This window comes from Durio zibethinus, chromosome 3, assembly GCF_047325235.1.
Source record: "Durio zibethinus cultivar Kanyao isolate XHJ-2024 chromosome 3, ASM4732523v1, whole genome shotgun sequence".
NCBI lineage: Eukaryota > Viridiplantae > Streptophyta > Magnoliopsida > Malvales > Malvaceae > Durio > Durio zibethinus.
The window spans coordinates 34783560-34851887 of record NC_143164.1 but is presented as its reverse complement, the minus strand read 5'-3'; the positions used below and the strand labels follow the sequence as shown (position 1 = coordinate 34851887).

Here is a 68328-nt window from a genome sequence, read left to right as displayed (position 1 = left end):
TCGATTTGATTTTTTTTATAATTTAACCCGACTCCGACTCAAAATACATCGAGTTTGTTTTTTTTTAATGCTCAATCCAACTCAACACATATATGTATAACCGCATATGACTTAACTTGACTCGAAATAAATTTAATAATTTTAATTTAATATAAAATTTATGAACCATTTTTTTTTTGCCAACAATCATGTAATCTGGTAGTAGATAACTAGATTCTTAGTTTCAGTAACCAAAGATCAAATCGTAGTGGTCTTAAGTATAAAAAATGTAAACTATTATTTTTTAATATGAATTATATTTTAATTATATATAAATGAAATATATTTATTTAATTAAAACATTAAATAATAACTTGATTAATATAATATATAATTAAATAAATAATAAAAAAAATATTTTTTAAATCCCTAAGAGGATCAAAGCAAAACATTTTTAATCTACCTTCGACTTGATGTCAAATGTCAAAAGAAAAAATTGTCCAGTTTCGATCCGATATCAATTTTCAAAAGAAAAAATCTTCATCGAGTAAAAACTCGTTTTAGACACCGATTTTGTCCAGATCTACTATCTTCAGTTCTAGTTTAATATTAATAATAATATTAATAATAATATCGATTTAATTAAAAATTAAAAATATTATAATAATCATTAAAAAAAAGAGAAGATAAAAAACAGAGGGCTGGTACTACGCCCTGCCGTCTTTATCCAGCCCTCTGCCTGATTCCATCTGATCCAGTCACCCTACCAAGTCCCATCAGACCATTAACCCATGTGACCAGATCGAATAGTCACCAGACCAGACAGCAACCTTTATGGTCGTTCCTATAGCCACCCCCTACAGCCCTTAAAACATCCATACCGACACAGATCAAACTTTATAAAGAACCCAGCTTCATCCCCTTCTACTCTCTCTCAGACACCTCCAAAAATTCTCAGAAACGCAAAAACTCACATGCCCAAAAAACCCAAACACTGCTCCTTGCCACCCCATAGAAACCCTAAACTATTCCACAACCAAAATAATAATAATAAAAAAAAACAAACAAAAGACAAAAACAAAAACACAGTCATCCTCATAGGGAGGAACCCAGCGTCGAGCCACCTGCACCAAAGAAAAAGGCATCAGTTAGTTTCCAAACAGAAAAACAAAAAAAAAGAAAAAAAAACACAAAAAACTTCAAGCTCAGATCTACTATGATTGGGGCTACTTCTCATGAAAAGGATGATAGATCTAAACTCAGGGGGTCAAAAGGAAACTCTCGATCAGTTTTGAAATTTTCGATCTCCGACGATCACCGCTGAAGGTGACCCAGGCGACAGTCGACGCAGTAGTGCGATGATTGGACGGCAAAAGATCTAGAGCTCTCCCTAAAGCTCTGACCTTTTTTTTTTTTTTGAAACGGAAGAAGAACGAATAAAAACAAATTAGTTATATATAAAAACCTAAAGCCCAAAACCCAAAACGACGTCGTTTTAAGCGTATAAAGATCTGCGCGTGCCTATTACTCGACTCGAGATCTGCCCAAACTGACCCGCCAACCCATTCAACCAGCCTTGAACTGGTTCAACTAAATCGTGTGTTGAACTGTCACTCAACCGATTCAATCGAACCGCCATTGACCTGTCCGATTCAGGTTTTTTTTTTATTTTCTAATTTTTTTATATATTATTATTTTTGTTATTTTGAGTTTTTTTTATATACTTATGCATGATAAATTTTAAAATTTTTTAGCATAAATTTTTAATTGTTTTAATAATAACAAAAATGAAAACAAGTAAGATAATAATTAAAAATATATTTATTAAAAATGCTTTAAAATAATAATAATAATATAAAAAATAGTAATAAAAATTGAATTTTTTTTATTTTCCCTGCCTAGATGTTGGAGGGAATAAAAACACAATTCTAAAAATAATTTCGCCTAGATGTTAGGGAATTATAAAAAGAAAATTAATAAAAGGTATAAAAAAATTAAATTAACAATAATAATAATACTAATAATAAAATTAATGTTATTGTTAAAATAAGTTTTCATAAAAAGGGAAATATATGAATATTTTTAATAAATTTTCAAAAATCATAAAAAAAGAACTTCCTTCGAAAATTTGCCTAGATGTTGGAGATTTTTAGAGAAGTTTACGTTTTCTTTAAATCCTAAATTAAACCCTAAATCCTTTAAACCTTAAAACCAAAACTTCAAACCTCAAACCCTAAAACTAAAACCCTAAAATCCAAAATCCTAAACCTATACTCAAAACATTTTCAAAATTTTAAGGATACGTACGAAAATCTTAAGTGGAGTAATTTGTTCTTGAATGCCGTCTAGATGATGGAGTATTTAAAGAAATCTTATTTCATTAAGTTTTTCTCAATGGTCCTTAATTCGCTTTAACAATTGGGTTAATAATTGTTTAATAATAAAAAGAGAATAATAATAAAATGAGATTTTAAATATAAATAGTCGCACCTAAGCTCTACCTAGACGTTGGAGAGTCAATGTGGTCTCATTATATTTAAGAATCCAATTTCAAGTTTACATTTCATCATTATACATAGCACTTATTAGCTTACATATATTTATTTGTTATTGTTTGCATTTGTTTGCATTTCTCTATCTTTAATTTCTACTTACTATCTGATAATACAATCATTTACTTTTTTTGCACAAAAATGCTTTTTTAATTTACTTATTTTTAAAATTATGATATTATAAAATAAAACAAAAATAACATTCTAAAGGAAATAATTCTTGGTACTTTGCTTACATGTTAAAAAGTCACCAACAATTATCTTTGCTTAGTGTTATTTTTATTTTAAGGAGTATTTTGTTTAATTTTAAGCGAAAAAAGTTATTTTAAATTATGCCTAGATGTTGAAGAATTTTAAAATAATTCTTTAACTTAAAGATTTCTTCAATATTCCTAAAAAAAAATTTAACCAAAATTTATTTTTTAAAAGTGAAGGGAATTAGTGTTAAATTTCATATTGAAACTATTTTTATCCAACACCGAAAATAGTGCATAATTAAATGGCACCAATTTATGGGCGTTATGGGAGTGCTAATCATTCCCCACATGTAACCGACTCCCGGACCTAACTTATTTTTCGTAGACCAAAATTTATCTTTTTGATAAACTTTAAACCCGTTTTTATAGTTTTATTAAAAAGATAAACTTTTGGGTGATCAATCGTTCCATAAAAAAGATTGGTGGTGACTCATCTTTTTTTTCTAGATTTTAAAACACTTTTACATCTAGCAGTCCAAAAATCGTTACGACAGCTTGACGACTCCACTGGGGATATTTGAGAGTTAGGCCAAAATTTTTATTATGCGCTATTGACAATGGTTGGATTTAATCGGGTTTATTTCATATTTAATTTAATTCCTTTATTTTATTTTTCAAAAATATAGAGATTAATGAATAAAATGAAACGTATGTTAGTTATTACTTTGCTTTAGTTTTATGTTATGATTTATCTATGTTAAGTTGATTAATATATCACTTTGCACACATTTTTGTATATTCATGCATGAGCTCTAGACCCGGGCTCTATTCTTTTTAGGAGAAAGTGAAGTAGCTATGCTCTTGTGAAGTGATAACCTCCGCATTTGCTAGCGAAACACTTTCACTCAGATTGAACCCATTCCATTAGTAACTTGTAATGGGTGAGGATCAGAGAGCCTTATTAGTCTATAATGGACGATGATGTGAGGAATAGTTTGGGAACCTTTGGACACGTAAATTTCAACTCGACATATAGTGAGCCGTAAGGTCCAACCTTAGGATAGAGCCATGCTATCCCTTTTACAAGAAAATTACCTAAGCTAGGACACTATGTATATTTCGTTATGTCATATATTATACTTGTTCATTCATTTACTCATTTTTTATTTATATTATTGATTTGTTTAATTCTTTTGTTGTCTTCAATTTTGTTGCATGCATAATATAGGTATCATATTTCTTAGAGGTTATTGCTTTGGACCAGTCTACAACAAAAAAAACTTTCAGGAAGCCTAAGGGATGTCGTCTGTGTGTAAAAGCTACTTAGAGGTCAAGAGCCAATCAGAAAGTACTCAAGGGAAGAAAAGAGATTGTTTAGTAGATGGTCACATATCGATGCTGTCACAGTCAGTGCATATGGATCTCAGTCATAATGATATATAAGAATTGAAAGCTATTTGGAAACAGTAGGGAACAAAAAGAAAAGAATTTTTTTTTAGGAAGTATGAGGATGTGGCACTGCTTATGTCGGTAAAGATTGATGAACAGCTGATGAGAGCTGTAATACAATTATGGGATCCATTTTATTGATGCTTTGTGTTTAACCAAGAAGATTTGGCTCCCACGATTAAAGAATATTTTTTTTTACTCTGGATAGAATCTACCAATCAAGATAAGATCTATTAAAAAGAGCATAAGACTATCGGATATAGAAGAAGTTAGCCAAGATCATACAAGTAGAAGCTAAGGAGATAAACAAGCATAAAAAAGAAAAGAATGAGGTTGAGACCATTCCATCGACTTTTCTGTTTGAGTACATAAAGAAGTATATTGATACTGATCAAGGGTTGGATGTGTTTGTTTTGACAATGTATGGATTGATAATATTCTCTAAGGTGTTAGGACATATAGAAGCATCAGTGATTGATTTTTTTGAGTAATTAGATAAAAGCATAAACCCTTCACTAACTATTTTGGCAGAGACTGTTAGATCACTTAATTTTTATCGAAAAAAAGGTGAGGGACGATTTATAGAGTATGCTTAGTTGTTTTTTGTTTGGCTCAGAAGCCACTCTTGGGAAAAAAAAGATATCATTTCGGTTATTCTTCATTCATTTCGTTCCTATCAAGGAGTTTGTTGCTAAGAAATGAAAGAAATATTGGATAAAATATCAGTGGATGACATTCTTTCTGAAGCTCACTAGCAAGGATGTAACATGAAGGGCACCATGAATACTTTCTATGGCCATATTGTATAGTTATAAAGATGAGTCATGGGTACCTTTATTAGAAATATGTGAGGCAGTGAGTTATACACATCTTATGGTTTAAAGACAATATGACTCATGACAGTTCATCCTTATGACTCATAGACTCAGTTCACTCGAGTTCGATTATAAAACATACGATTATGTGAAAAGGGTTCATGAAATCATCAAAGCATGAAAGCAGGTCAACTGAATGAGCCCAGCTAGATTTGCAGATAATGTTACAGAAGGTTACCTTGCGTGAAAGATGAAAAAGGTTAATAAAATTAGACCTCTACCAGTCGATGTATAAAAAAAATTATCAATATTATCGACTTTTGAGATTGCCCAACGAGAGTTTGAAATTGAAAAAAAATTAAAGAAAGAGAAGATGGCTATGATGGATCAGGTTAGCCAATTGAGATATGATTTGATGATGATAGATGATCAGTACAGAAGTTGATCAAGGAATGAAAAGTATTGAAAGAAGACCTGTAAAATTTACATCAAAAAAATAAAAAATTAAAGTTAGATAGTAGACCTTTGAAGGGATCCAAGAAAGATGTAAAAGAATTAAGAGATATTGTGAAGTATTGGAAGAATAAAGCTCGAAAGAATAAAGAAATGATCTCTGCACTCACCAAAGAATAGCATGAATGAAAAGAAAAACTTTTAGGAGCTTCTGAAAAGGTAACAAGGTACCAAAAAGAAAGTGAAAAGCTAAAAGCCAAACTAAGGAGGAACAGAATGAACTTCAATTTGTAAAATGAAAAAAAGGCTTTAGGGCATGAATTAATGAGCTTGGAGCTTCAATTGACAAGCAATCAGAGTCAGATAGATAAGATTTTGGTTGAATGATAAGAAAGAGATGATTATTAGGCTCGTACTTGTAATATGGAAGTGGACGCTCGAGAGATATGAAAAACAAAAAATTCAAGAAGACAGTAATACATCAAACATTTTACTGTTCAAATCTACAAGGCTGTTCAAAAAGTAGGCAACATGGTTGAAAAGGTAGAAGCACTGGAATGAGAGATTGTACCAACCTTATGCTACAGTCAAAGATTATTAAACTTTTTATATGAAGCTAGAAAATAATATGCTCAAATCAAATATTTTTATGATTTTAATGCAAGGATGATCGGATGATGTATAAAGACTTACATGGTTAATGAAAGTTTCTTTTTGTTTTGATTGATCCAAGACAATACCCCAATTTGTATTTCATTCATTTCATGCATGCATTTTAATAAGAGCAAATACTAAAAACAATATCAACGATATTATATCATGCGATCTAATTCATGGTTAATAAACTAAGGTTCAAGGATAGCAAAACTGAGGAATTAAAATAAGTCAATTTCGCATAGATATAATACTCGTTCTCAAATTTGAGCTATAGAAAAAGAGAATGCAGCTAGATTTGAAAGGGTCAAAATGACACATGAAGAGATACAAGAAAAAGTGATAAAAATATAACAAAGTATCGAAGTATAAATGCTTGAATTAAAACAACTGTTGTCTGGTTTAATGAAAGGAAAAAGAGTCGTTAGCGCGTCAAGGACAATGGAAGAGGTTAATATGAAAGAGCCATTATACCCTTCGAGATTTACCCCACCTCAAGCTCAAGTTCAAGTTCATTGAGGTATACATGTACAGCCACCAAGTGTGTAACCATACCCCTATATCAATCATTTAGCAAATCAATAATCGACTCATTTGAATACTGATTTGGGACCCATCCCAGTTGATCCCGTTATGGTGCCAAATCTTAATGATCCTATTAAACAAAAAAAGTCTCGTGAAATGTCAAAGCCTATTATAAACTCAAAAATACGAAACAAGTATGATCAACTTGAATAGAGGCTCAAAGCAATAGAAAAAAATGATATCTATGGAGTTGTTGACGTTATTGAGCTTTGCCTAGTACCTGATTTGGTTATCTCACCCAAATTTAAAACTTCATATTTTAAAAGATACGATAGAACAAAATGCCCTTCTACTTATATTACCATGTTCTGTCAAAAGATGACGGGTCATACCCAAAATGATAAACTCTTGATACACTATTTTCAAGATAGTTTAACTAGATCAGTAGCAAGATGGTATGTATAGTTAGATCAGAGAAAATTTCACTCATGAAAAGAGTTAGCTAAAACTTTTATTGCTCAATATAAGCATGTCTTTGATACGGCCTCTGATAGGTTGTCATTACAAAATATGAAAAAAAAATCAATAGAAACTTTTAAGAAATATGCACATTGATGGAGAGATGCAGCAGCCCAGGTTCAACCACCACTGACTCAAAAAGAGATAAATGTGCTATTTGTCAACACATTGAAAGTCTCATACTATGACAGGTTGGTGAGAAATGCCACGAAAAAGTTCTCTGACATGGTGATCTCAAGAGAAATGATAGAAAATGCTATCAAAAGTGGCAAAATTGAAGGGCTTGAAAAGAAAATAGCAAATTCAAAAAAGAAAGAGCAGGAGACACATGTTGTCACTTACAAAAATTCTTCGTATCTTTTTTTTGTCTTATATAATCCAAACCCTTAATACCCTCCTTACTACCCTACCACCAACCAAATTTCTCAAAAACCATCTCATCATCGAACACCCTAACAACCACTGTCCAGACTAAGCGTTAGCCCCCAACCATCCCATTACACCTCTGTACCTCTAACTCGACTATTTGTCCAACCAACCCACCAAAATAACAATCAAAGAAACTCATAAAATAATAACAATAAAAAAAGACCTTATTTCGATCCTATTTCTATGTCTTATACCGATTTGTACTCTCAGTTGATAAGAAGTCATCTCATCGTTCCTTCCTACGTAAAGTCATTAAAGCCACCTTACTCGAGCTGGTATGACCCTAACGCTAAGTGTGATTATCATTATGGTGTTACAGGATATCTTACTAAAAATTGCATAGCACTTAAACATAAGGTGCAGGGTCTGATAAATGACGGCCTCTTAACTTTTGACACCAAATTCAAGCAAGTATCGGTGAAAATCTTTTACCATATTACACAAAAGGAAAATTAATATAGTGGGTAAGGAAAAATATGTAAAGATCAAAAGGTGTGTGGATGAAATAAAGACCCATTTTGAATGGGTGTATAACTATTTATGTAAGACGAGTATGATTCAACCATTATTTTTAGATAACAATAGAAGTCATGGAGATCCTGACCAATTTTACAAATACCATGGAAGATCAGTTGGACATTCGATCCAAGGTTGTGAGGTCTTTAAATGAATATTGTAGAACTTGATTGATGAAGCCATAATTAAGTTTTATGATGAATGTGATGAAAATAGTGTGAATACAATGGGTGGTGAGTGTCCTGTAAGTTTTTCATACCCAAATCTCTCACTGTCTATTATGATATGAAATCGGAGCCCCTAACAGAGAAAACCATCCCCTCTTTCAAGATACCAATGATCATTTATATTCTTAGTCTATTCCCTTATCGGACTGACAAAGCAGTCCCATGGAGATACGATTGTGATGTGGTGATGCAATGGCTTAATAAGACCTTAAATGATCAAAGTATAGGGAATACTGCTAACATAACAAGAATAAGAGAAATAACCCGAAGCGATCGGATTTACACTCCTGAAATGTCAAAAAAGGCTAAGAAAGGGAAATGTAAGATTCTCAGCAGATGGTAAGCTCAAAAATATAGGTTAATAAATTGATGTAAAAAAAAAAAGCTTGTGAGTTTCTAAAAATCATTAAGCACAGTAAGTACAGTGTGTTGACCAATTAAATAAACTACTAGCTCATATTTTTTTACTGTCACTATTGTTAAATTTTGAGCCGTATAGGAATGCTTTACTGAAAGTGCTTAACCAAGCTTATATCGAGCATAATATTTCTGTTGATAAGGTAGATCACATAGTTGAGAATATTATAACCCTGAATTTCATCACCTTCAATGATGATGAAATACCTCCAAAAGGAAGTGGTAGTGTTAAGGTTTTACATATCATTGTCAAGTGTAAGTCTCACACTATGGTTAAAGTGTTGATTGATAATGGATTATCTATTAATGCTATGCCTTTGATGACATTGTCAAAGCTTTCGGTGGATCCCTTTCACATACCAAATAGTCATATGATTGTAAGAGCATTTGACGGAGCATGAAGAGAGGTAATTGGTGATATAGAGATCCCATTACGGATTGGTCTTTGTACTTTTAATATCATATTTCAAGTAATAGACATAACTCCTGCATATAGTTTTCTATTAGGAAGACCTTGAATTTACATGACTGGTAAAATTCATCGTGGAAAAAAAACAAGTCTATGTGGATGATGAGAAAGATTTATTAGTAACAAAGACCTTAACTACTCCCTACGTTAAGATGACAGAGGAAGCAATCGAATGTTCGTTCAGAGTTTTTGAAGTGGCAAACGCTACTTATGTCAGAGAATGGTCAAGGATACCGATCTCTCAATTGTCAAAAGCTATAAATATGATGATCAAACAGACTGTTGGCAAGGGTTGGTGAGTAGGATAAGGCTTAGGGAAAGCTCTACAAGGAATCACAAGAACACCATGCTCGATTGAAAATAAAAAAAAGATAGAGGTTAGGCTATAAGCCTACAGCTGCTGATAAAAATAATGTAATGCTGGAGAAGAAAGAAAAAAGAATGGTATGCCTCAAAGGGCAAGATTTGATTGATAGAAAAATGATGTTCCCTTATTTGTATGAAACTTTTCATTTAGTCAGGTATGTCTATCTTAGGTCAACGGAGGTTGAACAAAGGAAACCAGTAATGGGATTGGAGGAAGCTTTCTCTTGATTTCAAATTGAAACAGATGAAGGAATGATGCATGATGAAGAGATTATTTTTCTTTTGTAGGCCAAGAGACTCGAAAATGGTGTACTATTTTGTTGTCCTTGAACCTTTTAACTTGAAAATTCCAATTGCTTTTGCCTAAAAGCATGCGGAGGTTAAATGTATGGGTTTATTTTCATTGTTTTAATAAAATGATGAATGCAATGCATTTCACTTATACCATGTTCTCTATTTTTCTTTTTTTTTTCTTTTTATTGCCACCATCTTTGCCCTTGCCAATATCAATAAATATTTCTTTGTGATTATACCCATTTTCAGGTTTTCTAATAATGAACATTATGGATGACCAAGGCAATAACATCAGGTTTGATTTTGAAAATTCAATTCATATTAGCAAGCTTGATAATGATGTTGATTTAGAAGACTATGATTTACCTCATGATCTATTGAAATGGATGAAATAAGAGAAGAAAATTATAGAATCCCACCAAGAATCAACTGACCCATTAAATTTAAGAGATTGTGAGAATAAGAAAGAAGTTAGGATCGGTACTTCATTATCACCAATTGAGAAGTAGAAGCTGGTGAATCTGCTATAAGAGTACATGGATATATTTGTATGGTCTTATCAAGATATGTCTGGACTTAACATGGAGGTGGTTAAGCATAAATTACCTTTAAAATCAAAATATCGACCAGTACAACAAAAATTGAGACGCATGAACCCAAAAATATTACTGAAGATAAAAGAAGAAATAAACACTAGTTTCTTAGAAGTAGCCAAGTACCCTGAATGGGTAGCCAATATAGTCTCAATTCCTAAGAAAGATGAAAAAGTTAGATGTGTGTAGACTATCGAGATTTAAATAGGGTTAGCCCAAAGGATAATTTTTTATTGCCACATATTGATACCCTTATGGATAACACTGCTAAACACTCTACTTTTTCATTCATAAATGGGTCTTTTAACTGTAATCAGATCAAGATAGCTCGTGAAGATATAGAAAAAACTACATTTGTGATAATATGGGGCACATTTTGCTATAAAGTTAAGCCATTTGGGCTAAAGAATGCTGGTGCCACATATTAAAGGGTAATGGTTACTCTTTTTCATGATATGATGCACAAAAAGATAAAAGTGTATGTTGATGATATGATAGTTAAGTCTCATGAGGGTGAAGATCATGTTGTTAATATTAGAAAGCTTTTTAAAAAATTACAGAGATACCAACTCAAGCTGAATCCAGCTAAATGCACCTTTGGTGTTAAATCTGGAAAATTGTTAGGGTTTATAGTTAATGAAAGAGGTATAGAAATAGACCCTGATAAAATTTGAGCCATTCAAGAGTTATCAGTACCACACATGCAAAAGGAAATAAAAGGTTTTTTGAGATAATTAAATTTTATTTCTCATTTTATATCTCAACTTATCTCGAAATACGATCTAATTTTCAGGTTGCTTCATAAAAATAATCTTAATGCATGGGATAAAGAATGCCAAAATGCATTTGAAAAGATTAAAGAGTATTTGATAAGCCCACTAGTGTTAGTACCACAAGTTATAGGAAGGTCATTGATCTTATATCTAACGATTCAAAAAAAAATCAATGGGATGTGTATTAGAGCAAAAAGATAAAATTGGCAAGAAAGAGCATGCTATCTACTACTTGAGTAAAAAGTTTACGGAGTATAAGGTCAAGTACCCCTAAATAGAAAAAATATGTTGTGCTTTGGCTTAGACTACTTGTAGACTCAGACAATACATGCTTTACCATACGACTTGGCTAATATCGAAATTGGATCCTCTTAAGTATATTTTTGAAAAACCATTTTTATCAGGCAGGATAACGAGATGGCAAGTCATGCTCTCAGAATATGATATTATGTATATGACACAAAAATTCATAAAAAAAAAAGTGCAATTGCTGATTTTCTTATTGATCTAACTATAGAGGATTATGAACCTATGAAGTTTGAATTTTCAGATGAAGATTTGATGGCGATCTTGCAGGACGAAGATGAAGAGCCTGTAAGAAAAGTGTGAAAAATATTTTTTGATAGGACATCCAATATAATGGGGCATGGCATTGAGGCGGTGCTAATATCTCCAGAAGAGAATTATTACCCTTGTACTACAAGGTTAGATTTTAATTGCACAAATAATGTTACTGAATATGAAACATGTATCATAAGGTTATAGATGGCCATTGAAAAGAAAATTGAAACACTAGAAGTATAGAGGGATTCAACCTTAGTAATTTATCAACTAAAAGGTGAATGGGAGATCAGAGACCCAAAATTAGTATTATATCAAAGGCACATAACCGGTTTGATGAAACATTTTAAAGAGATTCAATTTCAGCATGTTCTTCGAGAAAAAAATTAGATTGCTGATGTCTTGCCTACTTTGGCAACAATGTTTAAGTTAAATAATGATACGAAAATTCAGTCAATCAGAGTACAAATAAAAATTTCACCAGCCCACTGTTCAAACATAGAAGAGGAAGTAGATCGACAATCGTGGTACTATGATATTGCGTAATATATCAAGTGTCAAAACTACACAGAGCAGGCTTTAAAAAATGATAAGAAGATCATTCAAAGATTAGCAGCAGGTTTTATGCTTGATGGAAAAATCCTGTATAAAAAGAGTCGAGACCAAATTTTGCTAAGGTGCGTTGATGTTGTGGAAGCAACAAAGACACTTGAAAAAGTACATGAAAAAATTTATGAAACACATGCTAACGGGCATATGATGGTTAAACAGATTATGAGAGCTGGTTACTACTGGTCTATAATAGAAAATGATTGCATCAGTTATGCTAGAAAGTACCAAAAATATCAAATTTGTGTAGATAAAATTCATTTCCCTCAAGTCTCGCTACACGTTTTAGCACTACCATGGCCTTTTTCCATGTGAAAAATAGATGTGATCAGACCCATAACCTCAAAAGCTTCAAATGAGCATCGATTTATTTTTGTAATGATCGATTATTTTACAAAATAGGTGGAAACAGCTTCATATGCTAGTATTACGCGATCAGTGGTGTGTTAATTTATAAAAAAAAAAAGAGATAATATGTCAGTATAGGCTTTCAAAAAAGATCATCTCAGATAATGCTAGCAACTTAAATAATAAAATGATGAAAGAATTATGTATACAGTTTAAGATAAAATATCATCATTCAGCATCATATTACCCAAAAATGAATAGTACAGTAGAATATACGAATAAGAACATCAAGAGAATATTAAGAAAAAAGATAGACACATATAAAGACTGGCATGAAAAGTTACCTTTTGCTTTACTTGCTTATAGAACATCAATCTGAACCTCCATAGAGGCCACCCCGCTTTCACTAGTGTATAAGATGGAAGTTATACTACCAATTAAAGTGGAAATTTCTTCTCTAAGAGTGTTGATGGAGGCAAAACTTGATGAAGTAGAATGGGTCCAGGATCGTTTCGAGTAATTAAATCTTGTTGAAGAGAAAAGGCTTTCAACACTCAGTTATGGATAAATATATCAAAGAAGAATCATACGAGCACATAACAAAAAGATACAATCTTGATGCTTTCATAAGGGTGAATTGGTTTTGAAAAGGATTTTGTCATATAAGCATGACAATAGAGAAAAATGGATGCCCAATTGAAAAGGTCCATATGTAATAAAAAAGGCCTTCTTTGGTGAAGCTCTGATCCTTACAGAAATGGACAGTGATGGATTGCCAAATCTTATAAATTCAGACACTGTCAAGAAATATTTTACTTAAAAAAGAGAGAAAATAATACAAAAAAGAATGAAGTGATTCAGATTGAAAATTTAAAAATGGCGGTTTGAATCAAAGGGGGTCATTTGAGCTGAAAACCTGAAAAAATGACTTGAATGAAGGTAAAGCTCGAAGAAAGTCTTTCAAAGAACGAAAGAGTGGCACCAAATAAATGAATTGTCACCAGAATTAAAAGAGATGACTTTTAGGGGGTAAGTTCTCATTAGTCACAAATGTGGGGCAAGAATTGGTCTTATGAAATCACATGTGACAAGATCACAAATGTAACAAGTTTTTGGAAAAAACCTGGTATGAATAAGTCGAGATCTTTCAAATATTTATTATCTAGAGAACTGATATTTGATTCTTGAAATACTTTTGAGTTAATTGTTCTTTATGTCTCGAAAAGCTTATCTTTCTAAACCTGAAATACCTTATTACCGATCGTGTTTCACACTCAACTTTAAACCTGAAATCATTGTATTTGTCATTTAAAATTAAGATAATGATTGATAAAGTTCACAATAAACCAATGCATCACTCAAAAATAGAATGCAATATGAGGATGATAGAAATAGTAATATAAAAAAATGAAATGAAATTGATTGAGTACTGAAAACAAAAAAGAAAAAGGGGATAAAGAATAAAAATGAAGATTTTAAAGCGATCAAAAGTCAAACAGATCCGTCATAAGACAGAGATTTTTGATTAAAAATTAAAAAATTAAAAAGGACGAGATTATTGGAAGCGACTTTTAAAGTTTGAAAGAACTGAACCAAAAATTGAATTAAGTTGGATAAAAATGCATGATATAATTTGTTGACGGCATCTTTGTCTTTTTGTTCATCACAATCATTGCACGCGTTATATATTTCTTGATAAGTTGCATAGAAGGTTTCTTTATAAGACATCAAGAAGAATCAATATTTTTTCTTTCGAAACAAAGATGATGGCCTTGAAGATGGTATGTTAGCACAATCTTTAAAATTGAAACTGTCAATCTATAGGGTACCTAATCCCTTTCAACTCACAGCTCAGTCTTATTTATTTCCCTAACTTATGATTTAGTCCTAGTCATCGTTAATATTTGGCTTGTGGTTTAATCTCGATCATTTTTATAGTTTTCGACTTGTAGTTTAATCTCAGTCACTTTTACTTTCTGACTTACGATTTAGTCCAAGTCGTCTTTAATCTTTGACTTACGATTTAATCTCGATCTTCATTATTTCTCTGACTTACGGTTTAATTCTGGTCTTTTTATTTTTTTACTCGCGGTTCAATCCCGATCTCTTTACTCTTAAATCATGATTTAGTATCGACTGTTGTTATTCTCTAACTTATGATTTAATCCTGATCTCTTATTCTCTAATTCGTGATTTAATCTTGATCTTCAGTATTTTTCTAACTTACGATTTAATCTCGATCTCTTTATGTTCTGACTCGCAGTTTAATCCCGATCTCTTTACTTTTAAATCACGATTTAGTCTCGACTATTGTTATTCTCTGACTCGTGGTTTAATCCCGATCTCTTTATTTTTTAACTTGTGATTCAATCTAAGTTAACGTTATTCTCTGACTTATGGTTTAATCCTGATCTTTTTATTCTCTGATTTGCGATTTAATCCCGATCTTCATTTTTTTTTTACTTGTGGTTTAATGCCAGTCTTTTTATTTTTTTGACTCGCAGTTCAATCTCGATCTCTTTACTCTTAAATTATGATTTAATCCCGTTGTTGTTATTCTTTGACTTGTGGTTTAGTCTCGGTCTCTTTATTTTTTGACTTATGATTCAATCCAAGTTCAATCTTGATCTTATTATTCCTTGACTCGCGATGTTATCCCGATCATTTTTTTTATTATTTAACTTACGATGTTGCCTTAAATGATTCTTTGTTTTTTAACTCACGATGTCATCTTGATCATTTTCTTTATCCCCTGACCTGTGGTTTAAAAAAAAAAACATTTTAAAAAATCCACGATTTGCTTTCGGACAAAATCATTGTCTTTGTCTTTGCCACATCCCTGATTCTCAGTAATATACAAAGAGGGACAGCTGTAGACATCAATTTTATCCAGGTCTACTATCTTCAGTTCTAGTTTAATATTAATAATAACAATTTTAATAATAAAATTAATAATAACATCGATTTAATTAAAAATTAAAAATATTATAATAATCATTAAAAAAAATAGAAGACAAAAAATATAGGGTTGGTACGACATCGTTGCCACCCTTGTCCAGCCTTCAGCCTGACTTCATTTGATCTTGCCACCCTACCTAGTCCCATCAGACCATTGACCCATGTGACCAGACCGAACAGCCACCAGACCAAACAATCACCTCTGCGATCGTTCCTACAACTACCCCTACAACCCTTAAGATACCCATACCGACAAAGATAAGACTCTATAAAGAACCTAACTTCATCTCCTTCTACTCTCTCTCGGACACCCCTCAAAATTCTTAAAAACTCGAAAACTCCCACACCCAAAAAACCCAAACACTGTTCCCTGTCACCCCTAGAAATCCCAAACTATTCCACAACCAAAATAATAACAAAAAAAAACAACAAACAAAAGACAAAAATAAAAACACAGTCCTCCCCATAGGGAGGAACCTAGCATCGAGCAACCTAGCACCGAGCCACCTGCACCAAAAAAAAGGCATCAGTTAGTTTCCAAACAAAAAAATAAAAAAAAAGAGGAAAAAAAAGAACACAAAAAACTCCAAGCCTAGATTTACGACGATTGAGGCTACTTCTATTGAAAAAGACGACAGATCTAAACTCAAAAGGTCAAAAGGAACCTCCAGGTTAGTTTTGAAATTTTTGGTCACCGACGATCACCAGCGACCATTGTTGCCAGTAATCCAGGCAACGGTAGGCGCGACGGTTGGACGACTGGACGGCGGGAGATCTGGAGCTCTCCTTTCTGACGCTTTTTTTTTCTGGAACAGAAGAAGAATGAACCAAAAAAAAAAATTAGTTATATATAAAAGCCTAAAGCTCAAAACGATGTTGTTTTGAGCATAGAATGATCCACGCATGCCTGTTACCCGACCCAAGATTCGCACAAATCGACCTGCCAACCTACTCAACCAGACTTCAATCGGTTCAACTAAACCATGCGTTGAACTGTCACTCAACCGATTCAACCGAATCGCTTATTGAGCCACCCCTGTTTTCGGCCCAACTGAACCGCCGTTGACTGGTCCAGTTCAGGTAATTTTTTTTTTAATTTTACAATTTTTTTATATATTATTATTTTTGTTATTTTAAGTTTTTTTTTATATATTTATGCATGATAAATTGTAAAATTTTTTAGAATAAATATTTAATTGTTTTAATAATAACAAAAATGAAAACAAGTAAGATAATAATTAAAAATACATATATTAAAAATGCTTAATAATAATAATAATAATAATCTAAAAAATAGTAATAAAAATTAAATTTTTATTTATTTTCCTTGCCTAGATGTTGGAGGGAATAAAAACACATTTCTAAAAATAATTTCACCTAGATGTTGGAAAATTATAAAAAGAAAATTAATAAAAGGTATAAAAAAATTAAATTAACAATAAAAATAATACTAATAATAAAATTAATGTTATTGTTAAGAATAAGTTTTCATAAAAAGGGAAATATATGAAGATTTTTAATAAATTTTCAAAAATCATAAAAATCGAATTTGCTTTGAAAATTCACCTAGATGTTAAGGATTATTAGAGATGTTCGCGTTTTCTTTAAATCATAAATTAAACCCTATATCCTTTAAATCCTAAAACCAAAACTTTAAAGCTCAAACCCTAAAACTGAAACCCTAAAATCCAAAATCCTAAACCTATACTCAAAATATTTTCGAATTTTAAAGATACGTGCAAAAATCTTAAGTAGAGTAATTTGTTCTTGAATGTCGCCTAGATGATAGGGTATTTAAAGAAATCTTATTCCATTAAGTTTTTCTCATGAGTCCTTAATTCGCTTTAACAATGGAGTTAATAATTGTTTAATAATAAAATGAGAATAATAATAAAATGGGATCTTAAATATAAATAGTCATACCTAAGCTCTACTTAGTCATTGGAGAGTCAAAGTGGTCTCATTATATTTAAGAATCCAATTTCAAGTTTATATTTCATCATTATACATAGCACCTATTAGCTTACATGTATTTATTTGTTATTGTTTGCACTTGTTTGCATTTCTCTATCTTTAATTTCTACTTGTTATCTGATAATAACATCATTTACTTTTTTGCACAAAAATATTTTTTTAATTTACTTATTTTTAAAATTATGATATTATAAAATAAAACAAAAATAATATTCTAAAAGAAATAATTCTTGGTACTCTGCCTAGATGTTGGAAGTCACTAATAATTATCTTTTACAAAGAGTGTTATTTTTATTTTTATTTTAAGGAGTATTTTGTTTAATCTTAAGCGAAATGATTATTTTAAATTCTACCTAGATGTTGGAGAATTTTAAGATAATTCTTTAACTTAAAGATTTCTTCAATATTCCTAAAAAAGAATTTTAACCAAAATTTATTTTTTAAAAGTGAAGGGAATTAGTGTTAAATTTTAAATTGAAACCATTTTTATCCAATACAAAAAATAACGTGTAATTGATGATGACTTTTCTTTTTTTTTTTTAGATTTTAAAACACTTAACGTCTAGCAGTCAAAAAATCGGTACGACACTCATCAAGTACAAGTTGTTTGACCTTCCATACATCAAATAAACCATTTTTTTGTAAAATTTATTTAATTAAAAAATGACAAAAACTAAAAAACAAAGAGAAATAATAAAAAAAAAAAAAGGCAAATGAGGGTGCCACGCAGACATTTCATTTGGCCATTTATGTTTTCAAACATAATTAAGAAATACTAAGATAAATAATTTAAAATATAACAAAAATTAATAAAAAACTAAAATTAAAAGAAATAAAAAGAGACAAATTAAAAAACTAAAAAATAAAATCAAATATGGATGTCACATGAACATCTTCCATTTGAAGATAACAATGGTCAGGTCAAGCAGATTTATGCTCCTCTTAACATCGACCCAACTCTTTAATAATTACTTTTATTGGATCAAGGTGGGTCGAATCCAATTTAATAAGATTTTGCGTCAATAACTTTATTAATATAATACATATATATTTTTAAATATAAAATTAAATAAATAATAAAATATATCTTTTTATATATATTATTAGATAGGTTGAGGCAAAATATCCTAAACCCACTTTTCACCCAACTATTTATTTTTTAAAAAAAAACCCAACTTGCTTTAACTCAATTTCAATTTAAAAAAAAAAAAACGTCTCTTATCAAATTTGGACAAATCAAAATTCATTGGATATATATTGTTTAGTCATTCTTATTTACCAACTCCTTTTGTTGCAAAGTTTATCTAATTAAAAAATAAACAAAAAATATATATATGTTACATAAATGCATTTGTTGGTTTTTTTTTAATTTATCTAGTTTTAAAAACTAAAAAATAAAAAAAAATCTAAAAGAACGAAGTAACCAACACTCATATTTGACTTATCATGATTTTTAAAAATCACCCCATCCCAATCAAATATCATTTAAAAAAACAAAAAGAAAACCAATCCTATTGGATCAGAGTCAAAACCCATTGAAATAAATTATTTTATCATCTTTACCTATATTAACCTATTTTTTAATAAAAATCTACAAAAAAAAAAGGGCATGCCCAAAAAAGAAAATAATGCCTTAATGACGACGTGGACACCTTTATTAACCATTTTTTAAAAATAACATTTAATATATAGATTTAAGAAAAACAAAATTGTAAAAAAAAGACTTAAAACCAAAAAAAAAAAAAAAAGGATTAAAAAAAGGAAAATAACAAATTCAAGTACCACTTACACTTTTAGTGGTTTTTTTTTTTACAAAATTGTTTAATTTAAATGATTTAAAAGTTTAAAAAAATTTTAATAAAAAATTCAAATAAAACCCACATAAAGTTTCTTTAAAAATTTTATTAAATATAAAAAATAAAAATAAAATAAAAGAGAAGCGAAAAGGAAAAAAAGAGAAGCTCAGGGGATGTAACATGTGGCATAAAAAATGAGTAAAATCTATATTATATATAGATAGTAGTCTCGAACGAAATGTCCATTTTGCCTTTCCAATTTTATGCCAATTGCTTGACATTGTACAAAAAGACCACAATACCCCCATTGTATTAAATGATAGAAATGCCTCTCTTTTAAATGATAAACTACTATAATATTCTTTATTTCTTAGATGACAAAAATACTCCTTTTTTTTTTATAAACGTCAAACTACTATAATGCACCTTATGCTTTAAATGATGAAAATACCCTTCTTATAAACGATGAATTATTATAATACCTTTATGTTATAATTACAAAATTACTCTTTATCCTATAATTAGCTAAAATTATTATAATATCTTTTGTACTATAATTATAGAAATATTCTTACTACCATGATTGATCAAAATTATTATAATATTTTTTTATCATAATTACAAAAATACTATCTTACCAAATTTAGTTAAAATAACTATAATGCTCCTTATAATAATTATAAAAATGTACTTATGATTATTTCATAAGAAGTTGATATGTAATATTTTATTTAAAAATTACTACAATATCTCATTTAATTTATGTATTAAATTTTAACATAATAATACAAAATTAATCATATATTAAATTATTAATATATCCTTGTCATTGTTTCCTAAAAATTTTACATCTAAAATTTTATTTAAAAATTACTATACTACTCTTATTAAATTATATGTATTAAAATTTAACATAATATTAAATTAGTAACATATTAAATTATTGCTCTTATTGAGATTATCAAAATATCCCTATTGTTATTTGATTAAGGGTTGACACATGTCGTATCTTAAATGATTATAATTTTTTATCATAATTACAAAAAGTATCCCTCTCACCATAAACTAGTCAAAATTATGATAATGCCCTTCCTAGTATAATTTGGTAAAATTACTATGACGCCCTTACCACCATAATTATGAAAATGCTATTCATTTTAATTTTTCAAAATTATTATGGTACCCTTCATACTATAATTACAAAAATATCTCTAATACTATAATTGATTAAATTTACTATAATACATTTTTATCATAATTACAAAAATATTTTTTTAATTTTTTCATAATTACATATCAAATTTTAACATCTATACATTAATATGAATTTAATTCCCTTATAAACGACCATAATACTCTTCTAATTACTTTACAATTTAACGACACGTGTCAAAATTAACTATAATGCTCTTTTTTTGTGATCAATTAAAATTATTATAATGTCCCTCTTATCATAATTATTAAAATAACCTCATATCATAATCGATCAAAGCTACTATACCGTCCCTCTAACCATAATTACGAAGATACTTTCATATTATTATTGGCTAAAATTACTATAATGTCTCTCATACTATAGTAAAATTATAGCTTTTTTCTTTTTTTTTTAGAATTAAGTTGAATGGGTGATGATATTAGTGACCTTTGATTTAATTAGTAAATCGATTTGAATTTGATAATTTATCAATATTAGTAATAAGTAAATATTGTATCATAAATTGGAATATCATGTATGTATTATTAGGTTTGAATTTAATCTACATAAAATTTTTAAAGTTGTCTCCCTTATTTAAAGTAGAGCCAACACCTCTACAATTGAATTTGAGTGATACAATTAAAGTATCAGTGTTTTATTTTTTTCAAAGTTATATTTTTCAAAAATAAAAAAAATACAAAACCAACAAAATACAAAAAAATTAACTTTTAATTTATTATTAAATTTTAAAAAATTAAAATTAAAATTTATTATTAAATTAAAAAAATATAAAAAGTTTGATATTTCACCAAAATAAACAAATTTGTAACCAAAAACAGGGTTATTTTTCTAGTTTATTGTATGGAAGATTTGGCAAACAATTTGTAAAGGATTTTATTTTTTTAATTTAATTTAATTTATTAAATTTAATAAATTATTAAAAATCATTAATTAAACAAATAAATTATGAGTATAGTAAAATTATTTCATATTCAATTCATTTATAACGAGTAAATAAAAAAAAGTTTGATAAAAAATTCATGAATAAGTTTGGTTAATATTCATTTACTTTAATTTAATAAATAATTATAAATAATATTTTAAAATTTATTAAATAAATAAATCATCAATATAATAAAATTTTAACGATTCCCTTCTTGATTGTCCTTTCCAGTTCAATATTACGAATGCAAAGTATTTTGCAATTTCTTTTCATGACATGAAATATGCTTTTAGAAAACAATAGGAAAAAGGCAAAGTCCAATTTAAGGAAACAAACACATCTGAATTGGAATGATGAAACGGGCCCTCTTAGTCGTAACCAATACTTTGGACTTACCGCATTTAAATAACTCTTTACGCTACCTCAACGGTAAATTCTCCCCTCCTGCAACTCCAGTCAATAACCTCCACCTTAAAAATAAAGGTAAAAAAAATCTACACTATCAAAAATAAAAATTAGAAAGAAAAAGTTTCAAGTGAACTGAAAGGATGTTTAATTCATGAAATTTTAAATTTTAAATTTTAAATATGATCTTTGATAAAGTGTGAATTCAAAAAAGAAAGTGATTTTTCATGGTTTAATTAATAATACAAATTGAATACTTCATTTATTATATTTAAATTGTTATTAATAATTATTTTTATAAATAATTTATAAATTTAATATTTTTATTAAAATTTATCATATATTCTAATTTTGAAATAGAATAATCTATCCTCACTTAAATCTTTTGGCATAAAATTTTTTTTTATTACATCAAAATGGTAAAGTTTTAGTATAAATAAAAGGAAGAGGAGAGATTTGATTCGAAACTAACTTTTTTATATTTTTTTAAGTATTTTTAACTACTAAATTAAAGGTTTGAAAATTTATAAAAGGAATTTTCAAACTTCGATTAGTTTGTTCATAGAAGGCAAATTTCATTGGAAGAGAGGGGTGCTTAAGGTATAAGCAAAAGCAAATTTTTCCATGATGTGATGCGAGTGAAATTTTCAGGGCCAACTTTATGAGAGCACAAACAGATTTGGGGAATAATTTCTGAAACTTTACTCAAGTATAGTTCCACCCAAAAAATAGTTTTAGCTTGGAATGATTTCCTTTCAATGACATTTGACATTTAAAACTTTGAGGAGCATGGGTTGCCCTCTTTGCTTTTTTTTTTTCTTTTCTTTTGAACTTGTCATGATTTTGTTTTTGTGACAAAGATAAAAGTTAGGAGGCCCCACTAAGATGATTATAAATGAAATTAGATTTTTTTAAAAAATAATTATAAGATTAGAATAATCAATTGTAGAAATAGAAAAATTCTATGAAGAGAGTACTATTATATTTTTATGATAAAACTAGCAAAATTTGGCTTTAAAAAGCAAAAAAAAAAAAAAAATCCTAACAAGAAGAAAATCAATCGGGAGTTGGGGGTTTCTTTCTTAACAAAGCCATACAAATCTTTCGCACGGGAGGTACTGTCCAAATTTGATTGAATTTGATCTCAATTCTGATAAAATGGTGCAATTGATTCTCTGCTGGGCCTTGAAATTTTATTGTGTGGGCTCCAAGGAGAAAAAGGACAGCCATGTGTCTGACCACTGGACCCCCAAAAACTCTCATGGTGGGCCTTTCTCAGAAATGATGTCACCCCAATTTATGGGCTTCATCTTTAAGAACAAAAAGTTAACCAGAGCCCTGACTAGGGATGGCATCGGGTCGGGTTCGGGTCGGGTTTTGCTCGCCCCGAACCTGACCCGATTTTATGCTCTATTAAATTCGAACTCAATCCAACCTGACACTATAAAAATCGTACTTTACTCGATCCGATCCGAAATTAATAAAATATTATTTTTTAAAATATAAAAATATAAAAATATCATTATATAAATATATATAATTAATTAATTAATTAAAAAATAATTTTTTAATAATATCGGGTTGGGTAGGATCAGATTTTAGGCATATCCGAACCCGACTCGACCTTGATTATTACTTAATTTTATCCAACCTGACCCCGATCCGAAACTCGAAATTAAAAAAAAAAACTCGACCCTATAGGGTCAGGTCGGGCAGAAACCCGTCGGGGACGGGCTTGATTACCGTCCCTAGCCCTGACCATGCTGCTTTTATCACCGGTACATGTATAAATGATATATTAATATTTATAAATTATTTAAATTTAATTATAATAAAATTTAATTTAAGCAATTTGATTTATCGAATTTAAATTTTTTATATTTCATTCAAATAACACTCACAAATCTAATTAAATATTTATATTTTAATATATTTTAATTAATAAAATATCTTAAATTTAAAATAAAATAATTAAAATTTATTGAATACAAAAATTAAATTTATTTTTATATTAATTGAATGAATTTAAATAATTTAATTTTTATTTCAAATTTAAAAAATAAAATATTTAAATTTAAATTTAAATTTAAAACTGTACTCAAATTTAAATTTAATGTTATAAAAATTTAAACTCGATCTAATATACCTCTAATCACCGTCCCATCAAACTAATAAACAGCTTCTACCGTCTTCATTACAACTCCAGGGACGAAGGATTTTTGTGGGGCCTGCTCTTAAACACCTAATGAAAATTTTTTTGTGCAGAGAAAGATAAGATGTGAAAATCATGACCCCACAGAAAAGTGTGGTTCTCAATATACGTTTGATAATTTTTAAGTTTGTTTTTATTTATTTTAAATTTAATATGAGTAAAATATTAAAATTATTATATTATAATTCATATTTATTTATTAAATATAAAAATATATTTTTTATTAAAATTTTAGATTATATTTAGATTATATTATTATTTATTATATTATGTTTAAAATTATCAAAATTTTCTTAACATTCATGTGCCAATCACTGTTATGCCTTTCGCAACGTTTGGGTTGTACCAAGGTGAAATGCTGCACCGAGATCAAATCAACCCTAGACTGCCCTTATGAAGGAGCGAAAAGAGAAGGGTAATCCACTAGACCGATCCTATAGAGCAAAATTATCATAGTTTGGTAGCCGGGCAGACTCTTTTTCTGAATAGACCATGTTTTTAGTTTTACCCTAGACACTAGTTAGGAAAAACAAGTGAGAATCCAATAGCCAAAGCAGGCTATTACCTATAAAATAAGAGAAAAACGATGTTCATTTTGGCTTCCATGCATGTGATCCCGGATTTTGGTCTTCTTCGATACGACGTTGAAAACTTCTTATATTTTTTGGTTGATTTTGTAGGCAATAGAACATAAATTCCACCACTTTTCAATACGAAAATTGAAGGCCTTCAAAGTTTAAATTATTTTATCTAGAGTATAAATGATATATTAGTATTCACAAGTTAATTTGAATAAAATTTAAATTCGATTCGATTATTATCGAATTGAGCTTAAATTCGAATAGCTCAACTCATCGATCGAATCGAATTCAAGTATTTTTATATTCGATTCGAATAATTCACAAATCTAATCAAATTTTTATATTTAAAATTTTTTATTATTTTAATTAATAAAATATTTTAAATTTAAATTCGAACTCGAATATAAATAATCGATTTTTTATCGAATATAAAAATTAAATTTATTTTAATATATTAATTGAATAAATTTGAATAATTCAATTTCGATCACGAATTGAACTCGAACTAAAAAAAATAAACTCCATTGCACCCCTAACTCCACTCTCAAAATACTAAATACCATTATACCTATGGTTACATATTTTACAGCTACTTGGCTATAGACTTAATAGTTATACATTGTTTTTCTCTCTTAAGATGGGTTCTTTTTGTTATTCATTGATGGCATTTTAGGTCATGTCAAAATGCACTATGAAACTAGTTCCTTGATGCTACTTCATATATAGTAAAGGGTTTTAATTTCAAACCCATGGTTTTCCATCTCTGTTGGCTGTGACTGTGAGTGATAACTGATAGTGCCTTATTTTCATGATTTCATTACATTTGTCAAATAAAAGGAATCGAAAACAAAAGCAAAATGAAAAAAATATGAATATGTGAAAGTGATTTATTTTATATTTAATAAATTTTTAATATCTTATAATTTTATATATTTTGATTATATTTTTTTATTTATAATTAACTGATTATAAGTTAGATACTTAATATGATATCAAAATTAAAATTTATTTTTGATTGTTTTTTTAAATTTATTACGTAAAAATTTTTTTTATCCTCGTTTATATGTGATAATGATTTGTTAAAGTAAATTTTCTCATATTTAATAAATTTTTAATATATTGTGATTTTATATTTAGATTATACTTTTTCACTTATAATTAATTAATTTTAAATTAAATGTTTAATAATACACCCTAAAAAAACCCCAATTCAAGTTGCTTCAAATAAGTCTAAAAGGTGATAAATTCCTAATTGGTCATTTTTTTCCGAATACATCAAATAAAAAAGCAAAAATGCTTCGGTACCATTTCACCGACTTAGTTCTTGTCTCGTGATAAAGTTAATTTTAAGTTCTAAATTAAATTTAAATTTAAATTTAATTAATTCATATAATTATTTTTTAAAATAATATTTAAAATTTAAAATTTATAATATAATTTTTTTCGTACTACAATTTTTTTAATAAAAGAAAGTTAATTACGAGATGCAATGGCTGATTAATTTCTTTTGAGAAAAACAAGGGATGCTAAGGCAAAACTCCATCAACCTTTTATCTATGTTTTTTTTCCTCAGTCTCACGTATTTCTCTTTTCTTTCTTAGATGCATGTGACTGACATCAACTTAGTCCTCTATGCTTTTATGTTTTTTCCCATAGCTTGCCTTATTTTTCTTCGATTCATCTTGTCTACTTTTGCTTCAACATATCTAGGATTGTCCGCTTCTTTGGCATTTGCTCTATTATTTAGGTAGTGCACTTTTACCCGTGGCTAGACAAGGGAGCTTGACGGGTTTGTAGGCATCTATGATCGATGTGAATGAAGTTGGTGCTCCCGCAGTGTACCTTTTCTTTGTTTATCACAATCAGATACTGTCATCAAAGTCTTTGGCTTTACTTTTCTTTATGATTTCACTTTTTTTTTATTGAAGTTTTAATTCATTTCATGTCATGAGTGCAAAAAGAGAAAAAAAGAAAGAAAAAATCCTGATAAAATATGTCACTCTCTTTGGTCCCCTCCTAGGACAGGCCCATCTCTTTTGAAATTTGGTGCACGGTTGATTCTTAGCTAATTGTTTTTATCTTTTCTTTTTCAAAGAAGATCAAAAGTAGATGCGCTTGTTTCAGTCAAATTGAAAGCTTATGCGAGGCGGAGACGGGAAAAAGAGTGGGTAATTTATGTATTAGTTTTGTGTCTATTTTATTTTAATGTGTAAAATATAAAAATTATTATTTTATAATTAGTGTTAATAAATTAAATATGATTTTATTTTTGTTTTTGTTAATTTTATATATAATTTTTATTAAAAATTTTAAATTATATTATTTTTATGTATTTTTTATATTATTATCATATAATATTTAAAATTATCAGATTAAATAAAAAGCGATGCAAGCAAGTTGTGCCAAATTAAAGTCCAAATCTAGCATTACAAATGTGATTGAGGGTTAATCGCATTTATATTCTCCAAACTTTGAATCGAATTTTATTTTATTCTTTAATTTTTTAAAAGTTTTAATAGCACCCTATTTGCTCAAAGTTATTCTGTTCCGCCTATGGAATTGTTTACTTGACTATAAGTGCCAATTGGCATCACATAGATGGGATTAAGTAACATCTCACATGGATATGAAATGCAATGTATGTTTCATAAATTTTGACTATTCATGAATACATATGCATGAGATGTAATGACATATTTACATGAATGATGAAATGTACACTTATGACTGATGCAACATACTTACATGAAATGCATGAACCTATCAAGTGCACGTTACATGAAATGCAATACTTGTGTTATGCTAACTTAGTAAAATTGATACTACCTTTAAATATGTAATAAAATGGAGTGTATGCACTACCTATTAAGATGCCTATGAAAGGCATGTATCATTTATCAATATGTGCATAACATGAGATGCATGTACTATCCATTGATATAGATGGGATGGAATGGTCACATTATCCTATTATAATACGCATGGGATGTGATACATTAAAAATCAAATGAAAATGCAAAAAATGAAACATCATTCAAAAAAAAAAAAGAAAAAGAATTTTTTTTAAAAGGAAAAACATTTTTTTCACATGAAATAACTAGGACTAAAAAAAATTAATTTTTATTTAGCCAATAAATAAAGAATTTAAAAAAGACCTTTAATTTTAAAAAAACAATTTCACTTTTTGCTGGTTGGATAATGCTAAAAATAAAAAATATTTTATGAAAATGCAAATTTTGGATAACTACCAAATGAATGAAATACATATCAAAAGAAAAAAAATTTAAGAAAATGCTTTTATCTTATTTCTACAAAAGGGTAATGCTCTATCGAAGGCTAGTCCCCTAAAGTTTACTATATGTTGAGTGAGGATTTGTTCATCTAAAGGTTCCAAATTGTTCCTCACTAGCATCCATTGGACTAGTAAAGCACCCAAATCCTCACCTATTACAGGCTACCAATGAAAAAAGTTTAATTTGAGTGAAAGTGTTTCGTTAGCAAATGCAGATGTTATCACCTCACGAGAGCGTAACTACTTCACTTTCTCCTAAAAGGGATGAAGTTCGAGCATAAGGCTCATGCATATAAATGCATATGCAAAATGTGTGCAGAGTAAAGTATTGATCAAAATAACATAAATAAATCATAAACACATAATCAAAATAAAGTAATAAATAACATATAATTTATTTTATTTATTAACTGGTATGCATATATATTTTCAAAAATTAAAATAAAGAGAATTAAATTAAATATAAGATAAAACCAATTAAATCCAATAATTATTAATAGCGTATAATTAAAATTTTAGCCTGACTCTTAAATTCTCTAATGGAGTTGTCAAGCTGTCGTAACGATTTTGAGACCATCAGACGTAAAGAATTTTAAAATCAAAAAAATAAAAAAGAATCTCCACCAATCTATTTTAGGGTGTGATTAGCAACCCAAAAGTTTATCTTTTCAATAAAACTATAAAATCGGGTTTAAAATTTATCAAAAAGATAAATTTTGGTCTACGAAAAATCAGATTAGGCTCGGGAGTTGGTTACGTGTGGAAAAGAATTAGCACCTCCACAATGCCTATAAATTGGTATCATTTAATTATGCGCTATTTTCGATATTAGATAAAAATGGTTTCAATTTGAATTTAATAATAATCCCTTTCATTTGAAAAAATAAAAATTTTGCTAAAACTCTTTATTTAGGAGTATTGAGAAAATCTTTAAGTTAAAGAATTATCTTCAAATTCTTTAACATTTAGACAGAATTTAAAATAACTCTTTTCGCATAAGATTCAACACAACAATTCTTAAAATAAAATAACACTATTTATAAAAGATAATTATTGGTGACTCTCCAACATATAGGCAGAGTATCAAAAATTATTTCTTTCGGAATGCTATTTTTATTTTATTTTATAATATCACAAATAAAATGTATTGCCCTTTTTTCATTATAGAACATTTCATCATCAAGTAGTAAATAAAAATTAAAGACAGAAGACTGCATACAACTTCCAATGATAACACACTAACATATGTATGTCCATGAATGTTTTGTGGGATGAAATGCAATTTTAAGATTGGGTTTTTAATATAATGAGATCACACCCCGACTCTTCAACATCTAGGCAGAGCTTAAGTGTGATTGTTTATATTTAAGATCCTATTTTTATTAGTACTTTTTATTTAATAATCCCATTATTAAAGCAAATTAAGAATTTGTGTGAAAAAACTTAATGAAATAAAGTTTCCTAAATACCCCATCATCTAAGCGGCATTCATGAACAAATAATTTCATATGAGATTTTCGCACATATCCTTAAGGTTTCGAAATATATTTAAGGTAAGGGTTTAGATCAAGGTTTTAAAAATTTAGTGACTTTTGGATGACAATTAGGGAATGCGTACCAAATTTTGGGTTTTTAGAATTTTGGATTTTAAGGTTTTGGACTTTTAGGGTTTAGGATTTTAGATTTTGGGATTAGGGTTTTGAGTTTCAGATTTTGGGGTTTAGAGGTTTTAGAATTTTTTAGGGTTTGAAGGATTTAAGGTTTCGTTTTTAGGGTTCAAAGGGCTTAGGGTTTCGTTTTAGAGTTTGGAGATTTGGGACTTAATTTTAGGGTTTGGAGGTTTGGGGTTTTGATTTTTAGGATTTGAAGGGTTTAGAGTTTAATTTTAGGGTTTAGAGGTTTAGGATTCGAATTTTAGGATTTGAAGGATTTAGGGTTTCAATTTCGGGGTTTATTCTATTATTATTTTTTTTTAAAAATGTGAACATCTCTAAAAATCTCCAACATCTAGGCAGACTTTTGGAGCAAGTTTAATTTTTATGATTTTTTTGAAAATTAATTAAAAATTTTCATATATATATTTTTATAAAAAGTTATTATTATTATTATTATTGTTGTTGTTGTTATCCTTTTTATACCATTTTTTTATTAATTAATTTTTATAAAATAATTTCCTAACATCTAGGCGAAATTATTTTTAAAAGCATATTTTTATTCCCTCTAACATCTAGGCAAGGAAAATAAAAAAAAAATTATTCAATTTTTACTATTTTTTTAGATTATTATTATTATTATTTAAGCATTTTTAGTATTTTTTTAGTTATTATCCTATTTTGTTTTCATTTTGTTATTATTAAAACAATAAAAAATTTATTCGAACAAATTTAAAAATTTATCATGCATAAATATAAAGAAAGTACTCAAAATGACAAAAATAATAATATATAAAAAAATTCAAAATTTTTTTTTTTGACTTGAACCGGATCGTTGATCGATCCGATCAACGCTGGTCTGAACCGGTTCGGTGGTTCAATAAGCTGTTTGGACAATCCAATGATTCAAATCGATTCACTGACGGTTCGTCTGGACCGGTTCAAGGCTGAATGAAGTGGATCGTGGGTCAGGTTGTACGGATCTCGAGTCAGATCCGGGTTGATGCATGGATCTCCTTAGTCCAAAACGACGTCGTTTTGGGTTTTTTCCCTTTATATAAAACCAAAATTTTTTTTTACTTCGTTCTCACCCTTCAGCCCAAAAAAAAAAGAGAAAAGGTCAGAGCTCCAAGAAAAGCTCTAAGGCTCGGTTGGCTTCTGATCGTCGGTGGCCACGTCGTCGTGCCAGCGACCGTGCCTACCGCCGTCGATTGACCGTCGATAACCGCCTTCGATGACCGAAATCTTTCAAACTTTCCCTAAAAATTCCACCCGAGCTCCTGAGTCCAGATCCGATCTCCTTTTTGTGATTGACAGCCCTAATCGATGTAGATCGGGATTCGAAGTTTTTGAGTTCTTTTTTTTTTTTTAAGAAACTTCAAACTAATGATCTTTCTTTTTTGTTGCAAATATGTCCTTGGCGCTGGGTTCCTCTCCGATTCAAAGAGGATTATGATTTTTTTGTTTTTTTTTTATTTTGACGGAGGTGGGTGGGTTTTATGTATGGTGTTTAGGTTTTTTTTTGTGTTTTTGAGTGTGGGAGACTGGGACTTTCAGGGTGAAAGAGAGCTGGGGTTTTCTGGTATGTTCGAGAAAGGTTTCATTTCCTTTTTAAGGGAAGAAAATTGGGGCTTTAAGGGAAGAAAATTGGGGCTTTAAGGAGATGAGTGTATGGAAAACATGGGGTGCTGAGGGGGCTACAGCACCCTGATGAAGCGACTAGACAGGGGGTGGCATGGTGGCTAAGGCAGGGGCGCGGGTGGCTAAAGCAGGAGCGTAGGCGCCTGATAGTGTGCACGGCACCACTGGCACTCCAGTCTTTTGTTTTTTTCTATTTGTCTTTTCTCTTTTTTTAATTTTTTAAATAATTTTTAATTTTAATTAAACTAATAATATTATTATTATTAAAATTATTATTATTAATATTAAACAAAAATTGAAAATAATATATCCGAATAAAATTGGTGTCTACAATATTTATGTTAAAAAGGTCTTGATTAGAAAAGAAAAAAATAAAATGCAATTCTACAACTTTTTATTTCTTTAATTACCAGTCCTTATTAATTTTTCTCGAAGATGAGCATCCACCAGCCCCATAAAAATTTACCTTGAAACCATTTGGTTTAGAACGTTTTGCTGCATGATATAAATGAAATTATATATAATGCTGATGCGGTTCACACTTCACAAGAATAAATTTGGAAACATATAATAATAAAAATAAAAGACATTGATATTTAATTTGATTTCATAATCACAAGTTTCATTGAGTCTTATTTCGAATCATAGAAGATTCGGAGAAATTTTCTTTATCTTTGAACTGATTCAGCGACATCCTCAGACCCTTGGTCCGTGCATTTTGCAGCATGAATTGAATCGATTGGATGACATTATTCCCGGAGATTTTAATCAGTATGCCAAAATAATATATCGTAGAGATGGTAATTTATACTTACTAGAGATAGCCTCTTTCTTGCAACACATAATGGCTCCATCAAACATTTCCTGAACCCTATATGTAAATTTGAAACCTGTATTCAGGACTTTTTTTATGCGATAAAATATAAGAATTGTCAAATTTTTGAATAATTTCGTATGATTAAAATTAATTTTCAAGATTTTAATAGGAACAGTTGCTCCTGTCACCCTGAATCCGTCAATGCGTATGCTTAGAGTGACTAATTGAATTATCAAACTTCAATAATTTTACTGAAATAAATTAAAATTTAGTGATTCAATTAGAACTTTTATATATTAGATTGTGCGCCATACTTCTTTTTAAAAAAATTTTTGCTGAACGTTGGACAAGAAGCTTGGTTGCGTTACACGTATCCCAAAACAAACAACTATAGTGAAGTCCATACTCAATGAAAACACAAGCATCCAAACATGAAATACAGCAGAAAATACATCAATTTTCCAGTTATTAGACCAAAATAATAAGCTTCATGAGCCTCGCTACTAATACTTCCTTCTTTAGAATCATAAAATCTTCAAAGGAACTACTGCATCATCATCAACCCTCAATTGATAGAATCATATATCTATATATAAATATCCTCAAGCCCTTGGTCCCTGCAATGTAAGAAATTGGAACAATCAGTTAATATTGTTCCTAAAGATTTCGAACCATGATGTCAAATTAACCATGCTAGAGACTAGAGAGTGATGATTAGCCTTACTAAAGAAACCCTTTTTCCTTGCAGCTCTTAATAGCTCCATCAGACATATCCTCAACCCCGTATTTAAACTTGAAACCCAAATCCAAGAGTTTCTTTGATGACAAACCAGGCAGTTTAGTACCTTCAATATCTGTTAGGGAACTGCCAAGAAATAAAAAGTTGTAAAAATTTTCTTTTAGTCCCGAGATTAAGATAACATAAGTTTAAATTAATTGAGAAAAAGCCAAGGGAAAAAAGCCTTTTACTCACTCTTTAATTTTGTATTCTGGATATTTAGTTGAAAGAATTTCAACAAACTTTTGAATAGTTACTGTGTCCGAGGAACAATTATACCTTCCTTTTGCCTCAGGATGCTCGAGCAAGAAAATAAGTGCCCTTGACAAATCATCAATGTGCACCATTGCCACATTGAGAAGAAGACTATAGTCATCCCTACTCCCTGAAAAGTTCATAGTATTTTAGTAAATGGTTCTCTCTGTTGAATCAATAATCACTTGAAAAAAAAACTATTCTAAGTTAAATTGATTCAAGTATTATAATTTTTGGACATTAGAAAGACAACTTCAACTTATACCAAGGATTGGAGACAATGCTGCTCGGACTGAGCCTTGCATTTTTGGACAGATGAAGGGACCGAGAACCATAGGTGGAATGACCGTCACCAGATCTAATCCATGTTCTGCTGCAAATTCAACAACTGGCTTCTTTGTCAAAGTCTTCGAAATTGCATAAGAACTTACAAATGACTTAAGTTCTCTAACATAATCCACATCAGTCCAATAACTCTCATCCATCCTGTCCACATTCTTGTTGTTGAAATACAGTGCGGATACACTAGAAGTGAAGACAACTCTCTTCACTGTTTTTGATCTTAAGCATGTCTTCAAGATGCCTAGTGCTTCATCGATTGACCTTTGGGTCACTACTGCCTCAGGCTCATTGTCTTGGAAATAAATGAGAAAATAAAATAAAATTTTGTTTAAAGTTTAGAGATAAATAATACTATTATTTTAAATTTTTTATATTTCAGGTATATTTTGTAAATATTAATTTAAAATAATAATTTTATTGTAATATAATTTATTAATTAAAAATTTTATTTTAATAAAAAATAGATTTCAAAAATTAAAATTAAGTTTTTTGAAAAATATTACATGTCATCTTATAAAATTATGTAAAAATTTCTATATCGGTTTAAAATATTAAAAAAATTCTATTTCATTTTAAAATATTGAGTAAAAATTTTCATATTATTTTAAAAAATTAATTTATTAATCTATTAATAATTTTTTATTATAAAAATTTTTGAATATATTCTTTATTAAAAATTTATATTTATAAAAATCAAAAATCATAACGGCCATTACCTTGACCAATCCAGTAAGGGCAAGAAATCATATTATTTAAAATAATATTTCATTTTATATAAATATAAATTTTTTTTATAAAAATAGATTCAAAATAGATTTTTTTGGATAAAAAATAGACTAATGAACCTATTTTTAAAAATGATATAAAAATTTTACTTAATATTTTAAAATCATTCGGAGTTTTTTATTTAATTTTTAAACCAAAGTAGAAATTTTTAGTTCATTTTTTAAAATGATATGAATTTTTTTAAAAATTTTTTGAAAATTTTAACTTAATTTTCATTTTTTAAATTTATTTTCTATTTAAAATATTATTTTACAGTTAAATCATATCATAATAAAAATAAAAAATTATTTTAAATTATTTTTAAAAATATATATTTAAAATATAAAAAATTCAATTTTCCCTTTAATTATTTTTATTTTTCTATTTGTTTTCTTTTTCTTCTTTAAAAAATATATTCTATAAAATATATTAGAAAAAAGAAAAAGGAAATGATATTTAATATTAATAGAAAATATTTTTTTACATAGAAAATAATATTTTCTATTATGATTTATCAAAAACATAATATTTTCAATAAAAAATAAATTTTTTATTTAAAAAATGATATGAAATAAAAAAAAAAAAGAAAATTACTGTCTAAATTTTAATTTTTGAAAATCTATTTTACATTTAGCAAAAATATTTAACTAATAAGTCATATTACAATAAAAATATAAAAAATTTATTTTAAATTTAATATTATAAAAAATAACTAAAATATAAAAAAATAAAAAAAGTAAACATCTCTAGTTCATAAATTTTAAACGAAATTATATTTTGATTTTTACGTTTATCACATATGATGCTAAATGACACCATTCATGTGGCATCAACTAATATTTATTATTAATTTAAATAATTTTATAGATGAAATGATTAAAATAAGATAATTTTAAATTATTAAAGATCCAAATAAAAATTTTTAAAGATTAAGAATAAAAAGAAAATTCGATTCAAAATTTAGAGATAATAGATGTTATTAAGAGCTAGTTTAGAATTGTTGTTGCCATTGACAAAAAATTTTGAATTGAAAATATTACATTTAAAAAATATGATTAAAAATTTCAGGTGCTTAGTATCGATATGAAAAGATATCGAGTAATTAAAATATCTAAAAGATATGTAAAAAAATAATAAAATATCTTTTATGCCGAATACACTTTTTCACAGAAATAGCAACTCTTGAAGAGTTTCTTAGTTTGGATTAGAAACCCAAGCTATTAAATTGAAAAGCCAAAATTTTTATGTTATTTAATATTATATTTAAATCAAAAATAATTTTTAAGCACAAAAATTATTTTCAATAATAATACTAAAAGAGCCTACCCTGTTAATAAAGACTGTAAATGAGGTGAACATGTTATAGCATAGCTGGCCTCGGTGCCTCAATTGGATGGGAGTCGTAATGTCTTGATTTCGCCTTTTTGAGGTTAGTAATTGCCTTTGTTGTTGGCTGCTTTGGGACTCAGCATTTAGCTTTGCAGCCTGATACGTTTGAATTTACTAAGCTCATATAGTCATGACTCATGACATATCAAAGCAACCAAAGGTTTGACAAGGCAGGAGATGTTCCACATTTTAGAATCTGAAGTTGAGGTACGTTCCGAGCACATCGATGATCCATTTACATTCATGTCTTGTGCTCTACCATTTTTGAATGCTTAAGCCTTTGCTTGAAACTTTGAAACTTTAACTTTCTTGCCTTCATGGATTCAAGGACAGATAGGATCTTCAAAAGATTGCAATGAGAGATAGAACAGTCCAATACCAAACACAAAGAGATAACATAAATCAAGAACCCATGAATTACAATAATTTCCCATGTCAGCTAAGAGAAATACACACAATATTCTCATTCTAAGAGAAAATAAATAAAAATAAAAAACTCAGTGTTCTCTCCGGCTATATTTTACTTCTTCCAACCACGGCAAGCTAAATCAGCCAAAATTCACTATTATCAACACAAATGTGTCGTACACAGAAGAATGAACTTACATTGCTGCCATTTGAAGGATCACTTATGGTCTGCAGCACAATGAAGTTGGAAAAAATGTGCTAAAAAGAATGAATACACGAGTGGTTTTAAGAGATGGGATTCTATGTTCGCCTAATAATACTTATACTACCAATCAGTAATAAATAGACATCAATAAATCCCTAACGTAATCTGAACTAATCCATGTGCCTATTTAAATATAAATTAGGAAAAGTGCAAACATACCAATTAACCTAAGGCATATTCCACATTAGGGAACCTTGATTGCTTGAATGGATTGCATAACATCGGAGACAACAATGATGAAGTCACCTGAGTTGATCATCCCTCTTGCTTTAAGCAAGGAAAAGGTTCTGTTTAGATTGCTATCGACATCATCTGAGAAATCAAGGCGGAAGGGTATCAAACCCCACCGCAAGTTCAAGCACCTACGGATGGATGTTGTGGGTGTAAATGCAAAGACTGGGCAATCAGGCCGATTGCGGGAAAGAAGAGAAGCTGACTGTCCAGTTTTTGTGTAAACAAAAATGGCATCTGCTTCCAGTTTCTTAGCTGAAAGTGGAAAAATAAAAACCACCATGTTACACAGTAAAAATTATCATGAAACCATTGAGAAGAAAGTCATTCCAAACAAATTATTGCCATTAGCATTAGGGAAAGTAAGAAATATATTACCACTGAGATCTCTTGGCCAAAAAAAAAAAAAGGAATTCTGTCTATATGTAAGTTTTAGCTCCTTAATCACAGAATTTGATGCATTTGTATGAGCTTCTATTCATATTCATCACTTGTGCAGAAACAATTGGAAATCATATTCTATTCAGTAGTTTAGTTTAACAAAAAGAAAAATGCAAAGCCACTCACCCATTCTGGAAGCTGTATTACATATCTCCTCAAAAATGATAGCAGGCATGGAAGATGACACAATTGGAAGGTCAGCAGCATCCAAGTGCTTCTCCTCCCTCTGCTGCCTCTCAATTCTCAAACTGACACTTCTTAGCACTGCTAATGCCTTCTCAGGGTATAGACCCATGGCTGATTCACTGGAAAGCATTAGAGCATCTGCCTGCTGCCCTACTGCTTCAGAAACATCAGCAACTTCTGCTCTAGTTGGTATTGGATATTCAATCATGGATTCAAGCAGCTGGGAGGCAACAATAACAGGCTTATTTAGTTGCCTGCACAGCTGAACAACCTTCTGTTGAACTGATGGGACCTGCTCCAGAGGTATCTGTGCGCCTAGATCTCCTCTGGCTACCATAGCTCCATCTGATGCTTGAATAATCTCTTCCAAATTTTCCAGAGAGTCAATACTCTCTATCTTGGCAATGAAAGCAATACGGCTGCAAAATAAACCATCAGAACACACTGCAGCTACATAGAAGTTTCAAGGGCTTTTATTCAAGGAAATGATCCACAGCTGTTGTATCAACATGGGAAATTTTGCAAATAAACCTTGGGCGTAAATTTGTTTTGAGTTATAATTGAAAGAAACATGAGAGTGCATGGAAATTAATAATAATAAAACTTGTTAGTGGACATTGATGTAAATTTATAGCTGAACATTTTTAAGCTTTACAAGTTTCACAATTTGTTGTTAATAGTTCAATATCTGAAGCAATAAAATGCTATACATGCTTACCTTTCAGGTGATTGGGCAGTTATGTAACTTTTTAGAGTCTTAATCACTTCAGCGGACTTCACAAAAGACACTGCAATAAAATCTACACCTTCTGCAATTCCAAAATCAATATCCAGCCAATCCTGAAAGAAATATAAGTGTTTGAAGTCTGAATATTATATATGAATTCTTTTCAACTTTTCTGGTTTAAAGTAAGAATCAAATTACCAGCTTTTAGGCTTTGCTTGATAGGAAGAATGAAAAGGTATAAAGGATAAAAAAATTGTTAATCTAATGGTACACTATAAAGTAGTGAAATAGTTATAAAATGTAAACATTGGATTAAAAATATTTGTATCCTTATCCCTTTCCATCCTTCCTACCAAGCAAGCCTTAGAAAAAAAAAACCTTGCATATGCATGAATGCACCAACTCCACAAGGATCACCCACAATAAATTGGTACCTTTCTTGCACAATAAAAACCATTCAATTATACTTTTATGACAAAAGGGATCTTATAGAAACTGACAAAACAATTGATTGTTTGAAAGGTATGAGACCTTTGAAGATATCGTAGGAAGCATGGCATTGCGCTCTTGAACTAGACTCCCATTTCTCCAAAAAGTAAGATTAGCACGAGGTAATAACAGCCCTGGATCAGTACAGTGGCAGATTACATCTGGACCAATCTTCTCAGTTACCACAAACCTCACCATTCCTCCATCAACAAGAAGCTCATCACCAACCTTCACATCTGTCATGTATGATAAAAATCAATGCACTATTATTTGTCTTCACAAATTAAACAAAACTCCGGAGGTTTTAAGCAGAAGAAGCAATGAAAGTAATAGCAGTATGGCAAAGACAACTCATGGTCATAACACAAAATTGTTAGATTAGTGAGTCAAAATGATGATGTCGACTCAAAAAGGATTTACAATGTCGTCAAGCTGGAAGCCGGAGCTCTTTCATTGCCAGCAAAGATGCATGGGATGAAAGCGGAAGAAAAACACAATGTAAATTTTGATTGGTTTTACACTTAGCATTGGTGGGGTTATTCATTGAAAAAATCTTTGTACAAATTTAATGAGACAAAATCATCATAAACTAAATACAAAACCAGATTTAAGTAACACATAATCCTATATTAAATTTATCTCACAATCCAAAAAACGAAAAATTCAGTGCTCTTCAAGTGTTAAAAAACTAAAACTGGTACAATTTTTTTTCTTGGATAGCTAAACTAAACAAAGCACATCTTGAAAGGTGATTATTGGTTGATTCAATTGTACGGTTTATAAAAATTTTACCTTCAGCGAAACCATCATAGTTAACAGTAATGGTACGTTCCGGACACGATGGCGGATCAAATGCTCGAACAGTAAAAGTCCATATTTCACCATCCTACGAGAAACGATCGAAGTTTAACATGCAGAAATAATTCCACTAACCATTAAGCTGGCTTACCTCGGCTTTGGCCGATTCCGCGCCGTTTAGATCATCCATGTGGATCTCACTACCTTCCGTGTCCATCATAACCGCCACGGCGAACCCTTTCTCTTCGTTTAACTGCCTCACCCGCCGGATCACGTCTCGGTGCCACTCGCGGGTGCCATGGCACATATTGACACGCGCCACGTTCATTCCTCCCACGGCCAGAGCTTCAATCTGTTCGAATTCGCACGTGCGGGGCCCGATCGTGCAAACGATCTTGGTCCTGCGAGTGCTCCTGAACCCGTTCTCCTTTAGCTCCGCCTCCGTCACCATGTCCACATCTAATCCCTCCACCTCAGTCATCGCCGCCGGCGACGCCATCGTTATCGGTAACGCAGAAAGCTTGACTTTCAGGTTTTCGGGTAATACAACCCTAGAATGCGCGGCCGTCATTGGATTCAAAGCTGGCACGTGGTTGGGCACGTGAATGTGGGGTTTAAGAAAGGGCATTCTGGGGAATTCTCGAGACTGTAACGGAGATAAGGAAGCCGAGAAGCGGAAGGACCCAGACATGTTCGTTGAGAAAGAAAAGAATCAGGTCAGGGTTTTATTCGGAGGCTACGAGGTGAGGTTGCTGGCTGCGCGGAGCTCGGGTCGGCTCATTCACTAGGGTTTGGAAGAAAAATAAAATCAGTTTGCGTGTGACAGTGATTTTGACAAAATGACCAAAATTTCTAAATGTCTTTGGACGGTTATGCCCTCTTGAATTGCGGCGCGGGAAATCTTCATTGGCTAGATTCGCAGAAAGATTCACAACAGCCTTGTGTTTGGGCTATTGAAAAATTAGGCTCACTTGAAAGCCCTTTAGTCCAATGAGCCCTTAAAAAGCAGCCCATGGAATTTATCAAGTCAGGTGTTTGGTCCAAGGGGCTAGGTTGACTTGAAATTATGAGAAAAGTAGGGGTAGATTAAAATTTTGAAAATTTGAAATGGCGAAAATTTCCCACGCCATTTCGTTTTCCGGCATTTAAAATGACAAACCACTCTTTTATTTCCATTGTTTATTCGCTTTCTGGCATCTCATCCCTCTCTGGTCTCTCTCTCTGCCGCCACTCCTTATCTTTAGTTTTTTTTTTTCGTTTTCGATTGAAATTTATAAACTTTTGAAAATGTGTTTGAGCAGATCTGTTTAGCTTTTAGCGGATCTGGGCTTTTACTAATTTCTGCTGGTATTATTTTTTATTTTGGGTTTCTTGTACTGATTGAGAGTTGAATGTGGGTATTTTTGAAGCTGAAAGAAGATGGCAGGAAAAGGCGGAAAGGGGCTTTTGGCGGCGAAAACAACAGCAGCTAACAAGGATAAGGACAAGGATAAGGACAAGAAACGCCCAGTTTCTCGTTCATCTCGTGCCGGAATTCAGGTATTTCTCAAATCACAACCTTTTACTTGGTTTCATGTAAAAAGTAGTATTTTTTATTTTTTTTCTTTCGTTTTTGTGTTTTTAATTATATAGTCTTAGTCTCTTTGCATGTCTTGGCTCATGAATTACAAAATCAAAAGAAAAAAAAAGGAGTAAATATTAGAATATTGGTATATTTCTCAAACAGCTTTTTCATTGTTCTGTTCCTTAGTACCATTCACACTTGTCTTTTAGTTGGTGCTGTTCTTAATGCTAAAAGCAATGTATAGTGCACTTTTCTTTTGGGATATACGATATGGGTCTTCAATGATTTACAGTTCTAGTTTTAGTTTCATGGAAAAGAAGGCCTCAAGTGGTGAGATCGGTTTTGATGAGATTGAAAATTATAATAAACATTATTGTAACTGTGATTGAAAAAAAAATTTCAAAGAAAAATTTATGCTGAATGAATTTCGTTGGAGTTGGTATTTGGATTTAACTGGTAGTGTGGTGAGTTCAACCGTATCGCACCGAAAGTGTAAGGGAATCCAAACCGAAGTCTAGTTTCTGGAAAGTTTTGAAGCTAATTGCATTTTGATCATTTCATCTTTTCTTTCTTTTCTGTCCTTGGTTTCATTTTTCTCTTTCTCAAGAGATTTTATTGCATGGATTGGTAACATTCTTGAACTTGAAGCATCTCAATCAACAAAGTACTTGTACTTGTTGCGTAGCGTTTTATCTTTAACTAAATCACATACTTTGTTCCTGTTTTATGGGTTAAATTTATTATGGTTATATGTACTTATTCAATCCTGTATTTAGGATTGAATAAGAAGGTTTTTCTCTCACTCACCCCCTTGCCTTTATACGTTTCATTTTTGTTTTTGATATTAGTTTCCAGTGGGTCGTATCCATCGTCATCTCAAGTCTAGGACATCTGCAAATGGGAGAGTGGGTGCTACAGCTGCTGTTTACTTGGCCTCTATCCTTGAGTATCTGACTGCTGAGGTTCTTGAGTTGGCTGGAAATGCAAGCAAGGATCTGAAAGTGAAGAGAATCACTCCAAGGCATCTGCAGCTGGCTATTAGAGGGGATGAAGAGCTTGACACCCTGATCAAAGGTACCATTGCTGGAGGTGGTGTGATCCCTCACATTCACAAGTCCCTAATCAACAAAACCACCAAGGATTAGTTGTCTCTGATTTTAACTAGATGTTGACTTTTGAGTACTCCTACCTGTTATGTGCCTTCTTTTTGTTGTAGGCTTTGTTAATCTTTCTAGAAGAACTGGTCAGTATATATGTTGCAACTCTCTAGGCTTGTTCATCTGGACTTGGGATCTCTGTTTAGAGTAGGAATGATGTTTGTTGGATAGTCTTAACTGTGGTTTCCCTAGATAGTTTATCCGATTCTAGCTGCTAAGTTCAGTGTTTGCGTTTGACATGATTGTGAAATTGTTTTTTTGTTCACAATATGCAGCCTTTGCTCTTATGCTTAGTTGCATGGTACGGCATGGAGCATAGTCGGTCGAGTTTCTTTCAAATATTAATCAAGAAACATTTCTTGAGATTCATATGATTATAAGACAGGTGAAGTTTGACCAAGGCTTCATAATTTGGTGTGAAACTACTTGTCAGGGTGTAATAAGCTTTGAAAAATGTCACCATTGCCAAAGCTTATTGTTCTGTACGATAACACTTAAAAAGATGATAATCCCAAAATTTATATTTTCTTTGTTCTATTTTTTTTGTTTTTCTTTTTTGGAATGTTTTAAAATTATGTTTTATTACTTTTTTTGTATATCTAAATTTTTTAATTTTTTTTATATTTTAAAATTATATTTTATGATTTTTTTATTTTTTAATATTAAAAATAATGAAAATTTAACTTTAATATTAAATATATTAAAGTCAAAATATTTTTTTTTTTAATTTTCAAATTGCATCTTTTTTTTATAAAAATAAATGGGGAAAAAAGTTACTTTTTTATTGATAAATTCTTTAGCACTTAGATTAAGATTCAAAAGATCTATGCACACTTATATTTTATCAATAATGAAGTTTCTTCTATCTAATTTGATATTCAAGTTTAGAAATTCCGAGTCTCTAGCAAATGGTATTTTTTTTTCGCTAATTAACCTATATGGTGAACCGACTAATTGATGATGAAATAAAGTTTTTGATGGATAATAAAATACTTTGGGGACCAAAGTTATCAACATGTGCTTTCTGTCATTTACTAGGACTCCAAGCTGCTGGTCGATGATTGAGGAAGTTTCATTGCCTAGTTCAATCATCCAGCCAAGTACAAATTGGAGGAGATAGCTTCAAGCCACAGTGGAGGATGACGATGTCAACCAACCATGTCATGGAGTGGGCAGGATCGAAAGCTTTGTTCATTTTTAATCCACTCTGATTTGACCCGATTCTTAAAATATTTTATTCGAAAGCGAAATATTATTTTTTAAATTTGATTTTAATTTAATATTTATAAAATATTATTTTAATGTAAATTATATTTTAATTAAATAAAATAAAAATATTTTTGTTAAATTTATATATTAAATTAAAATATTAAATAATAATTTTATTAATATATATGCATATATATATAATTAGATACATAATAAAAATATTATATATATAATATATATCAAGGAAAATAGGGACGAAATATTTTAAAATTGGTTTTCAATTTGATCTTTATTTAAAAAAAAAAAAAATTCAACCCGTTTTGAAACCGATTTTTTTTTTAATAAACAATCAATATTATCAAATTAAGATAAATCAAAATGCGTCAAACATGGGTTGTTTCGCTAAAGTTGAGGGAAAAAAAATTATGGCTAACAAACTGGACCACCAAAATATGAGAAAGTTACTCTGCTCAATGGGTGCCTCCGCCAAGATTTGCACCATCCAAATCTCATAATGCACAAAATAGATAAAGCTCCTGCCTATGGGAGGTGGGGAAAGATTTAGATTAAATTTTTTAAGTAAAATTCATGATATTTTCAATTAAAATTGATTAAATAAAAATAAAAATTAAAATTAATATGTGAAAAAATCTCATTACATATATTAAATGTGCAAAATTTAGAAATATTTTAATAAATTTTGATATATATTTTTAAATATATATTTTTAGTAAAAATATTAACGAAATTTTTACCATTGAATAAGTATCGATTAAATTTAAATTATAAACAATATTTTTAATAATTTTTTACATATTATTGATTTTTATATTAAAATCTATCAATTTATCAATTTAAATTTTTTTATAAAGTTTTTATTAAATTATTTAAAAAAATTTACATAAAAAATTTTATGTAAATTTTTTCGGTAGAGTTGAGATGACATTGACCAACCATTATTCCCTTTTTTAAGAAATATTAATGGTTTTAGCTTCTTTTTTGTTTTTGAAAGAATTCAACCTGGGAAGGGAGCATGCAGTTATTATTAAGGAAATATTATTTTTCTTCTACTAAAAAAATTTGTAAAGATATTCATTACTTTCATCATAAATTGACGTTGTATTTCTGAATAAATTTAAAATCACAATTTGTCTAGAGCATTTTATTTTTCCTTAATTAATTTTTATCTATCTTTTTATTCAATTTAGGACAATTATAATTTCAACTATAAATTAATTTTTAACATACACTTACCATTATAAAATAAGATGAAACAGTGACATTTTCACTATTAAAAAGGTGACAAACCCACTAGTATTTAGGTGGGCCTAGCCTTATACACATCAATAGTTGCATGAGTTTAGGGCAAAATAATGGCTTAGGGCTTAGGAACCATCCCTCATAATTGAGGAGGAAAAAGAAAGCTCCAGTGGAGATTCAATTTCTTTTTTTTTTCTGTTAGATGTTTCCCGGAAAATGATTGCAACAACATGCATTAAAAACGAGGTTGGTTAGATGAAGATTAAAATCATTTAATGACTTAAACCAAATGGGTAAAAGTGTTTGATAAGTATTGTTAATGGTCCATACTCTATATTTATAATTCAATTTTAATTGAATTTATTTATTTAATTAATTGATTAATTATTAAATTAATTTTAATTGATTATAAAAAATGATCTTAAAAAATTTTAATTTTTAATTAATTTGATTTTTGAATTAAATTTTAATTGTTGGTTAATTCGGTATAAAAATCGAATTAGTTGAATTAGTCAAAATTTTAATTAAAATATTATAAAATTTATATATAAAATAAAAAAATAAAATTATCTATTTCATTTTAAATTACTAAAATTTTTAGCTTAATTTTTTATGTTTGAATATTTTTGTTAGATAATTTTATTTAATATATTTTACATATAAAAAAATTAAAATATAATATAATTTAATATGTTTTATTATTCGATTGAAAAAATTAACCAATCAATTGAATTAATTTCAATGTCAATTCAATTAATTTTTAAAAATAATTTAATTTAAATTTAAATAATTTAATTCAAAATTAATCGAATTATTCAATAAACTCTACCTAACATAGCAAATAGGAAAAAAAAAAAAAAAGAAAACTAACTTTGAGGCAACTGGCTTTGGTGACAGAAGGCTTGGATATTCATCACCATACCCAACAGTTCAGTTTATCCTACTCAAATCGTACACTCAGTTGTAAATTTTGACGTCTACAAAGTTAGAGTCAAACCAAAAATAACCATAGCTATAGCTATGGTGATAAATAGATGTTTTAGGGCTTAACCTTGTGCCCGAGGCAAGAACATGATTCAGGGTCAGGACAATAGATTTCAGACATGGCACGCCTCTATAATTGCCATAAGGGGAAAAAAACAACTGAAATTAAACTTGGATGTGTCTTCTACTTCTTTCTCTTCCATCACACTCAATTCTCTATTTTGATTTGAAGGGGCCAAAGAACATAGAAATTTACTCGATGATGTTCTTTTTTTACAGTTGGATGTAGACCCCATGCGGGAAAAAGAGTTTGGCAAATAGTAACATTAACAACAAATCTCTCCACAGCTCTTTCAGGAACTTAATTGAGAGGGCCCCTGCTTCTGTTTAACACTGTGCTTTTCTTGGCCTCACAAACATGTAAATTCAAGTGAAATAAAGATTGCATCAAGCCATCAACCAACTCATTGAAGATAGGATTTTAAAAGCGTGTTGGGGGTTTTATAGGCAAGAAACCATGTTACAGTTTTAAGCTGACAAAATCATTTAAAACGAAGAAAACCAAACCAAAAACAAAATAAACGAAGGAAAAAGGACGATGATCCATTCCTCTGTAGCTTGTATCCTTTACAGCGCATTACAAATTTGTAATATAACTTGTTTTTAATGTCTGAAACGAAGCAAAACAATTTTACAAAGCATCAGTTTTTACAGGCAGGGAACTGAACAGAAGCCAAACATGAAAAGACAGTAAAAACTTTCAAAGCTACGCCATCGAATTCAAACCCAAGGAGAGAGCCCGTGGTTCTTTTTGCCCTGACAACACCAGAGAAGATCTGTGAAGGCAGAAAGCTACGGTTAAAGGTGATCGCTCCTTACTCCAACGGCCAACGCCTTGCCCATATTATGCAGTAAAAGGCCTTTGTAAAGAGCTGTTCTACTAGAGTTCTACTAGTGGTCTGGCCGGCAGCCTGCCGGTTGCAGTTTTTGCCACAAAGGCATTTAAGAAGAGGAGAAAAAAAGGTCCAAAATTGAATGCCAAGAAACGAAAAGAACAGCGGCTGTTCTTGATCTAAGATCACGGGAACATTACGAGCCTTGGGCTCCATTTGTTACAATTAAAAGGTACGGACCAGATTGACAAGTGGCAGCCTCTAGTGACCAGAACTGGATCAGTTGGATACAATTAGATTTTAAGCTCGGAAAATGCTACTCAGTACACATTAAGAACACTCTTGCTGATAAGTGAATATTGTGGAACACATCCGACTATAAGCTTCCATTATTAGGCAATTAAGGGATTTAGCATACGAGAGAATTCTGTCAAAAGATAAAAAAATAAAGAATACGAGAGAATTATGTCAAAACTATTTATATCTTGTCTAAAGTTATGTTTGAAATCACGTCTCAACCTTACCACAATCTGATCCGATGATAAGAATTGCTAGGCGAAGGTATAGTTATTGGTTAGTTTGGGACAAAACTCATTTTGAACTTTGCATCAATGCTAAAAACAATGTCCTTTTTCCGCATCACTTTCACTTTTCTATAATTATATTAAATGGCCAATGTGAATATAATTGATTGCTCAGACATGCGCTTGACAATAAAATTTCAATTGTGGTCACAAAAATTATCCCTTCTTTTTCCAGCTGGCAAAAGCGATCGTCAAATTATGGTTGGATTTCAGGTAAAGGAATATCAAACATCTCGCAAATCTCTTTTTCATCCCTTGCTTTCAGAACACCAATTTCCTACGAGGTGCCGGGATTTTATTACACTTCCCAACAAATGCAGCGAGATCTTCAATGGTTTCGCCGATCAGGTCTTTAAATATTAGTCGTTCGATATCGAGTACAGCTTCGGACATCTCAATGGGGCAATCTCCCCAGCCGTTAATGGCATCCCCCGCAAGGTCCTTTCTTAACACACCAAAAATGACCTCAAACAAGTCATCTGATGAGTCCCTCTCCCGAATCTTTTGGAATTCGGACCAAATTTGTTGCAATGATGTCCGTGCAGCCCCTGAATAGATAAGCTTCCATGGCGGTAATTGTCTCTTTCGATTGAAAATTTCGTTGATGGTGTCAAATATAAGCTTCCTTTGGAGACTAGAGACTTTGGAGCTGTCTTTCCCTTTGAGAAACTGTTGCTTCTCAAGCAACATAAAGACATCAGAGTCATCAGGCAAGTAATTGGATGCGCTGAGGATATCAGAAATATAGATAAAATCACAATCATCTGATTTATCTTCAGACTTTGATTCGGCGGATGGGATTGCAGGACTCCACAGCTCATCTTCTGATTCAATAAGTTTATCTGATAATTTCACCGAAGATGATTAAAGAAAAAAGGTTAAAATCTCATGTTCAGGTTGATTGAAAATTTACCCAATAACAAAATAGTTTTACACTTCTAGCACATCCATCATCCATCCAACATTGATTGAAGAAGAAACATAGTCAAAATCAGTACGGATTATGACAGTAACAAAGGCGCATGCCAGAAGGAGATGACGTATCGAAAAAATATAAAGACCAAAACTCATCGTCGCTTTCACTCTCTTTCCCATATGCCCGTAGTTCTAACAATTAAATTGACAGAGGTGGGGCCATTTCCTACACTTACCAAAGGCAGAATGGGATGGCTCAAAATGTTACTGCCTCAAACGAGAGATATTCCTTTCATTTTGGCTGAGGGGAAAGTACGGGGCTTTTAACACTTTTCCCACATCGGGTAATTTTGATTTCCAGTCACTTCACATTTATGTAGGTACTTTGATTACAGTCGCAGTTCTTCGTTTTACTGTTTGAGTTTTGCCCTACAAGACGTAATATTTTCTTAACCAATGCCCTTTTTCTTCCAATCACCATCAACGATCAAACAGAACGATCCCACGTGATTGTACCGCCAACCCCATTTAGATTTTCCCGTCCATTTAAACCATGAGAAGCTCTAAGTTTTGGATGAGACTATTTGACTCATCCGTAATGACAGGCCTAGGGCTAAACTACAATAAGGTCTACCGAATGGTACTTGCATTGCAATAGTCAAATGCAAAATCTAGCAAATCAAAATCAGTTCGTAGTCTTTCCCAGAAAAAAAAAAAAAAACCCCAATGAAAAAGGTAATAGTAGAAGTTATTTCTCTTACCTTTGAAATCGGTGTTCCGTTTTATAACAGGGGAAGGAGAAGACTCCTCCTTGTAAAACGATGAGTCAAATACCGAGACCGGACTCGGCTGCAACTCAGTCGTGGCGTTCATCTCTGCAATGCTGTGAAGCAGCTTATCACACCTTTCCAAGAGGCTCCTCTGTTCCTGGTATTCCTCCACCTTCGATCCCTGTAAAGTCAATATGCCATAAAAATGAATCACTGTAATTAAGCAAAAATTAATTAATCAAATCTCCAGTTTTAATTTAACAATTGATCAAAAATTACCTCCGTAACAGTTTGAGAACATGTGCCAATGCTACTCTCTGAAACTATGGGTATTTCGTCCTCCGCTGGAATAAATACCTTCTCTTCTTTCTGATAAATCTCAGCCGTTGATTGATTGTTTCTTGGTGATCTATTAGTCGTCTGATCTAATCCAGTTCTTCTCACATTAACCGGAGGCGACTGACCCGGATAAACTTTTCTCTGCTCCACATGATCGTTCTCTCTCCTCTGCGTTTCAACGCTTAAATGCCTTCTGTTAGGATTCTTGACGCCACACGCACTCACCGGAGAATTAAAACCCCTACCATTGGTTTGGTTCCGTACCCTCCTTTCACTTCTCGGCCGGTCACGTCTTGGACTCATCGTCGGCGGTGACTCGAGATTCAAGTTCCAGCAAGCTCCAGGTCTTGATGTATAACTCGAAGGAGGCGAATCACTGCCAATCCTTCTGACTGCTGAAGCCGGTGATCTTCCCGGTTTAACAACGACAATTGGAGATTGTTCATGTTCATAAACCAAGTTCTTGCTATTCGTTTGGTTTGGAGGTTTCTTAGTGCGTAAAAGGCCTTTGAGTTGCAAAGCTTCGAGGATTTGCTTAAGAGTCTCGAGATCCTTCGACGTCTCGTCCATTCCTCTCAGCTTAAGCCGTTTCTCAATCTCTCCGTAGATGGAAACGGTCTGTCTTGACTCGGGAAAGAAATCAGCTGAATCGTAGAAACATTTTCTTTGGCCCATTCCTCGAACCGGAGTTTTAAACGGTTCAGTTCTTGCATTTCTTAAGCCTTCTGGTCTGTTACTTGTTATTTGGTCTTGTTTGGCTCTATTTTCTCCTACCAAATTGCTCAAAACCACCTCGTTTTGGAAATTTGGTTGCTGGCCCTGCTTTAAATGGAAATTAACTCCATCTGTAAAACGATACTGAAATAGATCTCTGCCTCTTGTTTCCGACGCGGATCTTCGGAGCTTCGCTTTTCTATTGTGTTCGGGATCCGAATGCGGCAACGGTTCGAGTCCCATGAGCCTCGCAATTACGCTAGGTGTCCGTCGTTGTTTGTAGTTGTCATCCACTCCGTTTTCTTCGCTGTTCCTTTCGCATTGGTTCGCAGATGAAATGGCGGCGTTCGTACGGATCTGTCGAGGCTTAAGTCTTCCTTGAGCATCAAGAATGGCTCTGCTATCCAGAGAGAGCCTCGGAGCTTCTTTGGAGAATTTCCATGGTGACCTTGCGCTGCCTTCTTTGAAATCGAAAATGGGAAGGGGAAGAGGTGTCTTGTTCTGGCTTTCAGTCAGAGTGGAAGGTTCAGGCGCCGGAGTTCGGAGCTCCAATGTAACCGTAGATCGCTTTGACTGGTCCGGTAATGGTGCTGATCGACCTAGCGGCTGCTTCTCGAATTCTCTCGATAATGCTGGTGACTTAGCGTTCTTCTCTTGCTCCGGTATCGTTTTACTTGCCTGAAAAACAAAACCAACATAGAAATACACTTCAATAGAAGTCCACATCCACATTTGAAAGAAAAAATGTATAGGAAAAAAGAAATGAACCGGCGTGGGAGGGAGGCGCTTGCTGGAGTAAAGGCGTTTGCTAGTAGGAATCTGGTGACGATCAAAGATCTGAAGGAAACCAGCCATGCATCCCATTTGTTTCCCTATTTGCTTCTCTAGATTTTGGTCTTGCACTATTCCCTTCGTCATTTTTTTTTTCTCTCAGCAAAAACGAAAATTCTCTTCTTTCTCTCAACTTATCTTTTTCTTAAACTTTTATCTTCACATTTCTCTTACATGTTTTTCTGTTTCTCTCTCTCGAATTTCCATATAGCTGAGAGTGAATGAGGTTGTAACTGCAGCCTCTACCTGCATGGCCAGCTTTTCTGGTCTTTAAAATGGATGGGCGAAGTTAAAGAAAAGAGCAGGTCAAGTGGACGCAACTTACCCTTACGATTTAATAAAATGACAAATAAGTATGTAAGTAATTACCTTTTGATCAGTTAGGAAAATTGGGGATTGCAATTTTCTGAAGTTTTGAGGACTTTGTTGCAATATAAGTGGCGTAGACCCTGCAATTGCAGGTAAGCCTCCGTGGGCAATGCTGTCTCTTGGGCAGGGGCTGCAGATGAATCGTTTAAAAGCCGTCCAAATGGACAGATGGACAAGAGAATGAAGCCATTAACTTGAACCACGCGGACATAATATAAATGGTTATGCATGAGATGAAGATGTATGAGTCGAGTCAAAACAACAAAAAAAAATGGCTTTACCAATGCAAACGAAAGAGGTGATAAATATATAGAAATGCAGCCCGTGAGAAATGAGGCAACGAAACAAAGAAAAAAAGAAGAAGAAACAAACCGATTGTTTTCCGGTCTTTAAAGCTCAAAGACAAAACACACAGCTTGAGTGGACAGAAAATAGAAAAAAAAAACCGCAACCAGCCACCGGCTTGCCAAGACAGTTCTAAAATTTCCATTACAGGTGGCTGCATTAGGGGGCGTAGGAGAGAGAGAGGTGAACATATGTAATTACAAGTGGCACCAAGTAAGAGGATGGATAAAGTTCCTACAGTTTGAAAGGGGACCAATGGGGGCCAGCTCCCAGGCAAGAATGAAGGGCGTTAAGGATTCAGTTAGCTCGCTGTTGCACTTAAACACACCGAAAATATTTTATTCTTTTAAAAATTTAAAGTCAATACAAATTTTTTCATTTTCAGTTTATTTCATCAGAGCACTGGTTTGTTGCAAACACAAGACTCGTGAAAATCAATAGTTTGCCTTTTAATAAATAAACAATGTATCAATCACAACGATTTGGGTCGACAAAGCTGATCCACCTGCATACTTGTGTAATATATCTGTAATGAGTTTCATAAATTCTTAGCTTTTCAATTGGAATAAACTATTCCTAGTAACGGTAAGCAATTACTTCTCTAAGAAATATAGCTGAAAATGAATGACTTTACCCTTTTTTTTGCTTGTTGCAGAGTATATCAGTCAATGATTTTTGTGTATCTTGGTATTCACAATAATCTTAATCTACATAATAATCGAGGAAATATATATCTAAATTTGGAAAGCAAACCTTGTTTATTTTCAATCCTTACTTATATATATATATATATATATCTCCACATTATTGGTGAAAGCTGCAAATCAATTGCAAACTTGATTCTGACTAGGTAGCGGTGAAGATAAAGCGAATCCAACCTTGAACACTTTTTATAAAAATGAACGAAAAAGGGAAGGAAAGAAAGAGTGTGAAAGAAAATTTTACTTTCTTTTCACCTGTACTTTCAATTAATAAGAGAAAAATAAGAGAAAGGAAAATATGTGCTACCAAACATAATGTAAGAGCAAACTGAACTCCCTAAGCTCGAAATGCTGTGCTTCCCATTTTGAGGATCCTATATCCTGGTGATCAAATCCAGGTTCCGGTTGCAAACTTATGTATGAGGAGGGCTCTTAATTTAAAGCATCATGTGGTCAAACTTATTGTTTAAGGAGTAGTTTTTGCCACTCCGATCCTCTTGCTATATCAATGAAAGTACTGTTGAGGCTAAAATTGGGAAAATCAACATTCTTGACTGAAAAAGGTAGTTTTCTTTCCTACTAAACTGAACAATTTTAATAGCGGCACATTTTCTTTCGTATGGGCAAATTGGCATCCATGGCCTCATGATGATAAAGTGGGGTTCCTTAGAATTTCAAAGGATCAAGCTGCCATACCCCATGTGAATGGTCTCTACAATGAAATAACAAAATTCCTTTCTGGCTTGCACCATGTGAGAGAGGAGCCACCTCTAAACTCAAAGTCAGATGTATAGTACTATATATTCGTATATATTATCGAAACAGATGCTGAACCCTTTCTCTTATCTTTTACCTAACCTTCTTTTTTCATATAACCCACCTGCATTTCAGATCTGCAGAAACCTTATCTTTAGCTTTTCATAATTACTGACACGACCACTAATTGCAAATTTGCAATAATAAAAATTTTATTAAAAAAAAAACAGTGACATTGATTGCTAAATGAAACTTACTGGGTTTGGGGTTTGTGGGTCCATGTCCTCATTAAGATGTATACGGTGAAAGAGCACAGCTTCCAATCTAAAAACTCCCATGTTCCCTCTGCACACATTCCATCATTTTCTATTCTGTACGTTTAACTACATTTCACATTCCCTTATTGTTTCTTGTACGCTATAAAATTCCATAGGGTCAGTCATGTGGTTAGGGAAGTGAGGCCAGTATTTTAACCTGAAAGGAAGATTGGCAAACTCGATAGAGTTCTCCCCTCCCTCTGCATTTACTGCTGCGATCTTGAGAATGCATGTGTATCTAGAAATTTTAGATACAATACAAAATAAATATAATATAAATATTTCAAATTTTAAATAAAATATAAATACACTAAACTATCATATTTCATATTTAAATGAAATAATAAACTGTGGTTCATATTATTGGAATAATTTTATATCTACAAAATTCACTTGGTAACTGAGTTAGATATAGTTTATTACATGATCCGTATGATAATCTTGGTGTCATATCTAATCCCTGTATAAAAAAAAAGAGTAGATAAGAGGAATATTCAAACTTGTCAGGGAAAAATGTGCCCTTTATTATTATTTTTTCCTGTGAAATGCCTCCCGTGTGCTAAGAGAAGGCATTGCTTTGTTATTTTAAGCTAAAAATTTGTTGATTGGGCTAAATGGGTTTGGGAATGCTGAATCAATCATGAAGAGATGGGGATTCTGATTCCTATACGAGGTTATAGTTGGACCACCTTTAACTTTGAAGACTGCTAAATGCCGTGACCATCCACATGGACATTTCCTGTATTTTTCCTCGTGTTCTACGTATTTTGAGATTGTCATGTCTACTCTCAACTCCTAATGCTTCAGACATTGGGTTTAATTTTACCCAGATAAAATTAAAATAAAAACTAAAGCTTTTAGAATTTTGGATTCAAATTTTTATCAATTTCAAATGTCGTTTTGAATTTTAAGTGAAACACGATAAGTATCAAAGCATAAGAAGAACTGCCAACTCTCTCAATTAGCAGGGAACGTTAATCCATTCTCCACCATTGATGATTCCCCAACTTTTGATGCCAGTTCAAGTCTGTTGAACAGGAGTCATCCCCAACAATAGTCAAAATCTCAGAATTATACTAAACCTGATAGCACATTTTATCCTAATAAAATGCACATGTCTTATCTTTATCTTTAAAAAAATTTTGTTTATAACGGTTCATTCTCAGGATTGTTTATTTAAACTCTTGTCATGTGCCAAACAAGACAAAAATGAAAATGATGGTAAAAGAGATGCTTAACGGTCTTTTTGGTTACCTTTTTCAGGTCTTCTCAAAATGGATTTAATTATTTATTTCCACTTTTCAAAAACAAAAAATTTTTGTTTCCACTTTGATCGGGAAGCGTAGCTCAGCTGCCAAAAATAAAAGTTCATCGATGAATGCCCATTTCACATGGCTTCCTCTCCCCTCTTTAAACTGCAAGTGGAATTGGCTTCATTGAAGAAAGTAAAACAACATTCCAAAAAAAAAAAAATCTATATAAAAATTAATAGCCATACGTTGATACCATAATCCCTAATATAATCATGTACTAAGGATTTAATTAGCAACATTTAAACTTGCTATGAAAATTTTTTTATTAATTTGATACTTAAAGTCGAAAAATTCATAAACAGATACTTTGCTTTATTCATCAGCTTGCATGCAAGGTTAGTTAAATTAATTACATTTTCAAAAAGCAACCAATAAAAAACATTTCACATGTCTTAAAATGACATGTTAACATGCCATGCATTATGATTTTATTAGATGTTTTGGACGTCATTTATTTGATAAAAAATATTTATCATATGTGTAAACTGATGAAATGAATCGAAATCCGATATTTAATTTACGAAATTTTAAATTGTACTAAAACAAGAATTTGAATATAATTCAAATGTTAAATGTGTAATTAATTATCTTTTAAACTAAAAAAATATTGTACATCAAAGAAAAGAGTGTATAATTCAAAAATTATTTTAAAAAATAGTATTTAACAGATTTAAAATTTAAATACCTCATGATCATTTTTTTTTATTCTTAAAATATGAATTTTTTATAAAAAAAATAAAAAATGAAATATATATATATATCACATGATAAGTTTATTAGGTACATATTTCTCTTAAGCATGAAATGTACTCGCATCAATTTAATACATTAAGATTTTACTCGCATTTTCTTATATTGATTTAGTATATTCAAAATTTTATTTTAAAAATGTTTTTACAAAAATTGAATCTTAATTGACAAATAAAGAAAACTTTTATTTTTCTTAATCAAATTAACCTTTACGGGTGCTTTTTTACTTTATTTATACATATTATAAAAAAATTGGGATCTAAAAAATTTTATTTTAATTTTATAAAAAAGAAACAAACAAATAATAAAAGCATAAATAGCAAAGAAAAAGTTTGTGTTTTGGGTTTCTGAATGGGCAGTACCATTTATTATCATAGGTTAATTGAATTTAAGATTAAGCAAGGAGAATGTATTAAACACAGAAAATAAAATTATTAAACATTAAATTACAATAAGGTGACATTTGATATGGGATAATCATTTTAAAAATATATAATGATTTATAAATGGTGATTAGATCATAATATTTGGTTAGTTTTTAATAATTTTACATGACAGTAAAATTATTGAGAGTGACTAAATCTTTGCTTTGAAAAATAATTTAATTTTTATTTAAAAAGATGATAAATTTTTATTATTGAAATAAATTAAAATATAAAATTAATAATAATCAATATTATTATTTAATATGTGAATTAGAATTCCAAATGTTTAAGTGCAGTCATTAACTTTTGCAATCCACAAAATTGAAAAAAAAATGAAAGTAAGATTTCCAGCTTTCCCATTATACAATTTAAAACAAAATCCCAAAAAAAAAATATTGGTATTCTTGATTTTTTACATGGTTAGGACTTAATCACATTTTTAATGGGAATATAAATTTTGAGTAGACTTGTTTATAGGTTAAGTTGGATCAGAGTAAGTTTGATTGACTCCTAAAATCTTTTATTTAAGATTTGATTAATCAAATTTGAATAGGTTTAATAACTATTAAAAAAAATATATAATATTATAAAATATTATTTTATATTAATATTTTATATATTTTAAAATTAAATTTAAATAAATTTTATTTATTTATTTATTAAACGATTTGAATCGAACGGAATTCAAACTACAAAATTTATATTCAAAACTCCATATGAGTCGGACTAAACTAGCAGTCCAAGCAAGTAACCGACTCATGAGCATGTTTGATTAGGCAAATAAACGTAATGGCTTCAGGTCCTTTAACTTGGGAGCAGGTGTCGCTCTTAACAAATCTCCGCCTCTCCCCTAGCATTTCGGACGAGGAACACCTACTCCAGCTGAAACACCTTCTATCTGCTCAAGTTCTGTGATCTTGTTTTTTTTTTCTTTTTCTTTTTTTTTTCTGTGTCTTGCCTATGGATTTAACTGGTTTGAGGCTCAACCGCTCAACCAATGATGGTTGTGGGATGCGTGAGCTATTGCATTTGCAGCTAAATCTCATGGAGGCATCACCATAACCTGCCGAATGAATATATCGTGTAAATTATTTCGAGGAATTGAGTTTTACTTGTAGAAGTCTAGAGCCAATAACAAGAATTAATGTGATTTGACTGAATAAATTTCTGAATTTCATTTTGCTTTTGTAATATCAATCATATGTAGAAATAACTCTCTCATTCCGAGTTTTTGTTAATTCATTCTCATTACCTATTACAAGAACAGAGTTAAGTGCTCTCACTCTGATCCTTTCTTAACTTTCCAGTGAGCAGAAAGCAGCTTCAATTGAAATGACTACATAAACATGAGTTGAAACTGTGAAAGTTAAATCGATGGATATTCATTTGATGAATAGATTTCAGAATGTTCACAAACGTATGTAATGCATCCATTTACATTCATATAACCATTCTCCTAATTCCTTAGTAGTAATTGTACATTTTGCAAAAACACAACCCTAGTTTGGCCCATCATTATTTGAATTTATGAAGAGAAATGAAATCAATCTGTTACGGTTCTGAAACAAGTTCTTCCGATATATATAATTAGGTAAGATATGAAAATAACTTGGGGAAGGGACTCATACCCGGCAATCCATGTATTCTTGTATTTATTTTATGTAAAATACGAAAATGATCATATTATAATTCATGTAATTTTCCGAACACAAAACATATATATATATATATATTACTAAATCCATACACAATTTTTACCTTTTAAACTATATTATTTTGTCTTTTTCGTATGTTTTTGTAACATATTACCATATCCTGTTCAAAATTTCAAATCTACACCCAATAAATAATTAGGTTAAATTTGGAAATAACTTGTTTTGAAGCTCATTTCTGCAGTAGATGTAGTATCTGATATACAAATTTTATCAGAACATAGAAGTAAAATGTACAATCAATTTGAGCCATCCGAAAATTTTGGCATTGCACACCGTGGAAAGCGTCAATTGAACATTTGTTAAGATAACAATTGAGCTGTAACATATTGGCAACAAATGTTAGATTGCCTCAAATCACAGAATCCAGCATCTGCAACCTTGTGAATCTGGGGGCCCTTCAAACCATATATCCCATGCTGGGTTTATAGGACCATTTGTTCTGTAATCGGAATAAATCCAAGCAACAGAGTTAAAAGCAACGATTGTAAACAGAAAATAAGAGAAGAATACAAGTTAATTGTAATTACATTGAGAGTAGTGGATCAGGTCTGGTCTCCGTGCAATGCAGAAACCTGAGAGGGAAAAGAGGCAGATATTAATCCCGATCAAACCGGCTGCCATATAACTTAGGTGCGATAAGCATCATGCTCATCATACTAATATGTGAGTGACAAAGCTATGAGAAAATAAATAATTTGTATTATGAACTTTCAAATTATATATCATATTAACCCAAACTTTAATCTTACTAACTATGCTAGCTTATATATTCGATATTTGACTAATATTATCAAGTTATGTGTTCACCGAGCATGCTATCAACATTTTTTTTCAATACAAATTAAAAATTATATTTTTTTGCCTAAATAGTAAAAAATGTCTAAGACTAGCCAATCATTTTTTGTCACATGACATTCATATGAAGGTTTTTATAAAATATTTAACACTTTTATTCAATAAATAATATGTATATAACAAAATTATATTGGTTAAATACTATATAGACGAGTTAAATTAACAATAGTAGAATTTAAATTAAAATAACATATTATTGAAACTTCAGGTGTAAATTGTATATTTTATTTCTTTCGATATCAATTCGTACATTTTCCCAAAGTTCAGGTACCAAAAAGTATAATTAACTCGTAAAAAATCTATATCTGCACCACTATCTCAAAAGATTACAACAACAACAAACTAAATCTTATATCTCATAACTTTGAAGATAGTTGTATAAAGGCTAAAAAAAAATCATGTTAGGTCATAGTTTTGAATCTTTTTGTGCCACTCATTTCTATAAAAAACAACATTTTCATCTATTTCTTTAACTTTCATATAATTTTTTATTACTTGCATCCACGTCTTTAATGAATTACCTCTAAAAGCTTTCGCCTCTCTAAAATCCAAAAACTCATTTCTCCTAATGCACAAATAGACTTATATTTCACATGTCCAAACCATCTCAAACGATCCTCTCTCATCTTTTTTTCAATTTGGACTACATCTAATTATTTTTAAATCTATTTATTTATAATTTTATTTATTCTAGTCTTACTACTATCTCAAAAGATTGTTGGCAGATAAAGGAGTTTAGGTCTCCTCTTCGTGGATGTTGCAAATATGTTTGATAGATGATAATACTTTAGATTCAAACACCCCTCCTCAGCCCTTCCTACTTTCTACTTTTACAACTTGACGGGAAAGAAAAACTTATTTTTTATACTTACTCCTCACACAATGTCGATATAATATCTGTTTTCTCAAGCTCTTCCATCTCTTCCTGGAAAAAAATACATGAAGAGAGAAAGAATAAGACATACAAAACCCAGATACGGTATCTTTCAGCATAACAGAAACTTTTTGCATCACAAAGCATGACATTGCTCAAAGCAAGACAAATCTCATTGATATAAGTATGCTGAAATCACCATCTGCCTCAGAAAGCAGTAAAGATGGGCAAAGTTAGGATGGGACAAAACCCAAGTCTAAGGGCCAATTACCTAGAACTCCATAACAATTGCGCTAGTCATGAATTTCCAAATCCGCAGAAATGATGGCTAGTTAATAGTTAGGTATTTCTAGGTTTGCCTAGTTATATTACACATCATTTAAATACAAAACAACCTAGAAAGAAAAGAGCATTATTAAATTTTGTACAAAGTGAATGCATGAAGTGATACTCATAGATTCTATATTCACCTCTGCTTCTATGAGTGTTAATGGATAATGTATCAAAGGCAAATAGATGCCACCATTGAGAGGTTTTATGTTGTGCAAGTGCACAACATTTTTTTTTGGCCAAAGTGCACAACATTGCTAAAAGCTCCTTTGTTTCATTCATGTAAAGCAAGCCTGGCAAGACCAGCAAGTCAAATACTAATTCAAAAAGCTCTTTTCCATGACATAGATATTCCACCAGCAGTTTAAGCACTGAATATTGCCTTAATTCTTCATAATGACATATGGGATGCAATCAAGATTGATGACATTCTGCTTATGGTGTTTATGGTGGCAAAAGCACTAACTCAAGATGATTTCATCAATGAATTTAAGAAAATAAATAAATAAATAAAACAAAGAAAGAAAGAAATTTTAGCACATCCCATATAGAGCGGCCATAATATGAATGATCTGGAACTTCATCATGCCTGCAATAAGGACTTCCTAAACATCAGTATAACCTGATGAACGGAGCCAAGAATTACAAATTTGCAAAATAATTGCAGTATTCCAGCATACATCCAAAATATGATCAAAATCCTATTAAATGGGATGCCACTTAAGAGTTAAGAAAACTCTTAACCACCCAATTTTAATCTGTCTTGAATCTTCTTCCTACCATTAAGTCTTGCAGCATAAAGATCTTAGCTTTTTCTTCCAACGGCTCTAAATTACCTCCTTTCCCTACTTAGCTCAACTCACAAAGTACATGAAACATTCAAAGATGACATAAAGCTAAAGCTTTATAAGAATCCCAAAAATTTTGCTTCACTTTTCGATATGGGAATTATAATTTTTTTTTAAAAGAAAAGCTCATGAAAAGTCTGACATTTCTTATCCTGGAATATTCTAAAGAGTATTTTCAAGGTAAATTCAAGCTCCCTTTTTTTTTTTTTTTTTTTCTATCCTTACATTTATCAAAATACAGACAAAGTCAAATTTTGTTTAACTGCATTTGGAAAAGAATTACAGAGCAGAACATAACTGAAAGCAAGCACAATCCAGAAGGAACAGGAAAAAGAAAAAAAAATGAAGAAAAGCTAACCTCGAGGAATCTGGATTCTTGTTGGACACGCTTGAGTTCAGCAAGAATCCGATGCTTGCCTCTGGTATCAGCCGCTTGCTGTTCATCTGCCGAAGACGCCGTTTCTGACTCCATTGCTACGCGCTCGCCTGGCTGCTGGAAAGATTCAATTTCAACGCCACTTGCTCTTTCCAAAAACAATGCGGACCACTGCTTTCCACCCTTTTATTATTATTATTCTTATTATTATTATTATTATTAATTTCGAATTTTCACTCAATTAAAGCAACCAAGTCTGTTAAACCTGGCAGATCTGCAGTTGCTTGTACAAAGCTTTGATCTTTTATTTATTTTTTCATTCTTTCTAAAAACTCTGACAAGGAAAACGACTTCTCTTTCTTACTGTTTTCTTCGAAAGTTATTCTTTTTTCTGATTTCGATTCTCCTGCAAAAAATAGTAATGAACTTGAAAAGACTATTCTAACCTCATTTCATTTGAGGTTTGGAGAAGTATTAAATCAAAATATTCTATGAATAATTTATAAATAAGTTTAATTTTTATTTTTTATTAAATTTAATAAATAATTATGAATAATATTCTAAAATTTATTAATTAAATGAATAAATTACAAATATAATAAAATTTATTTGTATTTTATTTATTTTAACCTTTACATTTTATACTCCTCACAGATTTATTCAATCAATTTCTTTCATTTTCCTTCTCCATTCAAAATTTTTTTCATAGTTTTGGTTAAATCATGTCATTATTGGCATTTAATAAAATGTCTCAATACATAGGAATTAGAATTATGGAGTGAAAACGCTAAGAAATTGTAGTAGACAGACAGCAGAAAGATTGTGTATTTTCTTTTCAAAAGAACAGTTTTGCTTTTGTTGTTGTCCAAAGATATTGATTGGTGCATCCCACTCTTGAAAATTGCCTTCCACTGCTGTCTCTTTCTGTTATCCCATTAACATCAACTCATATAATAATATACATCACCTACATTTAGACACTTTGTCATTCCTTCTGCCTCTTCTTTGTCTCAATGCATCACAATTTTCTCTTTCCTCAATATTTTAGTATCATGAATCGAGATTTAAGCTCCGAATCTGTGTGATTTCAGAACATCGAAAGGATAAATATCCGAGTCTCTGAGTCGTGCGAGTACGAAGTTTAAGTCTCGACTCGTGACAAGTGATATCAAAATCAATCTTAAATTATTCGATCTATGTCAAGCACCTCAAAGGGAGGTGGGTAGGGTGGTCGACCTCCGTGAAAAGGGCGTCATGAGATTGGGTGAGAGAGAATGTCACGGACCTAAAGAAGAATCATAAATCTCACATCGAATATAATAGGAGGGTCACTGGGTATAAAAAGATGCACACCACCTCTTTCTTGTGAGACGCTTTTTATAAGACAAAACCGTGAGGTCAGTAAGGTCAGAACGGATAGTACCTCATAAGGGTGTAAATCGTTACGGTTAGATTGATTCAAGACGTCGAAAAGATGAATGTCCGGATCCTAAAACCTCGCGAGTTCGAAGTTTAAGTCTCGACCCGTGACATTAGTATCTCCTTGTTGACTGTAACTTAATTGTTTTTTTTTTAATATTTTGGGACTAAATACAAAAGCTGTAACAAGTTACACAACTTTGAGAGACATAAATAACCATATAGACTATTCTTATCACATCACCTATATTAATCCGATAAATTCGAATATGATGTGCCATGGAAAATGATTCGTGTCAATATTTATAAGTTCAAGTTTCGTTTATATTTTATTGTCATTTTCTTATTAAAGTTTCGTTCTATGCGTAATTTTAATGCAGTAAAAATTTAATCTCATTGCTTTAAAATCATGTTTGGAAACAAAGTCATTGACATGATTCACTCATACAGGGAGCCTAAGCTTTCTAATTAGTACGCATTTGTGTTAAGTCTTTTGGTTTCAAATCAAGTTTTGGACGAGAATATTTCATTCATAAATTTTTTTATTATAATATTAAAATTATTTAATTATAATAAAAAATTATATAAAATCATTATTTATAAATATAAATTTCATAAAAAATTTTAATGAATCGTATTTAATTTTAAATTATAATTGACTAATTGTATTGATGATATATTTTCGTTTAGGATGGGATTCTTTGTGCTCGCAATAGTATTTAGTAAATATCAAACATATCACTCTTTCGGATTTTGTCTATAATTATTTTTAAAAAATAACATTCAATACATCTAATATTTAAATTTTGATTCTTACTATATATATATTTTTACCCTCAATTTTGTGTAGTTTAATCATTGAAAAATAAAAAATGACAAAGAACAAAACAGTAAGAAAGTGGAAACAAACATCGATACAAAGGTTTGGGGTTCCATCAGATTTAGACATTGGCTAATTCCCCCACATTTTTTTACAAGCACCACCAAAGCAAGCCATTTGAATCTCATTACCTTTTGTGGGTGGTGGGAATTCTTCATAAATAGAAGAATTCAGCTCAGATTCATATTTCTCTCCATTTTCCTGCAGTGCATAAGCTTCCTATCCATAGATTGCATCATCCCCAGTTTGCAATTTGCCTGAACAAATAGGACTAAAGATTCATCCAATTAAGCATGACAACCATTTATATGACCAATCCTCTCTGTCCATAAGGTGAGCCTGATTTTAACATGCTAGGAGATGGAGATTTTCCGTTGCCATGACTTGGCTGCGAGATATCAGGAGATGTAGAATGGAAGGACCCAGTGCTCCTTGACCTAGAGGACCTGAAGCCTGATTTGTAGTTGTGTGGGTATCGTTGATCATCTATTCGAGGACCAAGACGAGATTTAACCTCTCGCTTATGGCAGGTTGTTTATCTCTAGGACTAGAACTACGAATAGGACTTTGGCTCTGACTACGATCTCTGTATCTTCCCCGGTAACACACTGGCCTGGGAGATACACTCCTTACTTCTACTTCTTCCGCGCCCATGTTTGCAAATGAAAAGTATATAAATTATTTCCCAGTCTAATACAACATATTTGCTCACTAGAGAATTATAGAGGAAAAACAATAATATCAATTGCATATCTGCAATATTCAAGCTTAGGTTATTTGTTATTAATATAAATAAGCAAATGGATGGTCCCACAGTTCAAATCGATCTAATTATACTATGGAATTAGCTTATAATTCATGTAATGATATGGCTATACATTTGAGTATTTTTCTTTTTCTATATTATTTTTTCAATTACAGCTTTGCAAATAAGTTTCAGTTTTCTAGGGATAAATATTAAAGAAAAAGTTGACTAACAATTTGACATTTTTTCCTTGGAATTATACATATTTTTTTTAGTTTATAAATGACATTCCTCCTTTATCTTTCACATTGTGTGATTTAAAAGTTTCCCATAAATTTAGCATTCTTTTCCATGTCAAACCAACTAGCCAATTAACATGGAAATTAATGGAAAAAAGATTATTGCATAATGGTTTGCCCTTTAGATAAAAAAAAAAAAAAAACAGAAGTGGAATGGCTCAAACATGCAGTTGGAAACTTTTGATGGAAAATCTTACATTATGACCAAATTTAGAAGCTAATAACTAATTTATCTAAATTAAGTCAATATTTTAGTTTTAAAAAAGTATTTTTGAATAATTAAAGCTTATATGCAAAATGTTATGAATTGAATATTGTATATTGAAAGACGTAAGACCTATGAAGCAATGATCAATTGATGAAGAACAGATTTAAGCCTTGTGATGAATAATAAACACAAACAAGTACAAATGACTAGACCAATGGCCACTTGCAGATCACGAAGTCCATCTCAGAATGAATCTATGTCTAATGCAATCAAAGTACACACACTTTACAGCTATGAAAGACAATTATGACATGTAGACATGGATAGACATGAGGGAGAGAAAGGAGAACCTGAAGGGCTATGGCTTCTTGGCAGGCTTCTACATCTGCGGGTTGACTAATCAGACTGATTTCTATAGCTTGAATATCTTCACCAAAATAAAAAAATGTTATTAAGATTTAAGAAACGGGGAACAGCGGCATCCTTTTAGTCAAATTTTTGTGGGATTAACTATATGGTTTCTTTCTGGAATATTTCTTCCACCATAATGGTAGGATCTCATTGGGGAATGCTTAGGAGAAGGTGTACGGTATCGACGTGCAAAGGAATAGCAGTCAGGAAGCCATGACCTTTTCTTATGCGCTTTGACATTCCACCTGAGATGGACTTCTCGAGGAAACACGCCCATGGTTAGATGCAGGGAATTTCCTTGCAGGACTACTAGGGGCTACGTGAAGTCTTTCCATGGTTCTGCACGCTAGATTTCCTAGGAGGGCTTCTAACATCATCCTTGGGAGGACTTATGCTTTGGCTTCTTCTACTGTTGTTGTTTGGATTCCGTTTACGGGTTGGACTCACACGTCTGTGAAGCACATGGTAAAGGAAACATTGTCAATGAAATTACAAAGTAGATTTCACAAGAGAAGTGAAAGTCAAACAGATAAAAACAACCCAAAAAACTTACACAAGTGTAGTTAGATAAGAACAGAAACCTTGACCTGTCTGAGCCATCTACATAGGTACTTTATTAGCAGCCATGTTGCCATGACCATAGTTCAGAAGCTCATCAATTTTCGGTGACAATTCACCTTCTTCATGTGAGTAGTTCCCAGTTACCTTTAACTCGTTATTCCTATGTAGTCCTGCATTAGCATCTTTTCCACAAAGTTGGCTTGGCACATTTTTCTCTACATCTGTGACATGACAATCTGCCAATAGTTGAACCCACAGTATCAACATTAAGATGCCTGCAGAATCTATAAACAATCCCACTCTCATATTAGCAAGCTTTGGGTTGCATGTCACCTATACTAAAAAAATAATGCCAGTGGATGAGTTGCTAATGTATCCTCACATGATTGGTGGACAAGAGTAAGGATTTGGGTAAAAGTGTAACATCCCCATTTAAAAAAGTTTGGTTTTGCTCAAAAGCTTTAAAATGCCCGAATTCAAGTGCCACTAGAATCATGCATGAGATGTGCAGAAAGCTAGAATAAAGAATGAGAAAAAATTAGAGGCAAAAACAATAGAGGATGAAATACCAAGATTCTGCAGAGAATAATTTTCAGCAGGTTTGGAGATACGATTGGTAAGAGCAGAAACACAACACGAATCTGCCTTTCCATCATCACTGCCAGTGCTAGTCCTTGTACTCTCACTGTCACTTTAACTATCTGAACTCCTGAAATAAAAGCATCATCAACAAACATAACAAAGTAACAATCAAGAGGGGCAAAATTTTGGAGGATTGTCCTCGAAACCAGGTTGTAACCAGACCATTTGGATTTGCAATCTGATCTATTTTCTCGCCAGCCTTTTTTTCTCCCTCTTCGCCCATCCTTCATCTTTTTCCCATGTTGATGCTTGTCTCATTTTGCTGACCTCCTTCTCCTATGTCTTCTGCCATCACTAGAGTAGCTTCACTCAGATGGAGAGACATCAGACTCTGAATCTGAAGAATAGGAATCGGAATCAGACTCAGGATCAGAGCTGTATGAATCAGAAGAATATCTACTCTTTCTTTTTTTTCCTTCTATTCTTCATGGATGTTTTGATTCCTCTAGCTTGCCAATCAATAAAGCTAGGTCTAAGCCCACTTGCATGCAGCCAGAGTGTGGGCCTGGATGACCCAACCTTCCATGGACCGCCATAGGTTTGATGGGAAGACTTAAGACCCATAAGGCTCTAACTATCGTTTCAAATTTCAGGTCACCAACAATTTTTTTTTTCAATTGTAAAAATAAATACATACGTCAAAACCAAATAAATGGATTTCTATTGAAGCAACAGTATACACTTATAAATGAAAAAACTAACGAGACTGCATTGTTTTGGAATTATTACTTTTTTTTATATATAAAAAAATTAAAAATACTGTCAAAATTTACAGTCAGTAGTCAATTTCACTTGAGCTTCTTCGGTCTTCAATTCACCTATCGTCTGGAAGGCATGGACCCTTCCTTGCCCCAAAATCTGGAGGAATACAGCGCTTCCTCAACAACCATAAAATTCGACCGCCCTATTCCTTTACTCCGGGGCCCCATCCCTGCCGGTCCTTCGGATGACCCGTCCTCTGGTCCATACCTCCTCGCCTTCAAAGACCTTCCTTCCTGGGCCGCCGCATACAAATCCACCGAGTCAAAAATCATATCTCAATGCGAGGAAGGTGCCAGAATCGGATGCGCCATCAGCGCGTCCAACAAGTGTAAACCCCCCTGGTGGCAATCTCTGATTGGCTGGAAATCAATGGACTTAAAGGAGAGAGAGCGCTGCGAAGATCGTGAAATGGAAGAGTGTTTGGTTGCGGCCAAGGAAAAGTGCGTCGGCTTCGCTAAGGAGAGATGTACTATGCCGTTTCTGGACGCGAGAATCGCGGTGGGCGAGAGGGAGGTAAGGAACAAATTGGCCGGGAGGATGGTACACTTGGCGTCAATGCCGGTGGAAAGTAGGTGGCGCGATTTGATTGGGTTGGATAAGTTAGGAGAACGGGAATTTACGGTGACCAATTATAGAGCGAGTCAATATATGCTCTCCGGTTCCCATTTTCAGACGTGACATGGCAATGTGGTTGCAGAATTGTTGTCGAATTTTGAAGCAGTGGCAACTTTAAAATGACAATTGGGTGCTGTTTTGAACAGACAACACTAAGCTCAGGTATATTTAATTTAAAACTTTATTTATGACAATTATATGAAGTTATTTTCCACCATTGGTGGGGAATTTGGACAGATACATTTATGTTTCAAATACTTTGCAGACTGATGAAAAACACTTAGATAATGTTAGAGATTTTCATAAATTTATGTGCATTTTCCATTAGAAATGCTTTGCAGACTGATGTTCCTTTGTATATCTTTTGAAAGTTCAATGAGATGTTGTTGTCTATGCGTGGGTTTTTTCAATTTTTAGTTTTATCAAACTTCCAGGAAGTAGGATATATATACACTTAGGTCTCAGGCTAATTTAAAGGCAAATGATCTGACCTGATGGATCCTTTTAAAATGCTCTTCATATCCGTATCATCAGGTTTTTACTTTTGTTACGGCAATTACCATCAACAGCTCTAGTGTAAATATTCTTCATTCCGGTATCATCTGGTTTTTGTTCTTGTTACTGCAATGACCATCAACAGCCATACAGTGTAGCCTTTTTTTTCCCATCCACTACATAGCAGAGGGAGTGAAAAAAGTTACAGCAGCATATGCTAGTAAAACTTCTGGATAAAGTATAAACACGGAGGAAGCACAAAAGAATCTACATTGATGTGGAGACTAATTCACGACTGTCTTAACATTTTTGTAAATGGCTTGATGTTGTAATTTATAATGGCTGTTGAGGGACTTTCTAAGGAAAAATTAATGTTTGATCAGTTCTCATAAATTCTTGACATTCATAATTCTATGGGTAGTTATTTGGTAGTAATTGAGACTAACTTCATAATTATTTCCTTTTTACCACCATCACAATATCAGATGTTCTTGTTGGCACAATAGCACTGCTAACGCTGCAGCCACCTTTCAAACCACCTTCATCGTTATTCCTCTTTTGTTATTTCACATTACTTTCATGCGTGTGACCGTTAGCCGATGGCACTTTATAAGTCACTACTAAATTTATATATCCATTTCATTTTTTACATTTTTTATCACTTCATCTTTAAACATAAAAGGAAAAAAAAAAAAAAGAAAAACCTTCAGCATATATCATGATTTTCATGGCACAACCATCTTGCGTCTGTATCACTTTCATTTTCCCTTTTCTGTAAGGCGGTCGGTGTATGTTTATAAAATGGTCAATGA

General features: G+C 31.4%; 6 protein-coding genes and 1 pseudogene across 14 annotated transcripts in view; 2 read left to right on the top strand and 5 right to left on the bottom strand.

Annotated features, from left to right (window-relative positions):
• Nucleotides 1–32934: 32934 nt before the first annotated feature.
• Nucleotides 32935–33863, bottom strand: LOC111304622 (vestitone reductase-like). The gene is made up of 3 exons (XM_089757968.1): nucleotides 33510–33863; nucleotides 33185–33374; nucleotides 32935–33076 (listed from the first exon to the last, which is right to left on the bottom strand). The coding sequence occupies exons 1-3, from the start codon at nucleotides 33727–33729 to the stop codon at nucleotides 32935–32937; spliced, it is 552 nt and encodes a 183-aa protein (XP_089614094.1). The 5' UTR covers nucleotides 33730–33863.
• Nucleotides 33864–35459: 1596 nt separating this feature from the next.
• Nucleotides 35460–40095, bottom strand: LOC111283479 (pyruvate kinase isozyme A, chloroplastic-like). 3 transcript variants are annotated; one of them, XM_089758649.1, is made up of 7 exons: nucleotides 39437–40095; nucleotides 39280–39373; nucleotides 38530–38723; nucleotides 37990–38111; nucleotides 37212–37690; nucleotides 36573–36899; nucleotides 35460–36080 (listed from the first exon to the last, which is right to left on the bottom strand). In XM_089758649.1, the coding sequence occupies exons 1-6, from the start codon at nucleotides 39974–39976 to the stop codon at nucleotides 36598–36600; spliced, it is 1731 nt and encodes a 576-aa protein (XP_089614775.1). In that variant the 5' UTR covers nucleotides 39977–40095; the 3' UTR covers nucleotides 35460–36080; nucleotides 36573–36597. The 3 variants fall into 3 exon arrangements, with proteins under 3 accessions (XP_089614775.1, XP_089614774.1, XP_022727800.2); XM_089758648.1 differs by lacking the exon at nucleotides 35460–36080 and adding an exon at nucleotides 36117–36376; XM_022872065.2 differs by lacking the exon at nucleotides 35460–36080 and having other exon boundaries at nucleotides 36117–36899.
• Nucleotides 40096–40361: 266 nt separating this feature from the next.
• On the top strand, nucleotides 40362–43354 carry LOC111283815 (histone H2A variant 1-like). Of its 3 annotated transcripts, none has more exons than XM_089758651.1 (4): nucleotides 40362–40496; nucleotides 40695–40824; nucleotides 41698–41923; nucleotides 43045–43354. In XM_089758651.1, exons 2-4 carry the CDS (start codon nucleotides 40705–40707, stop codon nucleotides 43065–43067), a joined length of 369 nt encoding a protein of 122 aa, XP_089614777.1. In that variant the 5' UTR covers nucleotides 40362–40496; nucleotides 40695–40704; the 3' UTR covers nucleotides 43068–43354. The 3 variants fall into 3 exon arrangements, with proteins under 3 accessions (XP_089614777.1, XP_089614776.1, XP_022728175.1); XM_089758650.1 differs by lacking the exon at nucleotides 43045–43354 and adding an exon at nucleotides 42282–42543; XM_022872440.2 differs by lacking the exon at nucleotides 43045–43354 and having other exon boundaries at nucleotides 40363–40496; nucleotides 41698–42274.
• Nucleotides 43355–46102: 2748 nt separating this feature from the next.
• LOC111283814 (protein LONGIFOLIA 1-like) lies at nucleotides 46103–50749 on the bottom strand. Of its 2 annotated transcripts, XM_022872439.2 has the most exons (4): nucleotides 50443–50749; nucleotides 48901–50352; nucleotides 48613–48802; nucleotides 46103–47778 (listed from the first exon to the last, which is right to left on the bottom strand). In XM_022872439.2, the coding sequence occupies exons 1-4, from the start codon at nucleotides 50590–50592 to the stop codon at nucleotides 47198–47200; spliced, it is 2373 nt and encodes a 790-aa protein (XP_022728174.2). In that variant the 5' UTR covers nucleotides 50593–50749; the 3' UTR covers nucleotides 46103–47197. The 2 variants fall into 2 exon arrangements, with proteins under 2 accessions (XP_022728174.2, XP_089614773.1); XM_089758647.1 differs by having other exon boundaries at nucleotides 48901–50749.
• A 6582-nt stretch (nucleotides 50750–57331) lies between these two features.
• Nucleotides 57332–60880, bottom strand: LOC111283502 (guanine nucleotide-binding protein subunit gamma 1-like). 2 transcript variants are annotated; one of them, XM_089758646.1, is made up of 4 exons: nucleotides 60462–60880; nucleotides 58924–59844; nucleotides 57724–57768; nucleotides 57332–57635 (listed from the first exon to the last, which is right to left on the bottom strand). In XM_089758646.1, exons 2-4 carry the CDS (start codon nucleotides 59070–59072, stop codon nucleotides 57551–57553), a joined length of 279 nt encoding a protein of 92 aa, XP_089614772.1. In that variant the 5' UTR covers nucleotides 59073–59844; nucleotides 60462–60880; the 3' UTR covers nucleotides 57332–57550. The 2 variants fall into 2 exon arrangements, with proteins under 2 accessions (XP_089614772.1, XP_022727825.1); XM_022872090.2 differs by having other exon boundaries at nucleotides 58924–58976; nucleotides 60462–60873.
• A 1908-nt stretch (nucleotides 60881–62788) lies between these two features.
• Nucleotides 62789–66079, bottom strand: LOC111283768 (uncharacterized; annotated as a pseudogene). The gene is made up of 4 exons (XR_016341035.1): nucleotides 65807–66079; nucleotides 65572–65711; nucleotides 64995–65238; nucleotides 62789–64892 (listed from the first exon to the last, which is right to left on the bottom strand). The product of XR_016341035.1 is annotated as an uncharacterized LOC111283768 (transcript).
• Nucleotides 66080–66373: 294 nt separating this feature from the next.
• The window catches only part of LOC111283874 (uncharacterized), a 3493-nt gene continuing 1538 nt past the window's right edge, over nucleotides 66374–68328 (top strand). The window contains exon 1 of one of the 2 annotated variants that reach the window (XM_022872516.2): nucleotides 66374–67183. In XM_022872516.2, the coding sequence (XP_022728251.1) occupies nucleotides 66479–67084 (606 nt within the window). In that variant the 5' untranslated portion in view covers nucleotides 66374–66478 and the 3' untranslated portion in view covers nucleotides 67085–67183. The remainder of the gene's footprint in view (nucleotides 67184–68328) is intronic. The other variant, XM_022872518.2, reaches the window with a different exon arrangement.

What these genes read in the sequence shown, in the direction of transcription:
- LOC111304622 (XM_089757968.1), bottom strand. Translation starts at nt 33,729, where the DNA reads ATGGATGAGAGTTATTGGACTGATGTGGATTATGTTAGAGAACTTAAG. An exon ending in AGCATTGTCTCCAATCCTTG is followed by an intron (nt 33,375 to 33,509) that starts GTATAAGTTGAA and finishes TGAACTTTTCAG; the next exon opens with GGAGTAGGGATGACTATAGT. An exon ending in CCAGAATACAAAATTAAAGA is followed by an intron (nt 33,077 to 33,184) that starts GTGAGTAAAAGG and finishes ATTTCTTGGCAG; the next exon opens with TTCCCTAACAGATATTGAAG.
- LOC111283479 (XM_089758649.1), bottom strand. Translation starts at nt 39,976, where the DNA reads ATGTCTGGGTCCTTCCGCTTCTCGGCTTCCTTATCTCCGTTACAGTCT. An exon ending in CGGAATCGGCCAAAGCCGAG is followed by an intron (nt 39,374 to 39,436) that starts GTAAGCCAGCTT and finishes CGTTTCTCGTAG; the next exon opens with GATGGTGAAATATGGACTTT. An exon ending in ACTGCCCAATCACCTGAAAG is followed by an intron (nt 37,691 to 37,989) that starts GTAAGCATGTAT and finishes TTTATTTTGCAG; the next exon opens with CCGTATTGCTTTCATTGCCA.
- LOC111283815 (XM_022872440.2), top strand. Translation starts at nt 40,705, where the DNA reads ATGGCAGGAAAAGGCGGAAAGGGGCTTTTGGCGGCGAAAACAACAGCA. An exon ending in CATCTCGTGCCGGAATTCAG is followed by an intron (nt 40,825 to 41,697) that starts GTATTTCTCAAA and finishes TTTTGATATTAG; the next exon opens with TTTCCAGTGGGTCGTATCCA.
- LOC111283814 (XM_089758647.1), bottom strand. Translation starts at nt 50,592, where the DNA reads ATGACGAAGGGAATAGTGCAAGACCAAAATCTAGAGAAGCAAATAGGG. An exon ending in GTTCTCAAACTGTTACGGAG is followed by an intron (nt 48,803 to 48,900) that starts GTAATTTTTGAT and finishes TTGACTTTACAG; the next exon opens with GGATCGAAGGTGGAGGAATA. An exon ending in ACGGAACACCGATTTCAAAG is followed by an intron (nt 47,779 to 48,612) that starts GTAAGAGAAATA and finishes TGAAATTATCAG; the next exon opens with ATAAACTTATTGAATCAGAA.
- LOC111283502 (XM_022872090.2), bottom strand. Translation starts at nt 60,575, where the DNA reads ATGGAGTCAGAAACGGCGTCTTCGGCAGATGAACAGCAAGCGGCTGAT. An exon ending in ATATCGACATTGTGTGAGGA is followed by an intron (nt 57,769 to 58,923) that starts GTAAGTATAAAA and finishes TTTCCCTCTCAG; the next exon opens with GTTTCTGCATTGCACGGAGA. An exon ending in CCTGATCCACTACTCTCAAT is followed by an intron (nt 57,636 to 57,723) that starts GTAATTACAATT and finishes TTCCGATTACAG; the next exon opens with AACAAATGGTCCTATAAACC.